Genomic DNA, 72,089 nt, shown 5'->3' on the forward strand with positions numbered 1-72,089 from the left:
GCTCATGTTGTTTCTATCTTAGGCGTTGTCTGATACCTGGCCACAGTGTGAACGCGCTCCTATCTGCCGCTTGTATACGAACTTCTGCTCCGGCTCATTTCTTTGGTTTTGATGAAGTTTTTCAGGTTTTACTATAGAAGCCTTTAAGTAAAAATGCAAAAACAACCCCCTCCCCCGCCCGAACAGCTCAACAGCCCCTTTAAATGCAAAGTGGACACCCGTTCTTATTAAATCACATTCACTCTGCTTGAACACAGAAGATTTTTGCACAAAAAAAAGGAGCAGAAAAACCCAATATTTTTACTACATGGAACATAGCGTAAAAATGCGGGTTAACCTCTTGGGTGCCCTTCTGGAGTGAGCGACAACTCTCCTGCCTTATGTCTCCTGGACCCGATCCCCTGACGTCTCCTGGACCCATCCCCTGATGTCTCCTGGACCCATCCCCTGATGTCTCCTGGACTCGATCCACTGACGTCTCCTGGACCCGATCCCCTGACATCTCCTGGACCCGAGCCCCTGACGTCTCTTGGACCCGAGCCCCTGACGTCTTCTGGACCCGAGCCCCTGACGTCTCCTGGACCCGATCCCCGACGTCTTCTGGACCCGATCCCCGACGTCTTCTGGACCCAATCCCCTGACGCCTCCTGGACCCGATCCCCTTACGTCTCCTGGAGCCGATCCCCTTACGTCTCCTGGACCCGATTCCCTGATGTCTCCTGGATCCGATCCCCTGATGTCTCCTGGACCCGAGTCCCTGAGGTCTCCTGGTCTCGAGCCACTGGCGTCTCCTGGACCCGATCCCCTGACGTCTCCTGGACCCGAGCCCCTGACGTCTCCTGGACCCGAGCCCATGGCGTCTCCTGGACCCGTCCCCTGTCGTTTCCTGGACCCGATCCCCTGACGTCTCCTGGACTCAAGCCCCTGACGTCTTCTGGACCCAATCCCTTGACGTCTCCTGGACCCGAGCCCCTGACGTCTCCTGGACCCGATCCCCTTACGTCTCCTGGAACCGATCCCCTTACGTCTCCTGGAGCCGATACCCTTATGTCTTCTGGACCCGATTCCCTGATGTCTCCTGGACCCGATCCCCTGACGTCTCCTGGACCCGAGTCCCTGATGTCTCCTGGTCTCAAGCCACTGGCGTCTCCTGGACCTGATCCCCTGACGTCTCCTGGACCCGAGCCCCTGCCATCTCCTGGACCCGAGCCCCTGACTGCGTTTTTGGCAGCCGATTCTGTTATTATCTCCCGCTGTCAGGTTCGGACCCAGCACACACTTCCCTCAGGTCACTCTATCAGTCACAAGTAAAATATATCTTTGTACCGTGTTAGCCAGTAGAGATAAAAAAATTTTGTTTAAAAGAACTGAGAGTCCTCAGTGGTTGATACCTTTTAATGGCTAACTGAAAAGATGGTAATAATTGCAAGCTTTCGAGACTACTCAGGTCTCTTCATCAGGCATGGTATAACACAAAATCTGAAGAGTCACATATTTATACACAACAAATATATATAAATATGTGACTCTTCAGATTTTGTGTTATACCATGCCTGATGAAGAGACCTGAGTAGTCTCGAAAGCTTGCAATTATTACCATCTTTTCAGTTAGCCATTAAAAGGTATCAACCACTGAGGACTCTCAGTTCTTTTAAACAAAATTTTTCTATCAGTCACATCACACCCGGCTGCTAATGCAGCAAAAACCAAATCCCCGTCTAGGGTGAAAGGTGAATACTTGATAAGGACCCGCGACATGGAGTGGCCAGTGCCGAGTTTGGCCATGGTGCCTATTTGGATGGATATTGTGACCAAATCACAGCCCTGTTCTTCTGCAGGATCCATCGAGCGTCACTTGGAGATTCTTTTTACATTACAGAATAAAAATGTTTTAAAGTTTTATCAGGTTTTGTGAAATCGGCTGATGATGAAGTTAATTAAGAAGCTTGTTCTTCAGAAAGTGGTGATTGTGCAGTAAAGATGGATACGGTCAGCGCGGCGGAGGAACGAGCAGCAGATGCTTTATGGTGACAACGTCCAGGATGGATTCGAGCTCCGGCTCAGATAAAGCATCGAGGAAATGGAGATAGCGAGCTAATTACTGGAGGTAGTCGCGAAGAAGCACAGCCTGCCGGACTCGCTACTACAGGGCATGTAAATCACCGGGAAGGTACCGGCTGCGCGGCTTTATAGACTTATTGGAGGTGCGGGGACGTACATGTAATTATTCTGGGCACCTAGAAACACAGGAGAGTGATGGAGGGGGAGACTATAAAGCAGAGAAGGATAGGCGAGGGGTAGGCACCTGCCTAGGACGTTACCTCCTGAAAACACGGTGTGGGCGCATTTCAGAGAAAAAAACCTGACATTACTGAATGCCTGTGGCCGTCCATCATCTTCCTCCTTTAGTTAATACAGGACAACCTCTGGGCCAAACAACTATACAGTCATATGAAAAAGTTTGGGCACCCCTATTAATAATAGTAATATTTCTGGATTGAAATGAGGTTTATTGTACTAACAGAAAATGTGCAATCCGCATTTAAACAAAATTTGACTGGTGCAAAAGTATGGGCACCCTTATCAATTTCTTGAACACTCCTAACTACTTTTTACTGACTTACTAAAGCACTAAATTGGTTTTGTAACCTCATTGAGCTTTGAGCTTCATAGGCAGGTGTATCCAATCATGAGAAAAGGTATTTAAGGTGGCCACTTGCAAGTTGTTCTCCTATTTGAATCTCCTATGAAGAGTGGCATCATGGGCTCCTCAAAACAACTCTCAAATGATCTGAAAACAAAGATTATTCTACATAGTTGTTCAGGGGAAGGTACAAAAAGTTGTCTCAGAGATTTAAACTGTCAGTTTCCACTGTGAGGAACATAGTAAGGAAATGGAAGAACACAGGTACAGTTCTTGTTAAGCCCAGAAGTGGCAGGCCAAGAAAAATATCAGAAAGGCATAGAAGAAGAATGGTGAGAACAGTCAAGGACAATCCACAGACCACCTACAAAGACCTGCAGCATCATCTTGCTGCAGATGGTGTCAATGTGCATCGGTCAACAATACAGCGCACGTTGCACAAGGAGAAGCTGTATGGGAGAGTGATGCGAAAGAAGCCGTGTCTGCAAGCACGCCACAAACAGAGTCGCCTGAGGTATGCAAAAGCACATTTGGACAAGCCAGTTACATTTTGGAAGAAGGTCCTGTGGACTGATGAAACAAAGATTGAGTTGTTTGGTCATACATAAAGGCGTTATGCATGGAGGCAAAAAAACACGGCATTCCAAGAAAAGCACTTGCTACCCACAGTAAAATTTGGTGGAGGTTCCATCATGCTTTGGGGCTGTGTGGCCAATGCCGGCACCGGGAATCTTGTTAAAGTTGAGGGTCGCATGGATTCAACTCAGTATCAGCAGATTCTTGACAATAATGTGCAAGAATCAGTGACGAAGTTGAAGTTACGCAGGGGATGGATATTTCAGCAAGACAATGATCCAAAACACCGCTCCAATACAGCTACCAGCAAGGTCTATCGTAATTTCTTACCAGTTTGTTTTTCATGTATTTTGGTCAGCTTGCTCCCCATACATGAAAGAAATCTCCTCCTTCATTTGATTGCTTCAAACTTTTGGTCTTTATTTGCCAAAGTGGTTTCAGAAATTTTGTACATAGTTGTTTTTTTTTTAGTGTGTAATTGTATTCTTTATAAATAGCTATGATATTTTCCTTTCTTTTTAAGGATTCATGATATATGGTTCTCCTACTCCCTTGTTCCTCCCCATTCCCCTTCACCCCCCTTTTTTTTAGCCTGTTTCCCTATTAAACTTTTGCAATCCTTCACATCCTAACTTCCCCTTTTCTTCCTCCTTCCCTATCCATCAACAATTGTTTATTACTTGTAAGAAATCATTTGACTTTTTACAAATTAATATGATGTTTTTACATGACCTTTCCCATATATGTTATATAATCCCTAATAAAAATATTTTAAAACAAAACACCGCTCCAAATCTACTCAGGCATTCATGCAGAGGAACAATTCCAATGTTCTGGAATGGCCATCCCAGTCCCCAGACCTGAATATCATTGAACATCTGTGGGATGATGTGAAGCGGCTGTCCATGCTCGGCGACCATCAAACTTACCTGAACTGGAATTGTTTTGTAAACAGGAATGGTCAAATATACAATTAGGTCCAGAAATATTTGGACAGTGACACAAGTTTTGTTATTTTAGCTGTTTACAAAAACATGTTCAGAAATACAATTATATATATAATATGGGCTGAAAGTGCACACTCCCAGCTGCAATATGAGAGTTTTCACATCCAAATCGGAGAAAGGGTTTAGGAATCATAGCTCTGTAATGCATAGCCTCCTCTTTTTAAAGGGACCAAAAGTAATTGGACAAGGGACTCTAAGGGCTGCAATTAACTCTGAAGGTGTCTCCCTCGTTAACCTGTAATCAATGAAGTAGTTAAAAGGTCTGGGGTTGATTACAGGTGTGTGGTTTTGCATTTGGAAGCTGTTGCTGTGACCAGACAACATGCGGTCTAAGGAACTCTCAATTGAGGTGAAGCAGAACATCCTGAGGCTGAAAAAAAAGAAAAAATCCATCAGAGAGATAGCAGACATGCTTGGAGTAGCAAAATCAACAGTCGGGTACATTCTGAGAAAAAAGGAATTGACTGGTGAGCTTGGGAACTCAAAAAGGCCTGGGCGTCCACGGATGACAACAGTGGTGGATGATCGCCGCATACTTTCTTTGGTCCAGAACACTCTCAGTGAAGTAGGTGTATCTGTCTCTAAGTCACCAGTAAAGAGAAGACTCCATGAAAGTAAATACAAAGGGTTCACATCTAGATGCAAACCATTCATCAATTCCAAAAATAGTCAGGCCAGAGTTACATTTGCTGAAAAACCCCTCATGAAGCCAGCTCAGTTCTGGAAAAGTATTCTATGGACAGATGAGACAAAGATCAACCTGTACCAGAATGATGGGAAGAAAAAAGTTTGGAGAAGAAAGGGAACGGCACATGATCCAAGGCACACCACATCCTCTGTAAAACATGGTGGAGGCAACGTGATGGCATGGGCATGCATGGCTTTCAATGGCACTGGGTCACTTGTGTTTATTGATGACATAACAGCAGACAAGAGTAGCCGGATGAATTCTGAAGTGTACCGGGATATACTTTCAGCCCAGATTCAGTCAAATGCCGCAAAGTTGATCGGACGGCGCTTCATAGTACAGATGGACAATGACCCCAAGCATACAGCCAAAGCTACCCAGGAGTTCATGAGTGCTAAAAAGTGGAACATTCTGCAATGGCCAAGTCAATCACCAGATCTTAACCCAATTGAGCATGCATTTCACTTGCTCAAACCCAGACTTAAGACGGAAAGACCCACAAACAAGCAAGACCTGAAGGCTGCGGCTGTAAAGGCCTGGCAAAGCATTAAGAAGGAGGAAACCCAGCGTTTGGTGATGTCCATGGGTTCCAGACTTAAGGCAGTGATTGCCTCCAAAGGATTCGCAACAAAATATTGAAAATAAAAATATTTTGTTTGGGTTTGGTTTATTTGTCCAATTACTTTTGACCTCCTAAAATGTGGAGTGTTTGTAAAGAAATGTGACAATTCCTACAATTTCTATCAGATATTTTTGTTCAAACCTTCAAATTAAACGTTACAATCTTCACTTGAATTCTGTTGTAGAGATTTCATTTCAAATCCAATGTGGTGGCATGCAGAGCCCAACTCGCCAAAATTGTGTCACTGTCCAAAGATTTCTGGACCTAACTGTACCTACATCCAGGATCCAGGGACTCATTATCAGCTACAGGAAGCGACTAGAGGCTGGGATTTTTGCAAAAGGAGGATCTACAAAATATTAATGTCACTTTTATGTTGAGGTGCCCATACTTTTGCACCGGTCAAATTTTGTTTAAATGCGGATTGCACATTTTCTGTTAGTGCAATAAACCTCATTTCAATCCAGAAATATTACTCAGTCCATCAGTTATTAGATATATGACACTGAAAGAGCAAAAACCCAAATTGTTATAAAGAAAAAAGGCTAATATTAATAGGGGTGCCCAAACTTTTTCATATGACTGTAAATAGTTATTCAACTCTTGCACCTTCACGACAGACAAGGCCAATGACATCAGATTCTGCTGCCTGTTTCCCGGAGTACTTTGTCTGGCCTAACCCGCTGCTTTGGACCTAGTCTCCCAGCTGCCGGGCCTAAGCCTCCTCTTCCCCCCCACTCTTCTTTCCACGGCCACCCGTGTTCTAATCAGTGCCTCAGCTGTCTTCCATCCTCTCGACTTATCTACTCCCATCCTGAGGAACTCACCTGGGCATGTCTGTCTAGTTCCTGGACTCTTCTAAGCCCGTCACGAGGTGAGCCGTAGACTCTGGACACTTGCATAATACCTCTGGGTTCCAAGTTAGAAATCACCGTCCACACTCCAGGAACCCCAATGCAGAACTGAATCTACTCTGGCCTTTCTCTACAGCCAACCCCCATGGCCATCTGTTACTCCTTCCAACTTTGCTCTCAGCTTTCTCAGTACCCAGGAAACATCCAAAATTACCATACTTAGTTAATATTTATTATACAATATGATTACTATACAATACACATTAGGCAGTAAAACACAGTATACAGTAAAACACATTAAACTGTTGGCCACTAGGTGGCACTGACTGCTGCACTGCTCTGTCTATATTGCTATATTGCCAGCTCGCTCTCTCCAGCAGCAGTAGCACTTAAATATTCACTTTATAAAACACAACCATATTACAGTACATTCGGTATAATGTAAATCAGATATCATGCAAACACCATAGGAGTGGGGGTAAGCTGACCATCTCCTACATGCCTCCCTTCTTAAAACTGGCCATCCTCGGCCAGAACCTTACCAGGCAGTATACACATGCACATTGTTTAGAGTTCATCATGGATGGCCATAGACCAGAATCCAGCTCTTCCATCTGTGTACTGGACGGAAACATACATTTTTTAATAGGTTGCCCGGCGACAAAAGTTTTCTTTTTCGCCAGCAACTGCATGGTCCACGCACCAACCCATTTTCCCAGGGGAGAGCAACAGTCCCAGATGATCTCCACAGGGTCCACCAGTTCCTGTGACCTCCCCCCTTCTCTGCGGACACAAGTCTAGAGTGGTAGTGAACACTGAGCTTTGGCACTGAATATAGGGAAAGTTCCATGGGGCTGAGTCTTTGGTACAAAGGAGTAATGTCCTCTGTGCATATGGAAAGTCCATTGGGTAAAGAGTGAGGGCAGCGCCCACAGTGTTGGGCATGAGTGAGTTTTTCATCCACCCACAGTCCAATTTATATAGCAGGCGGGAGCGCAACAAGTGCAAAACAACTAGGGAGGTGGAATACACAACACAAAAGTACCTTCGGCTACTCTGGGTCACTTCAGGGGCCTGATCCCCTGTCCGATCCCCACGGAAGGTGGAACAGTTCCACGCTGAAGTGCAACAGGCACAACTAAGGGTAATTGTCCAGGTTCACCACTTCACTTATTCCGCCAAATTTGAAGCCGATCTTTAGACCCAGGTGCTCCTGGACTCGGCCATCTTCACTTACACGGCCAAGTGAGCCCCTTAGGCCACGGTGATGGTTGAAGGACTTGCCGCTTTGCCTGATGCTGGAATTGCTTCTGAGAAGCTGGTTTCCGTCCCGCCTCTGGGGTGTTGGGTATGCAACATCAGCGCAGCAGAATGTTCTTCGCTGTGGCGCGCATCATCTGCCAGTAGCACTTCTTGAAAGGCTCCTTCGGCCATCATGTGGACAACGGGGGCCATTCCCTTTCTTAAAGTGAACCCGGTCTCTCCAGGTCAGAGCGGGATTCTCACATACTGAGCTGGCATTGACATATACTTTCTACCTGGTCTTGTCTTCCTGGATGAAACCATAGCCTCGCTCGTGATCGAGATAACGAATCACCCCGTTAGTAATGCGGCATCTGACGACGCCACCAACCAACAGTGCCAGCTGAGCTCTCACCCAAGCCTCCCTCTTCTTCTTACCCTTGATCACCTGGGCCACCTACCTCTTTTTGGCATTATCGGGCTGGGACTTTTTTGGCCAGAGAGTGTTAAGGTAACATCTTCAGGGTCGAAGATCCACTTCCAGCAACCACATGTGGTGGTGGCTTGACCTCTGGAGCAGACAGGGTCTCTCGCCAGGAAAGGCTCCATACAACCATCTTTCTCCATCTTCAGAGAATGGAATGGCGCCAGTTTGCAAGGGTTGGGGAGTGTTCATTTTCTGGACTGCAACCTCCAGGATGTGACTTCTTCTGGTTCCTCCTCCTGTTTCCTCAGGGCCGCTGTCCATTTCTCATCAGCTTCTCAGAAAGAGACAGGCACCACTGTACACGGGGCGTTCCTTATTACCCAGCTTCCGAGCACACCGGACAGCGCACTCTCTTTTTCTTTGGTTCCGCCCACGAAATGCGTTGTAAGCGCTCTGCTCACGGCCATGTCTTGTTGCCTATCAGGCGTCTTCCACACAGCCTGTCTTGACAGGTTCTGCGGAGAGAGACACTGCTCACAGCGCCACTTTAAGGAAGGTGTGGACGCCAGGCCGTGAGGGCTCTGCACCCCTTCACCAGAAAGAGCCGGTGCTTGTGGACCACTTCAGGTGGTGTGCGCAACACCCACTGTAGTCTTTGGAGTAGCGTCCATCACCTCACAGCCTGTCGCCATCTTGGATGATTTAGTTAAACACAAGGCACCGGAGACCTCTGGGCAAAACAACTGTAAACATTTATTCAATCTCATCTGGTTCTGTTGCTGCTGTTTGCCGGAGTGCTTCGTCTGGCCTAACCTGCTGCCTGGGACCTAGTCTTCCAGTTGCCGGGCCTCAGCCTCCGATTCCCCACTATTCTTCTTTCCATGGCGACCTGTGTCTAATCACTGCCTCAGCCGGCTTCCAGCCTCTCAACTTCACTAGGCCCATCCCGAGGAACTCTCTCCCGGGCATGTCTTCTAAGCCCGTCACGAGGTGAGCTATAAACTACAGACACTTAGAAAATACCTCTGGGTTCCCTAATAGGCCCAAGTTACAAAGCCCTGTCCACACACCAGGAACCTCACTGCAATACTAAACTCGCTCTTGCGTGTCTGTACAGCCAACCCCCCCGGCCATCTGTCACTCCCCCCAGCTTTGCTCTCAGTACCCAAGAAACACCTGACACATTACGTTGCTTAGATAATACACAATATGCAATATGATTACTATAAAATACACATTAGGCAGTTACAAAATACACATTAGGCAGTAAAACCCAGTATACAGTAAAATATATGAAACTCTCGGCCACTAGATGGCACCAACTGCTGCACAGCTCCGCCTCTGCTACATCGACAGCCCGCGCTCTCCAGCAGCCAAGGAACTTAGATATTCACTTCATAAAACACAACCATATTACAGTACATTTGGCATAAAATACATCAAATATCATGTAAACACCATAGGAGTGGGGGTAAGCGGACCACCTCCTACAGGGACATAAGGGGCTAGTTATGGGACATAAGGGGCTGTTATGAAGACATAAGGGGCTGGCTATGGGACATAAGGGGCTGCTATGGGGACATAAGGGGCTGCTATGGGACATACGGGGCTGCAATAGGGATATAAGGGGCTGCTATGGGGAAATATGGAGTTGCTATGGCATATAAGAGGCCATAAGGGGCTGCTATGGGGACATTACAAGAGGGGGCTAGCTATGGGAACGTAACAAAAGGGTGACTATACTGTATTGGGTGTTGCTGGAGACCTTATATTAAGAACTGTGGTGACCATACTGTATAGTTAGCTGTATAGGACATTATATTGTATATTGGGGCTGTGGTTGATATCATACTGTGTGGAAGATAACATACTGTATATAAGCGGCTCTGGGCCATTATACTGTATTGGTGACTGAGGGGCATAATACTTAATGGGGTGCTGTGGGGGGCCATCATACTATATAATGGTTGCTGTTGTGAACATCATAGTGTATATTGGGGACTGTTTTGGATATTATACTGTATATTGGGGGCTGTGATGGGTATCATACTGTGTGGGGGACATTATCCTGTATATGAGGGGCTCTGGGGCCATTAAACTGTATTGGTGACTATGGGGCCATAATATTGTTTGGGTAGCTGTGGGGACCATCATACTACATAATGGGGGGCTGAGGTGGACATGACACTGCATGGGGGCTGTGATAAACTTCAGTGTATATGGGGGGGGAGGTTATGGATATTAGACTGTATATTGGGGGGGCTGTGGTGATCTCATACTTACTCTCCTCCTCAATGATATGGCGGCTTAGTCGCATGTATAGGACAGCTGTGTGGATCAGTAATAGGGACGCAGCCCTGATCCTCACCCTTCGGCCTCGGTTATATCCGTTTTTATTATGAATATCTTCATTGGAATATTGTGCACATTCCCCATCTGCAGGTTATGAATGGAGCAGGTGGAGACGTCTTGTAGTGGAGGCTTCTCCGCCCGAGTCTTGGCGTCTCCTCCAGAAAACGTTTGTCCCCATGGACTGCATTAAACTTTCTCTGTAAATCTCCGAGTTTCTCCACAACACTTTAGCGGCGACTATGAATGATGGCACACGGAGGAATGATGCACGCGGAGGAATGATGGCACGCGGAGGAATGATGCACGGCCGGCCGCTCTCCCCTCCAGCTTTATACGAAGCTCAGGGAGGGAATTTATTAAGACTGGAACTTGGCAGGAGAAAAGTAAAAAATGCAAAAAAACCCAACAACATAAACTTCTGCATCGATAAAGCAAATCCTGGAAGGTGGAAGCGGCTCGTAAACTCGTCTCCGCACAGATGTGTCTGCAAATCGCAAACTACAAGACAAGACCTTAAAATTCCGCGACGTCTCCTCCGTCCGATATGTGACAAAAATGAGATTTAATTAGCGGAGTCGTAAATCCAGCGAGAGGCTCCGGGAGCAGAAGAGCAGACGCGTTTCGGAACAAGTGCCTTATAGCCAAACGCTGGGACCAGACGTCGGAGAAGCAATTTCACACTTATTCTGAGATTTTCCTTTTTTATATTCACGGCCATATAATCTCAAGAAGCTTACAGGAGCTCATTAAAGAAAAGCGCAAGTGGCCTCGCGGTGATTGCGTCTGGTGACTTGCTCCAGACAAGGGTGTAAAATTGTTCAATGGGCAAATAAAAATATAAAAGGCGACAAATGGGAAGAAAATGATATTTTATGAGGACAACATAAAAGGGAAGGGACCTTGGAGCAATCGTTTCATGGGACTTGAAAACAGACGACTGAGTCCTAAAAAAGCCACATCACTGCTCATTGGGAAGATTGGCTGTCATTACACCGACGGGTTACTGACCGCAGCCACCAACCAGGAGGACGGAGGAGGAATCCTGCACCCTCCGCTAGGAAATGTATCCACTGTACTCACTAATTCACAAAATAACAAGTTATCACCATCCATTGGATTAATGGGATCCAAGGGGATTCCGACAATGGGGCTACTCAGAGATCTGACTTGTATTGAGCGGCGGTGCACATGCTCGACCTCCACTCCTCTCGTTGTCTATGGGACTGAACGGTCGAGCATGTGCACCGCTACATTTAACACCAGAACGCAGAGCCCCATTCTTGGCATCACTGGGCTTCCAAGCTGTAGGACCCCGAAGTTATCACCAATCCTGTGGATAAGGGTTAACCCTTTAATACCATTGACCTAATAACTCACAATATTCACTATCACTTGGGGAATACAGTGGCATCTAAAAGTTTGGACACCCCTGGTCAAAAATACTGTTATTGTGAGCAGTAAAGAAAGTTGAAGATTAAACGTTCTCTAAAGGGCACAAAGGTAAAGATGAAACTTTTCCTTTGTATTTTAGGCAAAAATAAAAAAATATTTTCTTTTTTTACATTTTTAAATTGACAAAAAAGAAAAATGGGTTGATGCAAAAGTCTGTGCACCCTGCATGGTTAGTACCTAGTTGCTCCCCCTTTTGGCAAGTATCACAGCTTGTAAATGCTTTTTGTAGCAGCCAAAAGTCTTTCAGTTCATGTTTGAGGGATTTTCATCCATTCTTCCTTGGAGGTGTCTTCCAGTTCTGTGAGATTCCTGACTCATCTTGCATGCACTGCTCTTCCTTAGAAACATCTTCCAGTTCTGTGAGATTCTCGGCTCATCTTCCAGTTTAGTGAGAATCCTGGCTCATCTTGCATATATTGCTTTTCCTTGGAGACGTCTTCCAGTTCTGTGAGATTCCTGGCTCGTCTTGCATGCACTGCTCTTCCTTTGAAACATCTTCCTGTTCTGTGAGATTCCTGGCTTATCTTCCAGTTCTGTGAGATTCCTGGCACGTCTTGCATGCACTGCTCTTCCTTTGAAACATCTTATAGTTCTGTGAGATTCATGGCTTATCTTCCTGTTCTGTGAGATTCCTGGCTCAGCTTGCATGCATTGCTTTTCCTTGGAGACGTCTTCCAGTTCTATGAGATTCCTGGCTCGTCTTGCATGCACTGCTCTTCCTTGGAGACGTCTTCCAGTTCTATGAGATTCCTGGCTCGTCTTGCATGCACGGCTCTTTTGAGCTCTAGTCACAGATTTTAAATGATGTTCAGATCAGGGGACTGTCAGGCCATTGTAAAACCTTCAGCTTGCATCTTTTGAGTTTGTCTATTGTGGATTTTGATGTATGTTTAGGATTATTATCCATTTGTAGAAGACATCCCCTCTTCTCCTCTTTTCTCCCTCTTGTCTCCTCTCTTCTCCCCTTTTCAATTTCAGCAATTTTTACAAAGTTATATTTCCATTAAGAATTTGTTGAAATTTCATTGAATCCGTTCTTCCCTCTACCTGTGAAATGTTCCTCGTGCCATTGGCTGCAACACAACCCCAAAGCATGATTGATCCACCCCCATGCTTAATGGTTGGTGAGATGTTGTTTTCCTGAAATTATGTGCCCTTTTTTCTCCACACATACATTTGATCATTGTGACCATGGAATTCTATTTTAACCTCATCGGTCTACAGGACTTGTTTCCACAATGCACTAGATTTGTGTAGATGATTTTTTACAGACTTCTGATACTGAATTTTATGGTGAGGACGCAGGAGAGGTGTTGTTCTGATGACTCTTCCATGAAGGCCATATTGTGCAGGTGTCTCTGAACAGTAGAAAAATGTATCACAACTTGAGAGTCCGCTAAATCTTCCTGAAGGTCTTTTGCAGTCACACAGGGGCTAATTTGCCTCTCTAGAAATCCTATAAGCAGCTCTCACAGAAATTTAGCTTGGTCTTCCACACCTTATCTTCACCTCCACTGTTCATGGTTTCTGCCATTTCTAAATTACATTTCAAACTGCGGAAAGAGTAACTTGAAAACATTTTGCTATCTTCTTACAGCCATCTCCTGCATTGTGGGCAGCCACCATTTTCAGAGTGCTAGGCAGCAGCTTAGAAGAACCTATGGCTGCTGTGTTTTGGCACAAGGTTAGAGGAGGTTGGGTTTTTATAAAGCTGTGACATTTGCATCGCCTGATGATATTGAAGAAGCCGTAACCCTAACAGGATAATTAAGGTCTGAAACTTCGGTCAAAGTTATCTGAGCATATATTCGGCACATCCACTTGTCGTTCCTTAGTCTCTTCCCCTGTGGCTGTCACTCACCTTGTTCTTGGCTATCACTCCTGTTTCTCTCTTTGGATTTCTTGCTTGGTTTCTGTTTTTCATTCTCCTGGGTCCGACCATTGGTTTCATTTTTGGCTATTCTCCCATCTTGCTCTGTTGAATCCTGACTGCTCTTGTGATTCCTGCAAGTAAGTCCACACCTCTGCATATGGAACATATAGATGAAGATCATGGATCTCCAAGACGCTGCACCTACTAGAGTTACTGATATATGGATTGGAGCTTTCCAGTCTGTGCAGATGACACTGGGAGCAGAATTACACAAGACCCTATGTTAATGTTTGGGCCAGTCATTGACGAAGGGGATCTCAGTAGGAGGAATCCCCTCTATTACCCTAACATGTTCTGTTGGGGTTGTCAGACACTTGACATACCCCATTGTATTGCTGGCAGTGTTTGCTCACGAGCCCCATCTATACCGGTGCACGCTCTCTGCAGGAGTTGTCATGTTGTCAGGAATAACAAGCACTGAAGCGCGAGTCTTTGTATAAGCTTTAATCAGTTCGGTATCTCTGATGTTTCGCCAACTTGTCCGCAGCTCGGTGCTCAGCCGAGAAGACGTTTCATCAATGATTTCCTAATGACCTAGAAATCTCCTTCTGCTTCCAAACTCCTGAAAATAATTACATTTTATCGTTCGCTCATTAAATACAACGGAGATCTAAGAAAGCAAAGAAAAAAGAAGAAAAGGGACAATCCGGTCTTTTTTTTTCTGCACGGTGTCAGCATTAAAATGGCAGGAGCCCTCCTATGATGTGGGTAGGGGTGTACCAGGGGACACTGGTGGGCTCCAGGGTAAGCGCTTATCATCCTGCCTGATACAGAGCCTTGGGAGCAAATGGGCCCTTTACCCTGGTGAAGGCAAACCAAGCCTTAAAGAGGTTGTCCACTACGTTTACACTGATGGCCAATCCTTAGGATAGGTTGTCAATGTCTCATCGTCTGGGGTCCGACACCCTGCACCCCCGCCGATCAGCTGTTCTAGGTGCTGGCAGTTGCTGGGAATGTCCCGTTCTGGATCTGCTTGTCTTCTGATGGTGGCCACGGCCGGGTACTGCACATCTGCTCCTACTGATATGAATGGGAGGCGGATGTACAGTACCCGGCCATGACCGCCATCAGAAGACTGGGCAGCTCCAGAACTGAGCATTTCCGGCCACCTGCTGCCACCACCAACACCAAGAACAGCTGATCGGCGGGAGTGCCGGGTACTGCACATCTGCCTCCTATTGATGTGAATGGTGCGCAGTATCCGGCCACAGCCGCTAGCAGAAGACAGGGCAGCTCCAGAACTGAGCATTTCCGGCCACCTGCTGCCACCGCTGCCACCGAGAACAGCTGATCGGCGGGGGTGCCGGGTACTGCACATCTGCCTCCTATTGATGTGAATGGTGCGCAGTATCCGGCCACAGCCGCTAACAGAAGACAGGGTAGCTCCAGAACTGAGCATTTCCGGCCACCTGCTGCCACCGCCGACACCGAGAACAGCTGATCGGTGGGAGTGCCGAGTACTGCACATCTGCCTCCTATTGATGTGAATGGTGCGCAGTATCCGGCCACAGCCGCTAGCAGAAGACAGGGCAGCTCCAGAACTGAGCATTTCCGGCCACCTGCTGCCACCGCTGCCACCGAGAACAGCTGATCGGCGGGGGTGCCGGGTACTGCACATCTGCCTCCTATTGATGTGAATGGTGCGCAGTATCCGGCCACAGCCGCTAGCAGAAGACAGGGTAGCTCCAGAACTGAGCATTTCCGGCCACCTGCTGCCACCGCCGACACCGAGAACAGCTGATCGGTGGGAGTGCCGAGTACTGCACATCTGCCTCCTATTGATGTGAATGGTGCGCAGTATCCGGCCACAGCCGCTAGCAGAAGACAGGGCAGCTCCAGAACTGAGCATTTCCGGCCACCTGCTGCCACCGCTGCCACCGAGAACAGCTGATCGGCGGGGGTGCCGGGTACTGCACATCTGCCTCCTATTGATGTGAATGGTGCGCAGTATCCGGCCACAGCCGCTAGCAGAAGACAGGGTAGCTCCAGAACTGAGCATTTCCGGCCACCTGCTGCCACCGCCGACACCGAGAACAGCTGATCGGTGGGAGTGCCGAGTACTGCACATCTGCCTCCTATTGATGTGAATGGTGCGCAGTATCCGGCCACAGCCGCTAGCAGAAGACAGGGCAGCTCCAGAACTGAGCATTTCCGGCCACCTGCTGCCACCACCGGCACCGAGAACAGCTGATCGGCGGGGGTGCCGGGTACTGCACATCTGCCTCCTATTGATGTGAATGGTGCGCAGTATCCTGCCACAGCCACTATCGGAAGACAGAGCAGATCCAGAATTAAGGATTTCCGGCCACTGCTGCCACCAGCACCGAATACAGCTAATCCGCGGGGGTGCCGGGTGTCGGACCCCAGCGGATCAGATATTCATGACCGATCCTAAGGACAGGCAATCATTGTAAACGTTGTGGACAACTCCTTTAACTCTGGATATAGGTAGCCCAGAAGCTGCGTTCCCTATAATGGGCAATGTCTTGTATCTGTTACCCCCTCCTATGTACATTTGTGGGGGTATACATTACTGCACACACTGGAGGTATATGTCAGGAGGATTTCCAGATGTATAACATAAAACCTAGGCCACTATCCAGCCAAAAGTGACCCCCGCAGCTAGACCAGCCTCTACCAGTATGACAGAGGCCATAAGGACACACTTTGGATCCATGTGGACCTATATATACATTTGAATATCAGCTTTTTGCTTTCTCACACCCAGTCCTGGTGATGACTTGATCCTTCAGAGGAGGACGTCTTCTATTAAATGGTCACCGTTTCAACAAGCTTTGCACAGATGAATGGTACAAGTGAATATAAAAAACTGTAACGTATCATCAGAAAAATACTCTTCTTTTTCCACTTATGAGCCTCTTCTCTCTCCACATCCGGAACTCAGCATTCAGTCTGAAAAGTCATAAAGTCTCTCCTGATCACATTAGGATGAGCATCCAGCTTACTAATGGCGTCTGTGGAGAGGGGACGAGGAGCTCAGACACACGGGTACTACAGCTTCCAGCATTACATTACAGGCTGCACAGCTACACTGCTCAGTGCTGCTGTGTATCTGCCTCCATGCTGCGGCTCTTGTAAGGTTTTAGCTTACTTCAAAGATAGATTTACAGCTAAACTGCAATCTACTGCTGTATAATGTCCTCAATGCTGCCGTTTTCTATTGCTTTATATCACCACAGTGCTGGATTGAGAAATACATTGTCCGTACTGCTGTGTAATATCCTCCATGCTGCTGATGATTTCTATTTAGTGTTAATCTTACAAGAACTGAATTCACAGCAACATCACTCATTACTGCTACCGTATATATTGTCTTCTAAGCTGCTTTTGCTTCCTAGTAAACATTGCTCAGTACTGCTTTATAATGTCATCCATTCTGCTTATGCTTTCTAGTAAGCATTTTAGCTCACCTCTGTGCTGGATACACAGTTACTCTGCTCAGTGCTGCTGTATAATGTCCTCCATGCTGCTGTATAATGTCCTCCATGCTGCTGTATAATGTCCTCCATGCTGCTGTATAATGACCTCCATGCTGCTGTATAATGACCTCCATGCTGCTGTATAATGTCCTCCATGCTGCTGTATAATGACCTCCATGCTGCTGTATAATGACCTCCATGCTGCTGTATAATGTCCTCCATGCTGCTGTATAATGTCCTCCATGCTGCTGTATAATGTCCTCCATGCTGCTGTATAATGTCCTCCATGCTGCTTCTGCTGCTTGTGAACATGAGCTATGTAGACAGAGGAGAGCAGGAATCCCTCATATCTGTGTGGGCTGTGTATGGGAGACATCATAGCAGCGAGTCTCCACTCACCAGCTCAGAAACACCTGAAAAATGGAAATAGAACCTGCACAGTGGAAACTGGTGAAAAAGCCAGGTTATAATAATGGTCAGAAATAGTGTTATTCCTCATGTGCTCATAATGGGACACCTTAAGGAACAGTCACCTGAAAAGACAGGTAGGGTTTAGGTCAGATGTGCAGCATTAGGGAGAACGCTCTCCTTATAAAACCCAGTAAAATGAGTGCAGCATGTACACATGGGTAAGATGTATGAGCAAAAACAGTGAAAATTGCACTAAATTCACTCTACAATCAGATTTGTTAAAGCATCACTCCAGTGGGTTATTTTATTTTAGTGCTGGAGTGGAGCTTCAAATCTAAGTCTTCTGCCCCCTGTGTTAAGGCTGCTTTACACGAGTCGATCCATCGTGCGATTTATTTGGCAAAGTCTTTTTTTTTTTTTGTTTGTATCGCTGATAGGTAGTTGTCCATGTGTCACACGTTGAGTGTTGTCAAACGACCACAAAGCGCTCATCGATATATTGATTGGCCATGGCGGACATCCAAAAGGCTTCACACATGTTTTCCTTTGGTCAATCTGTCTTTTGTATGGGCGTAATTAGGCAAACTATACACCCCTCCGTGACGTTGTCTGGATTGTTGCACGCCCTGAATTATTCTGACCTGCTCAATCCAGTTCTGCTAATGTGGTTGATTGGTTACATCCCATATATATAGTTTCTCTTCTACGTCTGTCTTTGTTGCCTCGTGTGTCCTTAGCATCATTCTTGGTTGTTGTTTGTGGTCTGGTTAATGTCGATTTTGATCCAAAAAGGAAAGATTGGCATATAACAACTTACCACAAAAAAGGGATAACAAGGAGTGAGGGCGGAAAATCCAGCGAACAAACAAACGTAAGAAAAATTAGGAGTAATGCACTATAAAACACTGTGCATGACGCCAAGGCTGAATGTTCACACATCATGACTACAGCTCCGTATTTTATAACAGTAATAACCAATCAAAACGCATCTGATACAACCAATCCGATTAGATTAGGCGTGATTATTTAAAACCACAAATACGCCCTGAACGTTTAATGACGTCACAAATAACTACGAGGATGGCCGATTACACGGTGTCACACTTTGCAATGTGTCGTTCATTAAGACTAAACTGACCGATTTTATGGAATTAAACGATGAGTACACGATGGCCGATTTTCAAACGATTAGGCATCGGTTGGACTCGCAAGGAGCTGTCACATGAGGAGATGTCGTTACGAATGACGGAAGTGCGTCACAAAATCCGTGACCCCAACGATGCATCGCACAATATATCGACTCGTGTAAAGCAGCCTTTACACTCACCCTCCAGCAGCTTCATCTTGGTGTGGGATCTGTGACCAGCCGGCAGCTCCAGTGTTTCATGGAGGGCGCTAGAGATCACAACTCAATACAAGTCTATGAAAGCCTCATTCTGGACTTTTCTTCTGGCTGCATTCTGGCCTCATTCTCCATTCTGGTCTCGTTCTGGTCCCCTTGTGGCCTCATTCTGGCCCTTTTCTGGATTCATTCTAGGATCATCCTGACCCCTTCCTAGCCTCGTTCTGGCCTTGAGTTGTTACCCTCTCCTTGCATCATCCTTGCCCCATTTTGGCCTTATTCTAGCCTCATTCTGACTTCATTCTAGGATCGTCCTGGCTTCTTCTGGCCTCGAGTTCTTGCTCTGTCCTGGCCTCATCCTGGCCTCGTTGTGGTCCCATTGTGGCCTTGTTTTCGCACCGTTCTGACCTCATTCTGGCTTCATTATAGGCTCGTTCTGGCCTTGAGTTCTTGCCCTGTCCTGGCCCCATTCTGGACTCGTTCTGGTCCTGTTGTGGCCCCGTTCTAACCTCATTCTAGATCCATTCTAGGATCCTCCTGGCCCCCTTCTGACCTCATTCTGGTCTCAAGTTCTTGCCCTGTTCTGGCCTCGTCCTGGCACCATTCTGGCCTCATTCTGGTCCCATTGTGGCCTTGTGTTGGCCCTGTTCTGACCTCATTCTGGCTCTTTTCAGGCTTCATTCTAGGCTTGTCCTGGCCTCCTTCTCACCTCGAGTTCTTGCCCTGTCCTTACCTCGTCTTTGCCCCGTTCTGGCCTCATTCTGGTCCCATTCATGCCTTGTTCTGGTCCCGTTCTTACTTTGTCCCTTCATGGCCTCAGCCTGACCCTGTCCTAACCTATTTTTGACCTTGTTTTGGCCCCTTCCTGGCCTCAAGTTCTTGCCCTGTCCTGGCCCCATTCTGGCCTAGTTCTGGTCCTATTGTTTTGGCCTCATTCTGTCTTCATTCTATGCTCATCCTGGCTTTGTCCTGGCCTCATTCTGTCTTCATTTTAGGCTCATCCTGGCCTCATTCTGTCTTCATTCTAGGCTCATCCTGGTTTTGTCCTGGCCTTATTCTGGCCCCATTCTTGCTTTATTCTGGTCCCGTTTTGACCTTGTCCCTTTCTGGCCTCGTCCTGGTCGTCCTAACCCAGTTCTTTGTTTTGGTCCCAATCTGGCCCCGTTCTAGGCTTAGTCCTGGCCTCCTTCTGTCCTTGTTCTAGGCTTGTCCTGGCTTCGTCCTTGCCCCCTTCTGGCCTTGTATTCTAGCTTCATTTTGGCCTCGCGTTCTGGCCTTGTCCTGGCCCTCATAAATTTGCATTAGCAGCTTGTGATGTAACTTCTTACTTTTGGCCAGTAAGGAGTTACAGTCACCACATGACGCCACGGGATTGAAGCGGCCCCATAAAAATGTGAAAACACCGGCGAGTGAGTATAATACTAGAGGCAGGGGACTAACATTTAAAGTACTACTCTAGGACTGAAAAAAATCAAACAAACAAATAAAGGCTCCAGAGGGGCATTAACCATTTATGACTTTGCCGTGGGCTGATAATACCAGCAGCTCTGACATGGCTTGGACCCTTCAAGTCCAATAAAACAATTGCCAGAACTCCTGGTGCTGAATGTGATAATCATCAAGGAGGGAGCAGGGAATCCCGAGATAAGTGGACAAAGATTAATCTGATGGCACCAGGAGGATCTACAGAGTCACATCCACTCTATGGGGCAAATGCTGAAGCCTGCGAGACCCAGCCAAATAACAGCGCTGCAAAATCCAACCACCCACGCTAAATATTCACTGCAGCTGAATTATTACACTTCATAAATATTTCTGCAAGTCCTGAATTATGGCCGCTCAGCCGCATTCATCACGGAAAGATTTATGGGCGACTCATGTGCACAGAGAAAAATGGCGGAATATAGCGAATAACAGGACGGGGTAACTCCTCCGCTACCTGAAGAAAATAAGGGGGGCACTGCAGGGGATCAGCGAATATCACAAGGAAAGGATCTCTGCTTGCGGCCAATGAATGGGACAGAGCTGATTATATCCAGAAGCTGGAAACCCTCTATAACAGTATAGATGCTGAGGGTTTGTTACATTGTATCCGAGCACCAATCTCCCTCCTGCACTGACCTGTTACAATGTATCACTCATCCAGGACAATGACTCACAGATAGAGCTGAGCGGACCCGGACTGTAAAAGTCCCGATCCACGCAGTTCCAAAGTTTCCCGGGGTCGGGTCCGGAATTCCGGTTCTTTGATCCGGATCCGGCACTCGAGAAGTTAAAAAAAGAAATAAAACAAGAACGAAGCGAGTGCTTTACTTCCCGAGGCTCCGTCGCGCTGTACGCTGCTCCTGCGTGTTCAATACTTATGTCACCGGCTGTATATTGGAAAGCTGCACTATTACAGTGATTAACCCCTTCTGGTCCTGAAATAATTCATGTTGTACACCATGTGCCCGATCATTTGGAGGATGCAGCTGACACTGCTGGAGGCTTCAAGCTCTAATTTGGCACACAGACACTGTAATTACTATGTGGCCAGTGTACGGTGGTACCATTTACCACTATATGACATTGGGCTTTGTAAGATGCTATTATCTGGGCAATGGATAGCAGCAATATTTAAGCGCTGTTTGACCCGATTATTTTGGAAACAAATGGCAATGATGTTCAATGGTGGCAGTTGACTAAGCAAACTTTACATAAATACATAGTACAAGCACCAATAACAAACCCTGTATATACATCTCCCCCTCCCACCCCAAACTCATCATTTATAATGCTGCTAAAATCTGCCCTGATCAAAACAAGACTGACTGCTCACAAAGGGACCAAATGCAGCTGCCTATTGTAATCTATGGATAAGGGAGGGGGGAAAGAGGAAGGTGCAGAGTTAGGGAGATACAGACACACACAGACCCATACTGCTGTTTTCTTGTAGGTGCTTATCCCATGCAAGAGCTGAGATCACAGCTGCACTGCTTAGTACTGAGCTGTAATGTACTCCATACTGCTTCTTGGCAAACGTTTCTTATTTAAAATATGAATTCACAGCTACACATTCAGCAGTATTGCTGTATAATGCTGAATTCACAGCTACACTGCTCAGTATTGCTGTATAATGCTGAATTCACAGCTACACTGCTCAGCACTGCTGTATAATGCTGAATTCACAGCTACACTGTTCAGCATTGCTGTATAATGCTGAATTCACAGCTACACTGCTCAGTATTGCTGTATAATGCTGAATTCACAGCTACACTGCTCAGCACTGCTGTATAATGCTGAATTCACAGCTACACTGCTCAGTATTGCTGTATAATGCTGAATTCACAGCTAAACTGCTCAGCACTGCTGTATAATGCTGAACTCACAGCTACACTGCTCAGCACTGCTGTATAATGCTGAATTCACAGCTACACTGCTCAGTATTGCTGTATAATGCTGAATTCACAGCTAAACTGCTCAGCACTGCTGTATAATGCTGAACTCACAGCTACACTGCTCAGCACTGCTGTATAATGCTGAATTCACAGCTACACTGCTCAGTATTGCTGTATAATGCTGAATTCACAGCTACACTGCTCAGTATTGCTGTATAATGCTGAATTCACAGCTACACTGCTCAGTATTGCTGTATAATGCTGAATTCACAGCTACACTGCTCAGTATTGCTGTATAATGCTGAATTCACAGCTACACTGCTCAGCACTGCTGTATAATGCTGAATTCACAGCTACACTGCTCAGTATTGCTGTATAATGCTGAATTCACAGCTACACTGCTCAGCACTGCTGTATAATGCTGAATTCACAGCTACACTGCTCAGTATTGCTGTATAATGCTGAATTCACAGCTACACTGCTCAGTATTGCTGTATAATGCTGAATTCACAGCTACACTGCTCAGTATTGCTGTATAATGCTGAATTCACAGCTACACTGCTCAGCACTGCTGTATAATGCTGAATTCACAGCTACACTGCTCAGCATTGCTGTATAATGCTGAATTCACAGCTACACTGCTCAGTATTGCTGTATAATGCTGAATTCACAGCTACACTGCTCAGCACTGCTGTATAATGCTGAATTCACAGCTACACTGCTCAGCATTGCTGTATAATGCTGAATTCACAGCTACACTGCTCAGCACTGCTGTATAATGCTGAATTCACAGCTACACTGCTCAGCATTGCTGTATAATGCTGAATTCACAGCTACACTGCTCAGCACTGCTGTATAATGCTGAATTCACAGCTACACTGCTCAGCACTGCTGTATAATGCTGAATTCACAGCTACACTGCTCAGCACTGCTGTATAATGCTGAATTCACAGCTACACTGCTCAGTATTGCTGTATAATGCTGAATTCACAGCTACACTGCTCAGCACTGCTGTATAATGCTGAATTCACAGCTACACTGCTCAGCATTGCTGTATAATGCTGAATTCACAGCTACACTGCTCAGCACTGCTGTATAATGCTGAATTCACAGCTACACTGCTCAGCACTGCTGTATAATGCTGAATTCACAGCTACACTGCTCAGTATAATGCTGAATTCACAGCTACACTGCTCAGCATTGCTGTATAATGCTGAATTCACAGCTACACTGCTCAGTATTGCTGTATAATGCTGAATTCACAGCTACACTGCTCAGCACTGCTGTATAATGCTGAATTCACAGCTACACTGCTCAGTATTGCTGTATAATGCTGAATTCACAGCTACACTGCTCAGCACTGCTGTATAATGCTGAATTCACAGCTACACTGCTGTATAATGCTGAATTCACAGCTACACTGCTCAGCATTGCTGTATAATGCTGAATTCACAGCTACACTGCTCAGCATTGCTGTATAATGCTGAATTCACAGCTACACTGCTCAGTATTGCTGTATAATGCTGAATTCACAGCTACACTGCTCAGTATTGCTGTATAATGCTGAATTCACAGCTACACTGCTCAGCACTGCTGTATAATGCTGAATTCACACCTACACTGCTCAGCACTGCTGTATAATGCTGAATTCCCAGCTACACTGCTCAGCACTGCTGTATAATGCTGAATTCACAGCTACACTGCTCAGCACTGCTGTATAATGCTGAATTCACAGCTACACTGCTCAGTATTGCTGTATAATGCTGAATTCACAGCTACACTGCTCAGCATTGCTGTATAATGCTGAATTCACAACTACACTGCTCAGCACTGCTGTATAATGCTGAATTCACACCTACACTGCTCAGCACTGCTGTATAATGCTGAATTCACAGCTACACTGCTCAGTATTGCTGTATAATGCTGAATTCACAGCTACACTGCTCAGCATTGCTGTATAATGCTGAATTCACAGCTACACTACTCAGCACTGCTGTATAATGCTGAATTCACAGCTACACTGTTCAGCATTGCTGTATAATGCTGAATTCACAGCTACACTGCTCAGTATTGCTGTATAATGCTGAATTCACAGCTACACTGTTCAGCATTGCTGTATAATGCTGAATTCACAGCTACACTGCTCAGCACTGCTGTATAATGCTGAATTCACAGATACACTGCTCAGCACTGCTGTATAATGCTGAATTCACAGCTACACTGCTCAGCACTGCTGTATAATGCTGAATTCACAGCTACACTGCTCAGTATTGCTGTATAATGCTGAATTCACAGCTACACTGCTCAGCACTGCTGTATAATGCTGAATTCACAGCTACACTGCTCAGTATAATGCTGAATTCACAGCTACACTGCTCAGTATTGCTGTATAATGCTGAATTCACAGCTACACTGCTCAGCATTGCTGTATAATGCTGAATTCACAGCTACACTGCTCAGTATTGCTGTATAATGCTGAATTCACAGCTACACTGCTCAGCACTGCTGTATAATGCTGAATTCACAGCTACACTGCTCAGTATTGCTGTATAATGCTGAATTCACAGCTACACTGCTCAGCACTGCTGTATAATGCTGAATTCACAGCTACACTGCTCAGCACTGCTGTATAATGCTGAATTCACAGCTACACTGCTCAGCACTGCTGTATAATGCTGAATTCACAGCTACACTTCTCAGCATTGCTGTATAATGCTGAATTCACAGCTACACTGCTCAGCATTGCTGTATAATGCTGAATTCACAGCTACACTGCTCAGTATTGCTGTATAATGCTGAATTCACAGCTACACTGCTCAGCACTGCTGTATAATGCTGAATTCACAGCTACACTGCTCAGCATTGCTGTATAATGCTGAATTCACAGCTACACTGCTCAGCATTGCTGTATAATGCTGAATTCACAGCTACACTGCTCAGCATTGCTGTATAATGCTGAATTCACAGCTACACTGCTCAGTATTGCTGTATAATGCTGAATTCACAGCTACACTGCTCAGTATTGCTGTATAATGCTGAATTCACAGCTACACTGCTCAGCATTGCTGTATAATGCTGAATTCACAGCTACACTGCTCAGCACTGCTGTATAATGCTGAATTCACAGCTACACTGCTCAGCACTGCTGTATAATGCTGAATTCACAGCTACACTGCTCAGTAATGCTGTATAATGCTGAATTCACAGCTACACTGCTCAGCACTGCTGTATAATGCTGAATTCACAGCTACACTTCTCAGCATTGCTGTATAATGCTGAATTCACAGCTACACTGCTCAGTACTGCTGTATAATGCTGAATTCACAGCTACACTTCTCAGCATTGCTGTATAATGCCCTGTATGCTGTTGCTTCTAGTAAGTGTTTTATTTCATCTAAGAGCTGAGATCACAGCTGCACTACTTAGTACTGCTCTATAATGTACTCTATACTACTTTTTGGAAGAGTTTCTTACTCAAGACATGAATTCACCGTTACACTGCTCAGTGCTGCTATATAATGCCCTGCACGCTGCTGCTTCTAGTAAGAGTTTTATTTAATCTAAGAGCTGAATTCACATCTACACTGCTCAATGCTGCTGTAAATTTCTACCATGCTGTTTCCACTATTTGGTATGTAGCTTACTTTAGTGCTAGATTCCCACTACAATACTTCTCACTACTGCAATACAAAGTGCTCCACACTGCTTTCTAGTAAGTGTTTATCTCACCAAAGAGCTAAATTCACAGCTACACTGCTCAGTACTGCTGTAAATTTCTACCATACTATTTCTGCTAGTTAGTATGTATCCTACCTTAGTGCTAGATTCACAGTACGATACTTCTCACTACTGCAGTCTAATGTACTCCACACTGCTTTCTAGTAAGTGTTTATCCCATCAAAGAGCTGAATTCACATCTGCACTGCTAAGCATCACGATCATTATCTCCGATTTGCTTCTTAGCAAGTTTTTATCTTACCCAAGAAGATTGTAAGACGTTACATTTAAAAAAAGTAATTCTGACGTTACAATTTGATAGATTTATTGTGGACCGGAGACACAGAATTAACTTATTGTTTTAGTTTTTTGTTTTTAAATCAAGAAAATCGCAATTTTAATTTTCAACATTTGTTTTCAATAATTTTAAAACTTTTAAGTTTAATTTTTCGTCTGCCTGGTGATTCAGGTCTTCTTGTTTATGTTGATTTTAGGCATCACGATCTTTAATAACCTTCACCTACACTTTATGGAGCTCTGGGGGATGAAATCGTCCATCTTTCTCTGCAGACATTTGCGTTCTTTTCTCCGTACTTCCATGTCCTCCTCACAGCCCTGACTGCCCCAGTTCCCGACATTCGCTGCCCATTCTCAGGCCCGGTCTCGGCACCGCTGACTGATGAGGACATGGAGTGCGGAGATGACGGCGGTGCAATACCTAATGCATCCATCACAGCCCGCGCTGATAATGAGCCGGCGCCGCTCTGTGCGTCCTCTCACAATTGTGGCTAATGTCCCATTATGGGTCCTCTGTCCCGGCCTCTAATGGCCTTCGATAATTCATCTTTAGCCCGGGCAATGAATAGAGACAGTAAATAAAGCGAATGAAGGAACGAGGAGCGGCCGCAATTTACGTCTGATGCGTTGTCTGCGCAAGTTTGGGCCATTAGTCCGGACATTGATGGAGAATTCAAGGCTCAGAAAATAAAGGTTAGTCACTGTATGACAAGTTACATTCTTCAAAATTTCACTTTTTCTCAGTTCTTACAAATATTTCAAGATTTCCGCTTGCAGTCAATGATTGGAAACCTGTAAGGTAATCCGGCCTTGTCACGTGTCGGAGACAAAGGTGCACAGCTGACCACAATGAAGACTGGATGACTGACAGCAGAGATCTTGATAACTTGTATATATTTTTTATCATATTACGGATAAACTTTTTTTCTGGAAAACAGAAACCTTAAAGGGAATCTGTCAGGTGATTTTCTAGTACAATACTTTTAATACTTACAATCTTAAAATAGGGCTTAAGGAGACCTTTCAGGATCAGTAAGTGTTATTGCTCTATGTTATCCTGTTATCTTGTTGTACGCTGCATAGAATTCAGTGTAATGTAGTAACTAGTCAAGTGTATGCAAATACAAACTGTATATTCCCTTCTCCCCCTCCACCTCTCAGTGCTGGATCAGTGGTAGTAAATGTGAACTGAATTTCCACTGCTGCCCCCACCCATACTCCCACTCCTCAGCAGTGATGGTGGAGGCACTGGGAGGTGGGTGAGGGGTGCAGTGAATATGCAAATTGTATTTACATACACTTGACTAGTGTGCACAAGACACTGAATTCTAAGGAGCTTACAGTAAGATAACAGGATAATGTACAGCAATAAAATCTACTGATCCTGAAAGGTTCCCTTAAGCCCCATTTAAAGATTGCATAAGTATTGTACAAGAAAATCACCCGACAGATTCCCTTTAAGATTTTTGTTTTACATAAAAAATGTTTATTCATAATATGATAACATAGTTTTTATATATATATATATATATATATATATATTTATCAAGATCTCTGCTATCAGTCATCCCGTCTTCATTGTTCCTGATCAGCCATGCACCTTTGTGTCCCACACACAACAAAGCTCTATTAGCTCATTAGCTCTATTATCTTACAGGTTTCCAATCAATGACTGTAAGCAGAGATCTTGAATCCTAAGGAGTTTACAGTAAGATAACAGGATAAGGTAGAGCAATAAAACTTACTGATCCTGAAAGGTTTCCTTAAACCCCATTTAAAGATTGCTTTAGTATTGTACAAGAAAATCACCTGACAGATTCCCTTTAAGGTTTTTGTTTTCCAGAAAAAATGTTTATTCATCATATGATAAATATATATACAAGTTATCAAGATCTCTGCTCTCAGTCATCCCATCTTCCTTGTTCCTGATCAGCTGTGCATTTTTGTGTCTGACACACAACAAGGCCCTATTATCTTACAGGTTTCCAATCAATGACTGCAAGCAGAGATCTTGAATTCTAAGGAGCTTACAGTAAGATAACAGGATGAGGTAGAACAATAAAACTTACTGACCCTGAAAGGTTTCCTTAAGCCCCATTTAAAGATTGCATTAGTATTGTACAAGAAAATCACCTCACAGATTCCCTTTAAAGGGTTTGGACCAGTTTTAAATGAACATCTCTCCATAGGATTGGTGACAACTTACAGATTGCTGGAGGGGACCTGCACTGATCTGCAGTTTTTCACCTGAATGGATCGAGGTCGAGTATGTGAATTGCTTTTCCATCCATTGTCTATGGAGTACAGCACTGTCTATCTCTGGCAGTCCCATAGAGGATGAATAGGAATAGTACCCCTCAGATGAGGAATGCAGAGCCCTATTTTTGGGATTAGTCAGTCGGACCCCCTTTGTCTTATGGAGAAGTGATAACATGGAACAAACTCTATAAAGGGGCAGTCTTATCTTTCTGCTTGTCGGGTGGAGTACTCCAGAGGACTGACACTTCGGATTGGGGGCTGCTGCTCTGACCTGGGCACTCCACAATGCCGGAGAAGCGCAGGAGGACTTGGGTTTGCCAGTTGTATAGCAAACAGCTTGTAAGCGCTGCGGTGCTTGTCTAGGAAACTGGCCACTGCTCATAGACCTCAGCGGTGGACGGTAAATGAGGCAACGCACAGTATAATATAGAATTAAAAATCCCACTGTTTTGGAGAACAAAGGACTTCAGGATTTTTTAATAAGAGTAAACTGCAAAAGCCGATTCTTTTAAAGCCACCCCTTTAAGTGACCACTCGTCCCAGGCAGAAGTGATCATCAGGAACAGTCCTTCTCCCTCCGGTCTCTACAGTCGCCCCCTGTTTTGTGTAGAAAACAATAGCTGCTGCAGAACATGGCACCGATGGGGACGATACGTGACCATGGCCCTGTGGTGACCGGCGGCCGCAGTGACCAGTCTGAAGATTAGAACAGCAGCTGACGGGGATCAATGGAGGCCGTGGAAGAGAACCGGTGGGACGTGTCCATAGGTCTTCCTTGTGGCCTTGCATCATCAGTGTAATAAAGTGCCAGTGCAGTAGAGGAGATGGCAGCAAATCGCGTTTACTCGGTGCAGAAATTCGAGGAGTGAAATCTAAAATGAAATTGGATAAACTACAGAAACTCGGCAGCAAATCCTCAGCATGTGACCGTAGTCGTAGTCAGACTCTGCAGCTTGTCACAGCTTTTGCAGCTGAGTGGATTATGTTGCAGATTTAGGACAGATTACCCCTGTGCACTCGGCACCGCAGGTCACTCTACATGCGGAGGTCTCCCTGCTCCGCTGGTGGTCTGTTACGCTGGTGATTTTCTGCAAACCTGCACCGCGTAATCATTTATCTTTAAAATACATTACAACGTTCCTGATTTCTTTATTGTGGATTTCCTTAAGGTGCGCTATCCGGTGCTCTCCGCTTGGCGTGGATCTGGCACCACACGATGGCCGCTGTCTGCCGTCCTACGTGCCGGCCAGCGGTCTGTACTGCAGCTCCCTCTCAAATTGCTCAGCGGTCAGTGTTCCCTGGATGGCCTCGCAGCCGGGGTTGAAGACGGAGTAGGCGCTCTTCTCGCCTCGCTTTCTTAGGCCCGGTCTGCGAGTTCCTTCATAAAGCCAATAGAACATGGAAAGCATGAAGTAGGCGAGTCCGAACTCCAGCTCCACAAACAGTCCCAGCAGGACCAGCCACAGGAGGACCTTCACCAGAAGGACGGCCTTCCACATAGAGGGGGTGTCGGGGGGCTCCGCACCGCTCTGTGATGCTTCATCCGCCATTAATGGGATCTGCTGCAAAACCTGCAAGAAGCAACACAAGACAATCCGGTTTTTATCATGTTTGCTTCCCATGTTAGCAGAGCGTCTCCCCCCCAGCAGGGGGTGTCGGGGGCCGTGTAGACGGGCACAGGTCCTGTGGACGCGCCATAAATATACAAGGTGGGATCTCTCACTTGCTGCCATCTCACCTCAGTCCCGGAAGCGGATATTTGCTGTTCTGCAGGCTCCGGCCTCTTCCACCGGCTGCAGACTCTGTGCAAAGCTTCGTTCGTCCTCTGTAGAAAGGTTCTTGTCCTCTGCTCGGTGCCAGTCGCCTTCTTCCCACTTTCTCCATCTTGCGGAGGATTTTGGGCTTTTCTTGCTCTGAATTCTGCCAGTCGTTGCTCCATGGGTCCCTGCAGGTTTTATGAAACATGAATGTAAGTACAGATGATCCTGGACAAGACCGATCACATAAGGGGTTTATTTTAAAGGAAAGCTGACTCCAGATTTTTGTTGCTTAATCTGAGAGCATCTTGATGTAGAGGCAGAGATCCTGATTCCAGTGATGTGTCAGTTTACTAGGTGCAACTGTTATGATAGGATCACTGTTCTCTGCTGCGGATCTAACAGTACTCAGAGTGCTGAGCTGTGAATTACCACCGATTGGCAGCTTTCGGTGTATAACCCCACCCACACCACTGATTGGCCATCTTTCTTTGTATAACCACACCCACACCACTGATTGGCCATCTTTCTGTGTATAACACCATCCACACCACTAATTGGCAGCTTCCTGTCTATAATGCCAGCCACATTACTGATTGGCCAGCTTGCTGAGTCTTAACCCACCCACACCATTAATTGGCAGCTTTCTGTGTATAATCCCGCCCACGTTATTGATTGGCGTTTTGTGTATAACCCTGCCCACACCACTGATTGGCTAGCTTTCTGTGTATAACCCCACCCACATCACTGATTGGCAGCTTTCTGTGCATAACTCCACCCACACTAGATTGGCCAGCTTGCTGTGTATAACCCTGCCCACATCAATGATTAGAGGCTTTCTGTATATAATCCCACCCACAACACTGATTGACAGCATTCTGTGTAAACTGTACTTTGACAAAAAGCTGCCAATCAGTGGTAGGGGCGGGGTTACACAGCGCAGCAGGACTAAGAGGCACAAGACTACTAGTCCTATAGTGATAATCTCCTGCTAATAAAACTAATTTTATTGAAACAGCAGCTCACAGCCTAGTGACACACCGCTGGAATCAGGCTCTCAGCCCCTTCATTATAGATACATAGGTTGAAAAAAGACCGAGGTCTATCTAGAGCAATCTTCCTTCACCAATTCTACATTTTGTCACTAAATCATCTATGTTGTGTACTGAGGAAATCATCCAGCCCTTTTTTGAAAGCTGTTATAGTATCTGCCATTACTACCTCTTGTGGTCGGCATTCCACAGTCTGACTGCTCTAACTGTAAAGAACCCTTTCCACCCACAGCGAGGGCCCCTGGTCCTTAGTATAGTTTTCAGAACAAGCTGAACTTTTCCTACTTCTCATTATATGGGAGGCCTCCATCCCTCCTTATGATGCCAATCCCTACACAGGAGGTTTCTAAAGGGGGCACATTATTAGTGAGGGGACGTATTGGGGGCACACATGCTTCATTCTCACCAGCATGTAAAAGCTATTACAGTTTATGTCACAGTCCACACCTGCACTCACCGCAATCTACTGCTTCTTAGGTTTTCTGAAGAATTATAACCAGAATTTTAATGTTTTGAATAAAAGTGTTTTTGTTCATTTTCACAGGCAGCAACAATGAATGATTAAAAAGTAAACGACTATGACGCATACTTATTACATTCAGACTGTGACTTCACACAGATCGCTTTCCTGCTCCTCCTGACAGCACAGCTATGTCTCCGAGGTTATACATGACAAATCAGAGTGTGGAGAGGGAGGAAAGCATCCAAGTCTGCAGGGAGGGAAGATCACCTGCTGTAGAAAAGAGGAGAGCACAGGCAAGGCAGACTGCAAGAGGCAGGGGAGATCATACAAGCCGGGCATTAGTATAGAGAAGAGCATCCAGAGGAGATGGGGGAAGAGAGGGGAAACTGACTCCTCAGCATCCACAGGAGAAGGGGGAAGAGAGGGAAAACTGACTCCTCAGCATCCACAGGAGAAGGGGGAAGAGAGGGAAAACTGACTCCTCAGCATCCACAGGAGACAGGGGGAAGAGAGAGAAAACTGACTCCTCAGCATCCACAGGAGAAGGGGAGGAGAGGGGAAACTGACTCCTCAGCATCCACAGGAGAAGGAGAAGAGAGGGAACACTGACTCCACAGCATCCACAGGAGAAGGAGAAGAGAGGGGAAACTGACTCCTCAGCATCCACAGGAGAAGGGGAGGAGAGGGGAAACTGACTCCTCAGCATCCACAGGAGCAGAAGAGAGGGAAAACTGACTCCTCAGCATCCAGAGGAGACGGGGGAAGAGAAGGAAAACTGACTCCTCAGTATCCACAAAAGACAGGGGTGAGGAGAGGGAACACTGACTCCTCAGCATCCACAGGAGATGGGGAAGAGAGGGAACACTGACTCCTCAGCATCCACAGGAGAAGGGGAAGAGAGGGGAAACTGACTCCTCAGCATCCACAGGAGACAGGGGAAGAGAGGGAACACTGACTCCTCAGCATCCACAGGAGAAGGGGAAGAGAGGGAACACTGACTCCACAGCATCCACAGGAGAAGGGGAAGAGAGGGAACACTGACTTCTCGGCATCCACAGGAGAAGGGGAAGAGAGGGAAAACGGACTACTCAGCATCCACAGGAGAAGGGGGAAGAGAAGGAAAACTGACTCCTCAGTATCCACAAAAGACAGGGGTGAGGAGAGGGAACACTGACTCCTCAGCATCCACAGGAGCAGAAGAGAGGGAAAACTGACTCCTCAGCATCCACAGGAGCAGAAGAGAGGGAAAACTGACTCCTCAGCATCCACAGGAGAAGGGGAAGAGAGGGAAAACGGACTCCTCAGCATACACGGGAGAAGGGGAAGAGAGGAAAAACTGACTCCTCAGCATCCACAGGAGAAGGGGAAGAGAGGGAAAACTGACTCCTCAGCATCCACAGGAGAAGGAGAAGAGAGGGAACACTGACTCCACAGCATCCACAGGAGAAGGGGAAGAGAGGGAAATCTGACTCCTCAGCATCCACAGGAGAAGGGGAAGAGAGGGAACACTGACTCCTCAGCATCCACAGGAGAAGGGGAAGAGAGGGAACACTGACTCCACAGCAACCACAGGAGAAGGGGAAGAGAGGGAACACTGACTCCACAGCATCCACAGGAGAAGGGGAAGAGAGGGAAAACTGACTCCACAGCATAAACAGGAGAAGGGGAAGAGAGGGAACACTGACTCCTCAGCATCCACAGGAGAAGGGGAAGAGAGGGAGCACTGACTCCTCAGCATCCACAGGAGAAGGGGAAGAGAGGGAACACTGACTCCTCAGCATCCACAGGAGCAGAAGAGAGGGAAAACTGACTCCTCAGCATCCACAGGATAAGGGGAAGAGAGGGAAAACTGACTCCTCAGCATCCACAGGAGAAGGAGAAGAGAGGGAACACTGACTCCACAGCATCCACAGGAGAAGGGGAAGAGAGGGAACACTGACTCCTCAGCATCCACAGGAGAAGGGGAAGAGAGGGAAAACGGACTCCTCAGCATCCACAGGAGATGGGGAAGAGAGGGAAAACTGACTCCTCAGCATCCACAGGAGACAGGGGGGAAAAAAGGGAAAACTGACTCCTCAGCATCCAGAGGAGACGGGGGAAGAGAAGGAAAACTGACTCCTCAGTATCCACAAAAGACAGGGGTGAGGAGAGGGAACACTGACTCCTCAGCATCCACAGGAGATGGGGAAGAGAGGGAACACTGACTCCTCAGCATCCACAGGAGAAGGGGAAGAGAGGGGAAACTGACTCCTCAGCATCCACAGGAGACAGGGGAAGAGAGGGAACACTGACTCCTCAGCATCCACAGGAGAAGGGGAAGAGAGGGAACACTGACTCCTCAGTATCTACAGGAGACGGGGGAAGACAGGGCAAACGGACTCCTCAGCATCCACAGGAGAAGGGGGAAGAGAGAGAAAACTGACTCCTCAGCATCCACAGGAGAAGGGGGAAGAGAGAGAAAACTGACTCCTCAGCATCCACAGGAGAAGGGGGAAGAGAGGGAAAACTGACTTCTCAGCATCCACAGGAGAAGGGCTGAAAGAGAGGGGAAACTGACTCCTCAGCATCCACAGGAGAAGGGGAAGAGAGGGGAAACTGACTCCTCAGCATCCACAGGAGAAGGGGAAGAGAGGGAAAACTGACTCCTCAGCATCCACAGGAGAAGGGGAAGAGAGGGAAAACTGACTCCTCAGCATCCACAGGAGAAGGGGAAGAGAGGGAAAGCTGACTCCTCAGCATCCACAGGATAAGGGGAAGAGAAGGAAAACTGACTCCTCAGCATCCACAGGAGAAGGGGAAGAGAGGGAAAGCTGACTCCTCAGCATCCACAGGATAAGGGGAAGAGAAGGAAAACTGACTCCTCAGCATCCACAGGAGAAGGGGAAGAGAGGGAAAACTGACTCCTCAGCATCCACAGGAGAAGGGGAAGAGAGGGTAAAATGACTCCTCAGCATCCACAAGAGACGGGAGGGATGAGAGGGAAAAAACTGACTCCTCGGAATCCACAGGAGATGAAGGGGAGGGAAATTTGACTCCTCAGCATCCATGGAGGATGGGGGGGGAGAGATAACAATCCACATCAGTGGCTGTACAGGGAAGAGATGTGAAACATAAAAGAAAGTAAGTTGAGGAATGAAGCTGTGCTGATACATGAGAGCTAGTGCGGGCAGACATATTCTGTATGCACAGAGCTCACACCCAGCATGTTTCCCCCCTGAGTTCTCGGGGTTCATCAGGGGACATTCAAAGGACAAAAGTCCATGAACAAAGAGGTCATCTGTTAATATGTTCTTATATCTTGGGATGCACAGTTCAATGGCCTGGATGAAGTAGTCCCAAAACTGGGACTGTCTTCTGCCCGTGCTATAATGACGGGATGCTCCAGCGGTCACATGCAGGCTGATGCATGGGCCATACCTTACATTTTTGGCACGTTATCAATGGTGACGGGTTCCATCTAGTTTAGGGTGAGGTGAGGGGCAGTTGATGAGCAGCGGGGGGGGGGGGGGGAAGGTGGGCACCCTAAAAATGATGGTGCATCTTCGCTGGTAGGTAGGTGGCAGGGAGGGCATTGTTAGCCTCAGGCTGCTTATCTTTTTCTTCCCTGAACCCTGTGACCTTTTTAATAGTGGTTTCATATTCTCTTTAAAGCACAGCTACGATACCCCACTATTACACACTCGATGTGTGCTTTTGCACCCCTATCACTTGACTTCAGGCTGTTAGTACTAATTGAGTAGTTCTGCATAATACTGATTTTAAAATTTGAATTAATAAAGTATTTTTAGAGGGTTTGTTTTTGGTCTATAAATTAGAGTACCCCCTTTTTCTTCATTTAATTTGGTTTGTTATTAATTAGATAGCCTCTTTACTCAGTCCCTGGTAGCTCAGGCCCAGATCTCTGTCTCTCTCCTGTAGACTGGATGCAGTCCAGCTTCTGTGCTCACTCTGTGGATGATTCTCCATTAGGTTGTGCTCTGTTGATCCCACCGCTGCCACCAGTTGTGACGGGGTCCTTGTCCGACATCACACAATCAACAGAGCGAGAGAGGAGTGAACAATCCAAAGATCATTTACTCCAAGCAAATCAAAAGGTCCATAACATAATCCACAAAACAGAGGGTAAAGTAGTCCAGTAAGCGATAAATGTCCAAGTCTCTCTTGGGGTACGGACCGTAGCCCAGCTTCACCCACATAGGATAAATCTTTCTGCTTGTCTCTTGTCCTTCTCAACCTGACTGAATAATCCCCCAGGTAATCAGAGAGGTTGGGTGGATTCCAGGCCCCCTCCCCCACACCTAGGGACTGAAGCACTGCAGGGGGTGATTAACCTGCAGACAGGACAATGTGCACACAAGGCAACACTCCCAACACCTGAACATACACAAAAACCATCACACCCGTAATGTGTATCACTCTTGTGTCGACAAGGACTGATTCTTACCTTACTGATCCCAATAACTGTTATTTTCCAGTCCCTACCACTGCTTTTGCTTTTGGTACTTATTGCACCCTCTTTTCACATGCAATTGCTGAAGAGGACACCATTGCAGCCATCACAGACTGGTGTAAAAAAAAATCAATGCAAGCATAAAGTGAGTCGAGTGGGTATGTCAACACTCAGTATGGTGTTAGTTTGTGTTTTGTGCTAAATTATTTCCTCAATTCCGACGAGTTGTGAACTGGATTTTTATTGAGATCTGACACCTAGATGCAAAACTAAACCACAAGGACTGTGAGAATTCCCCTAGTGACTCGTACGGGTCAGCGTCCTGCATTTGTACAGTGGACAAAAAAAAAAGCAAGGCTTTCAAATGGTTTATTCACTTGTGTCCCGGAGGAGCCAGGCGACGTCTACGGATACCTGGTGGGACGCGAGTGCGATCAGCGAGTATCGTGCGTCTGTCCCATGCTGCGTCCCACCAGGTATCGGTGACCGGGCGGCACAAACTCTTTACGGGTCTCGGTGACTTACACTGGGGAACAATTGAAAAAAAGCATTTTTGGTGCCTGAGGCATTAGGCTTGATTTTATGTATATTCAGTCGTTAATCAGAAAGTCATTCAGTTTTGCACCAGCTCCACTTTTTTTTTTTCGATAAAATACTTTTCATGTACCAGATCTACTGTGTGAGATAATGTAGTTGCAAAATCACAGACTATCGCAACAGGGAATAGGATTTGCTGCCATTCTTCTCAGATGAAAGCGATTTTCAAAAAAAAAAAAAAATCCTGCTCAAAGCTCGCTGATGAAAATAGGGATATGACAATATCGAGCGAGTGAATGGCGGCTGTTTATAGACTGTTCTAAGCGGAGCCTAAAATGTGCGACTTTACACAATGGTAACAAATATAGATCAAATCCCAACAGGTCAATCAACAAAGAGAACTGAAGAGCAAAACACGACGACTCTGACCCTAAAGAAAATCTGATCCCACGATCACGAGTGGCCGACCTGTGCGGATGTAAAGGTGGTGAATATTCTCCTGCCACAGCGGCGCGGATACACAAAGGGTCCCTGTGTTATCTGTCATGAGAAGGTAGATCCAATAATCAGCCCTGGATGAAAAAGTACATGTAGGAGAAACGAACGGAATTGCACAGCCAATGGTGACAAAAGTAAGATCATTTTACCACCACTGCATATCAAATTAGGTTTAATAAAGTTTGTAATGGCTCTAACCAAAGAGGCAAAATGCTTTAACTACAGTAAATCTTCAGAAAATTTCCAGCGCTGACCATGGAGAAGCCAAAAATTGTCATTTTTTTATGGTCCTTCAATCAAAGGACTCAGGAAAGATCCACAAAGATTTATTGAACGATGCGGAGGCAGATGCGTGGTCTCCTGTCACTATGGTTGTACAGAATTTTCTTGGGGATCAGGAATCAGATAATTACACTGAACTACTGTAGTAGAGAGAATGCTAACTTCTTTCTGTCATCTTGGCTGTACAATGACTATCGAGGTGCATTATCTCCACAGCCACTTGGATCGTTTCCCAGAAAACCTTGGTGACTTTAGAACAGGGTAAATGATTCCCCCAAAATTTAAGAACTACAGGTGCAATAAATTAGAATATCATCAAAAAGTTAATTTCAGTAATTCAATATAAAAAGGGAAATGCATATATTATGTAGAGTCATTACACACAGAGGGATCTATTTCATGTGTTATATATTAAAGTCATTACACAGAGGGATCATTTTCACGTTATAAATTATAGAGTCATTACACACAGAGGGATCTATTTCATGTGTTATATATTAAAGTCATTACACAGAGGGATCATTTTCACGTTATAAATTATAGAGTCATTACACACAGAGGGATCTATTTCACGTGTTTATTATATATTATAGAGAGTCATTACACACAGAGGGATCTGTTTCATGTGTTATATATTAAAGTCATTACACAGAGGGATCATTTTCACGTTATAAATTATAGAGTCATTACACACAGAGGGATCTATTTCACGTGTTTATTATATATTATAGAGAGTCATTACACACAGAGGGATCTGTTTCATGTGTTTATTATACAGAGTCATTACACACAGAGGAATCTATTTCATGTGTTATATATTATATAGAGTCATTACACACAGAGGGATCTATTTCAAGTGTTTATTTCATTTAATGTTAATAATTATGGCCTACAGCCAATGAAAACCCCAAAATCATTATCTCAGAAATTAGAATAATTACCGTGAAACGCCTGCAAAAGATTCCTAAGCGTTTAAAATGGTCCCTTAGTCTGGTTCAGTAGGCTACACAATCATGGGGAAGACTGCTGACTTGACAGATGTGCAGAAGGCAGTCATTGACACACTCCGCATGGAGGATAAGCCACAAAAGGCCATTGCTAAAGAAGCTGGCTGTTCACAGAGTGCTGTATCCCAGCATATTATTGGAAAGTGAAGTGGAAGGAAAAAGTGTGATAGAAAAAGGTGCACAAAGATAACTACAGCCTTGATAGGATTAAGAAAAGGCCATTCAAAAATTTGGAGGAGATGGGGTCAAGAGCCACCACACACAGATGTATACAGGACATGGCTACAAGTGTCGCATTCCTTGTGTCACCACTCATGACCAATAGACAACGCCAGAAGCGTCTTACCTGGGCCAAGGAGAAGACCTGGACTGTTCTCAGTGTCCAAGGTGTTGTTTTCAGATGAAAGTAAATTTAGCATTTCATTTGGAAATCGCGGTCCCAGAGTCTGGAGGAAGAGCGGAGGCCACAATCCAAGCTGCTGAGGTCTGGTGTGACGTCTCCACAATCAGTGATGGTTTGGGGAGCCATGTCATCTGCTGGTGTAGCTCCACTGTGTTTTATCAAGACCAAAGTCAGCGCAGCCGTCTACCAGGACATTTTACAGCTCTTCATGCTTCCCTCTGCTGACAAGCTGTTTGGAGATGGAAATGTCATTTTCCAGCAGGACTTGGCCCCTGTTCACACTGCCAGAAGTACCAATACCTGGTTTACTAACCACAGTATCACTGGGCTTGATTGTTCAGCAACCTCACCTGACCTAAACTCCATAGAGAATCTATGAGAGACACCAGAGCCAACAATGCAGATGAGCTGAAGGCGGCTATCACAGCAACCTGGGCTTCCATAACCCCTCAGCAGTGCCACAGGCTGATAGCCTCCATGCCACATTGCCGCATTGATGCAAGAATTCATGCAAAAGGAGCCGCGACCAAGTATTGAGGCATTTACTGTACAGACTTTTCAGTAGGCGCCAACATTTCTGAGTGTAACATTTTTTCAGTTGGTCTTATATAATATTCTAATTTTGCAAATCAAAAAAAGGTCCGTTGAGCCTCTGTTAGGAGTCTCGACTATCCCTCCGGGAAGGACCTAGCCAAAGAGTGGCTCTTTTTAGGAGACCACCATATTAAGTGGCCCTTTTAGTCAAAATCCAGCTCTTGACAAGTTTAAAGATATGAAAAGGGAAATACCAAGGCCAGGTATCCATCCATTGACTAAAAGGGCCACTTACTATGGTGGTTATGGTGGTCTCCTAAAAAGAGCCACTACTTGGCTGGGTCCTTCCCGGAGGGATATTTGGCTATTTTCTGTGTCAAGACTCCTAACAGAGGCTCCACAGACTTTTTTGATTTGCATACTTCCCAGGGGGCAATGCACCTAGGATTTCACTGTGTTGAGCGCCCTCGCTGGCTGCCGGCAGTGTTTTCTCTGGCTGGTCTCCCCGAGATCAGTGATTGTTTTGTCTTGCCAATATTCTAATTTTGTGAGATAATGAGTTTTGGATTTTCATTGGCTGTAAGCCATAATCATCAACATTACCAGAAATAAACACCTGAAATAGATCCCTCTGTGTGTAATGACTATACACCGTGTGCAGAATTATTAGGCAAGTTGTATTTTAGAGGATTTTTTTTATTATTGATCAACAATGATGTTCCCAATCAACCCAAAAGACTCAAATATCAAAGCTTAATATTTTTGGCAGTTGGAGGGGTCTTTAGATTTGGTATCTTAGGAGGATCTGTTTGTGCAGGTGACTATTACTGTGCAGAATTATTAGGCAACTTAATAAAAAACAAATATATTCCCATCTCACTTGTTTATTGTCACCAGGTAACCAATATAACTGCACAAAATATAGAAATAAACATTTCTGACATGCAAAACAAAACCCCAAAAAATGAGTGCCCAATATAGCCCCTTTCTTTATGATGACACTCAGCAGCCTCCATCCATAGATTCTGTCATTGCTTGATCTGTTTACCATCAACATTGCGTGCAGCAGCCACCGCAGCCTCCAGACTCCGCAGCCTCTAGACTCCGCAGCCTCCAGACACTGCTCCCAGAGGTGCAGTTTTCCCTCCCTGTAGATCTCACATTTTATGAGGGACCACAGGTTCTCTATGGGGTTCAGATCAGGGGAACAAGGGGGCCATGTCATTATTTTTTCATCTTTTAGACCTTTACTGGCCAGCCACGCTGTGGAGTAGTTGGATACATGTGATGGAGCATTGTCCTGCATGAAAATCATGTTTTTCTTGAACGATAGCGACTCCTTCTTGTACCACTGCTTGAAGAAGTTGTCTTCCAGAAATTGGCAGTAGGTCTGGGAGTTGAGCTTCACTCCATCCCCAACCCAAAAAGGTCCCACAAGTTGCTCTTTGCTGATCCCCGCCCATACCAGTGCCCACCTCCACCTTGCTGGCGTCTGAGTCGGAGTGGAGCTCTCTGCCCTTTACTGATCCAGCCTCTGGCACATCCATCTGCCCATCAAGAGTCACTCTCATTTCATCAGTCCATAAAATCTGTGAAGAATCAGTCTTCAGATATTTCTTGGCCCAGTCTTGAGGTTTTATCTTCTGTTTCTTGGTCAGAGGTGGTGGTTTTCAGCCTTCCTTACCTTGGCCTGTCCCTGAGTATGGCACACCTTGTGCTTTTTGATACTCCAGTAACGTTGCAGCTCAGAAATATGGCCAAACTGGTGGCAAATGGCATCTTGGCAGCTTCACGCTTGATTTTCCTCAATTCATGGGCAGTTATTTTGCTCCTTTTTTCCCCAACACACTTCTTGCAACCCTGTTGGCTATTTGCCATGAAACGCTTGATTGTTCGGTGATCACGCTTCAAACGTTTGGCAATTTCCAGACTGCTGCATCCCTCTGCAAGACATCTCACAATATGGACTTTTCATAGCCCGTCAAATCTCTCTTCTGACCTATTTTGCCAAAGGAAAGGAAGTTGCCTAATAATTGCGCACCCCTTATATAGGGTGTTGATGTCGTTACACCGCACCCCTCCTCATTACAGAGAGGCACATCACCGGATTTACTGCATTGGCAGTTGGCTCTCAGCCTATACAGCGCGGAGTAGGACGACATGTATCACAAGCATCATGTGATCACAATACTCATCTGCCTAATAATTCTCCAATGTAGAATAAACATGTGAACTAGATCCCTCTGTGTAATGACTGCGCGTATAAGACGACCCCCAACTTTTCTAGTTAATTATAGATTTGGGATATATTGTATGTACGCCAGTGTAAAGGTACTTTCACACTTTTTTTAACATGCTTTTGACGGATGTAAAAAAACGTGCAAACTGCATATGAATGGAGTACACAAGTGTTACTTTACAGGATCCTTTCACTTGCAGTTTATGGGTGGGCATTGGAGTCATGTAATCGGGAGTCAGTGGAAGTCAACCTGGCAGCCTGCAAATGGTGTGTGTGTGTGTGTGTGTGTGTGTGTGATCACACCAGGCTGGTTTCTGGGCATGCTCAGAAGAGCAAACAGGATCCTTTCAATCGGCATACCACTATTCACATGCGATTGCATGCAGTACAGTCAGGATCCAGTGACATGCAGTATTTGGACGCAGCTCAAAAACCGCTACAAGTAAAATACTGCAAGTCACTGAATCCTGACTGTACTGCACACAACCGCATGTTGACGCGAGTCCATTGCAAACGCATTGAAATGAAAACGCATTTGTACTGGATCCATTTTTGCGTTAACAAAACGTTCAGGGCGCACGTTAAAAAAAAAAATGTAGTGTGAAAGTACCCCAAGCTGACCAGTTACATCCCCATTGTTTAGTGATGACCCTTGCTTTAATGTCCCGTGTAGTAATGAACCCATTGTTTAATAATGCCCCCTGCTCTAATGTGCCCTGCTATAATGTCCCGTGCAGTAATGTCGCCATTGTTTAATAATGCCCTCCTGCTGCTTCCCTTCTGTCCCCTATGTGCCATTGTTTACACACAATAAGAAATCCTCACCTGTCCTCTGTGCCCGCGCTGCCTCCAGCTGTGTCTTCCAGTCCTCCGTGATAGCGTGAATGGAACAGCCACTGCAGGATGTGATCATGGCTTTACTACAGTGGAATACTTTACGGCGCCACAAAGCATTGAACTGCAGTAAAGCGCATCCAATCCACAGGGTCAGCGCTTTACTGCAGGTGAATGCTTTGTGGCGTTGTAAAGCCTTCAACTGTAGTAAAGCCATGACCACATCCTGCAGCGGCCGCTCCTTGCACGGACTATCACGGAGGAGTCTGTGTGCGGACTGCAAGAAGCAGCTGGAGGCAGCGCGGGCACGGAGGACAGGTGAGAATATATTTTATTGTGTGGAAAGTGATGACACCTGGCGTATAAGATGACCCCCAACTTTTGAGAAGATTTTCAGGGGTTAAAAAGTCGTCTTATATGCCGGAAAATACTGTATATAGATTTCAGATTTTGTATTGAATTATTGAAATAAATTAACTTTTTGATGATATTCTAACTTATTGAGATGCATCTGTATAGAAGAAAGGTTTCGAGGACACTGGGATCCCCATGATGGCGGATTACTGCAGGTCTATAAGTGATTACCCTGGAGCAACTCACTGCAAGAAATCTTTACAGGGAAGGTGGCGTCAATTTTTTTTTTCTTCAATAACTGAAAAAAATATAAAGTTTTAATGTTATGTTTAAATATTATTTTTGTTTTTAATTGAGCAAAATATAAACAAAAAATAAATAAATTAAAAAAGTTTGATATTTCTCACTCTTAAACACTAGGGGGAGCAGCTGCTGAAATCCTGCTGTAGAGCTACTGTAGAACTAGCTCACATTACAGCTGCAGTAAAAGTGGGCGGAGTCTGCTCTCCTGTGCGTGATGTCACAGCTCCCCCTTCTAATCTGGGTGTTTCCAAAAGGATAAGAGAAGATGAAGTTTAGATCACAGTGCGGAGCCACTTTGCTGGTGACCGCAAAGTGATCCTAATATGTCTTAAGTGTCACTAAGGCCAGCTGTATCGTGCTCTCCTGCATCCTGCGCCACACTGTTTCCCGCTCCCCCATATACTGTGCTTCCGGCTGGGATTGGATGTCCGAGATGACATGTGGCGAGGAGGGGTGATCTGCCGCCTGAGCGGCACTGTACGACAGATGTCATGCCACGATCCCCGCTTCCAGCCGCACGCACTCACCGCAGACCTGCGCCCCCGGCAGCCTCTCCTGTCAGCGATCACAGTACGAGCACTGGAGGTACTGGAAAAAAAAACAGCTTTTAATTTGCTAAAAAGTCATGAAAATCGCTGCAAAAAAACTCAACATGTAAACATAGCCTTAGAATCAGTGACAAAAACTGACCTAAAACAGGTTAAATATCTCCGGCACTAATGTTCTGGTTCCCCAGTGTTATAGGTATGGTCCTGACAGCGCTGCCCCTAGATTATGAGGTCATCATTGAACTACACTGCTGTAAATCTGAGGTGTGACCATAACGGCAGCGAGGACTTTATGTGACCACGGGCGGGTGCTCACATGCTGGCGGGGCCTCACATAGGGACAGCCCCCAGGAACCGCGCTCATATGATCTCACACGCTTGTAGTCTGACCAATCAGAAACCTCTGACACCTGTGACGGATCCCGATAAGCTTTCCATTCGCTCCTGTGCACCAATAGTGAAGTTTTTCATCATCGTAGACAAGAGGTCATTTATTTTATTGACAGAACAGAGCAGACATAGAAACACCGAGCATGGATGTAGAGTCTCACCGTTTATTAACAGACACACTAAAGACTAACGAGACACACTGGAGAAGATTGCTGGATACGGGCACAGTCACTCATGGGGCTCCGGTGGATTTCTGAATCTGCTCCTTTAATATGAGGATGCTCTGCCTCTGCTCCGGAGGCAGCATGGCGATCTGGTCTGAGGTCAGCTGCAGGACCTGCATTATTAGCGCGGCCTTCTCATGGTCCTGTGGGGTGATCTGGTTCTGTCCCGGACTAAAGCCGCCCTGTCCAGAAGATGATGGAACATTAGGAACCGGCCTTGCGGGCTGTGGACCCACTGATCCGGATACTTGCATTCCGGGCATAGGACCTCTCACTGAGGGAGCAGGGACTGAACCCCGTACATCCATGGGCCGAGGCTCCATTGCTCTGGCGTCTCTAGGGGCTCTCGTATCCAAAGCTGGCGCACGTGGATCCATCATGGGCGCACCTCTCGATTCTCCAATCATAACTCGAGGTGGTTCACCCATAGGTCCCCCTCTAATTTCAAGGGTTGCAGGCCCCCTTTCGAGGTGCAGTGGAACGCCTCCTTGCAATGGCGGGGGCAGATAGCCGCGGTTAGGTGGCTCATCAATTGTTACAGTCAGTAGGGTTCCTCCTCGTGGGTCATTGGGGCCATCTCCAAGAAGACCACGTGGTGGGATGCTAGGTGCAGGAGGGCCACGTTGTAAAGGGGCACGGGGATCAGGCATAGGAACACCCTGAAGAATTGGCCCTTGTGCAGGGTTTATGGGACCTGGTACACCGCCCGGCAAGGGTAGTGACTGCATCAATGGTGGAGCACCATTCACGTGCATGCCCCCCAAAGGTGCAGGCTGAACACCAGGAGCATTTGCTTGAGTAAGAGGAACATTGGGACCTTGAACCATCTGTGGGTTCCCGGATAACATTGACGGCACAACATTTGGACGGTGAACGATTTTCACAGCTATTTCTGGGTCCACAATCCTCATGACCACTTGAGCCTGGAGAAGGGCATAGGCCAACTGCGGGTTTTGCAGCAGCATATTTCGCGCTTCTTGAGGACTGTTCTGCACGCACAACTTCATCTGTTTCATAAGCTCAAACATCTGCTCAGGGGGTAAACTAGCAACAGCTCGACTTATAGACTCAGGAGCCTCCTCGGGAGGCACAGCATCACCATACGGAGACTCAATTATAGGCGCCCCTGTGCCAAGGCTCTTCAGCTCCTCCTTGTTCTTCTCGCTGGCTGCGTTATCGACCCGCAGCGCTCTGCCGCTGAACTCTCTTCCATTAAGGTTACGCATAGCGCTAAGGGCAGTTTCCTGGTCCTGATACTCACAGAAGCCATAGCCTTTCGGTTTTCCCGTTTCCCTGTCATACACCAACCGAAAACTGACCACAGGTCCGACTTCAGAAAATATATCTTTCAACTGTTCCTCTGTTGCCTCATACGGAATATTCCCAACGAAAACGGAACGTAAAGACCGATCCACCGCGGGATCCCGAATATTTATTCCAGCCATTTATCCGTGCTTGAAACCTGAGCCCAAGTGTTCAAAATGTTCTCGTCGCCTCTTCCTCCTCGGATGAGATCTTTTATCTGCGTAGAAAATATCTCATCAGTATCAGCAATATCACAGGGATCCTTGCAGGGGTTCCCAAAATTGGTTCAAAATTGCCTATGTGGAGGAAAAATGCCATTAAACCAAAGAACCATTACTCACCCAATAAACCCGTCGCTCCAGCGCTGACGCTTCAGTGCGCCCGTCCACAATGATGATGTGCCCATCTACTCATGTGACCACTGCAGCCAATCACTGGTTTCAGCAGTCGTGCTGCATACTGCTGATTGGCTGGTGCTGTCACATGGCTAGACTGCCGCATCATCGCTGCAGCACACTAAACAGACCGGTGGAGGGCACAGATTATCAGGCGAGTAATGGTTCTTCCAGCATTTACCCCAATTGTCAACTTTTTCCCAATCTTGGAAACCCCATTTAAACAAACTTATTGAAAGGAAAATTGATTAAGCTCGATCCAACTCACAAATGCCACAAAAAAAAAACCAAAAAAAACATAACTTAGAGACGTTCTTTAGGACTTAATGCTCAACTGTTCTTAGTATCAGTAAACACACACACACATATAAAATATAATATATTATATATATATATATACATACATACATACACACACACACACACACACACACACACACACATACACACAGTACAGACCAAAAGTTTGGACACACCTTCTCATCTCTAGAACAACTGTTAAGAGGCGACTTTGTGCAGCAGCCTTCATGGTAAAATAGCTGCTTGGAAACTACTGCTAAGGACAGGCAACAAGCAGAAGAGAACACAAGGAATGGACATTAGACCAGTGGAAATCTGTGCTTTGGTCTGATGAGTCCAAATTTGAGATCTTTGGATCCAACCAGCGTGTCTTTCTAGAAAAGGTGAACGGATGGACTCTACATGGCTGGTTCCCACCGTGAAGCATGGTGGAGGAGGGGTGATGGTGTGGGGGGCTTTGCTGGTGACACTGTTGGGGATTTATTCTAAATTGAAGGCGTACAGAACCAGCATGGCTACCACAGCATCTTGCAGCGGCGTGCTATTCCATCCGGTTTGCGTTTACTTGGACCGTCATTTATGTTTCAACAGGACAATGACCCCAAACACACCTCCAGGCTGTGTAAGGGCTATATGACTAAGAAGGAGAGTGATGGGGTGCTACGCCAGATGACCTGGTCTCCCCAGTCACCAGACCTGAACCCAATCGAGGTGGTTTGGGGTGAGCTGGACCACAGAGTGAAGGCAAAAGGGCCAACAAGTGCCAAGCATCTCTGGGAACTCCTTCAAGACTGTTGGAAAACCATTTCCGGTGACTACCTCTTGAAGATCATCAAGAGAATGCCAAGAGTGTGCAAAGCAGTAATCAAAGCAAAAGGTGGCGACTGTGAAGAACCTAGAATATAAGACATATTTTCAGTTGTTTCACACTTTTTTGTTAAGTATTTCATTCCACATGTGGTAATTCATAGTTTTGATGCCTTCAGTGTGAATCTACAATTTTCAGTCATGAAAATAAAGAAAACTCTTTGAATGTTTGAATGAGAAGGTGTGTCCAAACTTTGTCTGTACTGTAATATATATATATTCAGATAAGGGGGCTCCAACACCCCACCAATCAATTGTTTGCAGCTCCAGATGCACATAGAGCAGGGAAAGTTCAGCTCTATGCGCTGTGTAGTGACCATTATAGGTACTTCAGCTCAAGTCACATTCACTGTAATAGGAGCCAAGCTGCAGTACCGAGGACGGCCACTACATGGTGTGCAGAGCTGTGGTATCCCAGGTGTGTGGAATTTAGGGTACTTTCACACTTGCGTTCAGCGGAGTCCGTCACTATGGAGAATAGCGCAGTCTGTTAACACTCTGCGCTATTCTCTATAGACTTGTATGGACGACGCACTGTAACGCAAGTGTCAGCGTTGCATCCGCCGGACAACGCAGCATGTAACGTTTTTTTGAGCAGCGGAATCCTTTGGATTTCACTGCGCATGCTCTCTCTGGCTCCCTGCACCCGTAACCAGGGTACACATCGGGTAACCAAGGAACCCTGGTTACGTGTGCCGGGAGCCCGACACTTCCCCGCTCGGCTCCGCCCCCTCCCGCACTCCGTATGTATACACACACACACTCACCTGTCCCAAAGCGATGCAGTCCCCGCGGCACTGACGTCCTCAGCCATGGCCCTACTCTGCTCCACAAACTTCGCACTCCACCCCCCCCCCCGGCATACATTGTCGGCTACTGCGAGTGATCGACTGATCCCCCGGCGGCCGGCTACTGCGAGTGATCGGCTCATCTCCCGGCGGCCGGCTACTGCGAGTGATCGGCTCATCCCCCGGCGGCCGGCTACTGCGAGTGATCGGCTCATCCCCCGGCGGCCGGCTACTGCGAGTGATCGGCTCATCCCCCGGCGGCCGGCTACTGCGAGTGATCGGCTCATCCCCCGGCGGCCGGCTACTGCGAGTGATCGGCTCATCCCCCGGCGGCCGGCTACTGCGAGTGATCGGCTCATCCCCCGGCGGCCGGCTACTGCGAGTGATCGGCTCATCCCCCGGCGGCCGGCTACTGCGAGTGATCGGCTCATCCCCCGGCGGCCGAGTACTGTTAGCGATCGGCTGATCGTTCACAATAGTCTGCCGACGGTAAAACTGTAAAAAACCCAAAACGGATTGCGTTGTTTTGCAGCATCCGTTGCGCCACTATATGCAACACATCCGTTGCATCCGTCACACAACGCAATGCAACGGATACCGTTCAACGCAAGTGTGAAAGTAGCCTTAATCAGAAAGATGCACAGGACCAACATCCATGATGGTAGCCCATTGCTGACGGACCTGAGCCCTGCAAACCTCCTCTTTTCTTGTGTAGTAATCAGCGGAGGCACATAAAGAAAGTTTACCGGGCTGTGATCTGGTGGCCTTGGACTACCAACGTGGACACTGGACCAGCGAATCTTTATGATGAACTCAACAATACAAGGTATCAATCCGATATGGATGACCTATCCTAAGGAGTGGTCATCACTATATAAGCACTGGAAATCCCCTTTAAAGTGAATGGATCATAGAAAAAGTGCAGTAAAATGTGTCCGGGGCTATTTTATAGCAATCAATGTAGAGATCAGGCCACGAGGCACGCGCTATCGAATCTGGAGTTTGCCCTCTCCTGTCTGATGAGCTTTACACTTATCGGGGGTCTCTGCACTGACTGATCTTCCCAGAATTTGCCTTTTAAATGCTAAAGACCAGCCAGAAGCTTCAGCCAGAGCTTCAGTGACAGCTCACGAGTATCAGATTTTGGGTAGGGTTCCACTTGCGCATAGCTTGCCTGCGAGCATCAGCCGAGGGTCATGCGACTGTGATGTCATCGGGTCACAGGTGCGGAGAAGCGAGAGGGAGCACTCCCCCCCCCCCCCCCCCCATCTCCTCCGCTGTCTGTCTCTGTGTATATTGCACTGCACTCCGATGACATGCGAGTGCACTGCAATGTTTTACACACTCCCATAGACTTGTATGGGGGTGCGTGAGCTGAGATTCGCTGCCAAATGCAGCATGCTGAGATTCATTTCGCTGTGGCATGAGAAATCAATCGCAGATGGACACTGCCCCATAGTTTTACGCTCGTGCGAGTGCAGTCCGAAGTCTTATCGTGCAAAACGCGCGTGGAACCGAGGCCTTGCACTCAGACTCTGCACCTCATTCACACACCGGAAAACGACTGCCGGGATCACAATGCACGTGGCAGAAAAAAAATCCACAGCAGAAAGTGGCACCGGGCTAATCCTTGTCTGCTGCTGAGCAAATGCACAATCACAAAAAGTGAGGCACTGAGGACAGAAATCTGCTGTGCGGGGTCCGCCGAGCCCCCAATACAACCAGGAGCAACAGTCTGCGCTCCTGCAACTGCACAGCCCGCTCCAGAGGAGTGATAGCGGTGTGTGAGCGCTCGCCAGGGGCCGGGGACCCGCACCACCAGCCACATCACCAAGCTCTAACGCAAAGGGATTAGATACACAGCTGAGCATGCGGCATCACACAGGCGGGGGGATCAGATACAGCAGCCGGCATCACACAAGCTGGGGCGGGGGGATTAGATACAGCAGACAGCATCATACAGACGGGGGGGGGGGGGGGGGGGGGGATTAGAGACAGCAGGCAGCATCTTACAGGCCGGGGGGGATTAGAGACAGCAGGCAGCATCATACAGGCCGGGGGGGGGGGGATTAGATATAGCAGACGGCATCACACAGGCTGGGGATTAGAGACAGCAGGCAGCATCACACATGCCGGGGATTAGAGACAGCAAGCAGCATCACACAGGCCGGGGATTAGAGACAGCAAGCAGCATCACACAGGCCGGGGATTAGAGACAGCAAGCAGCATCACACAGGCCGGGGGGATTAGAGACAGCAGGCGGCATCACACAGGCCGGGGGGGGGATTAGAGACAGCAGGCGGCATCACACAGGCCGGGGGGGATTAGAGACAGCAGGCGGCATCACACAGGCCGGGGGGGGGATTAGAGACAGCAAGCATCATACAGGCCGGGGGGGATTAGAGACAGCAGGCAGCATCATACAGGCCGGGGGGATTAGAGACAGCAGGCAGCATCATACAGGCCGGGGGGGGATTAGAGACAGCAGGCAGCATCATACAGGCCGGGGGGGGATTAGATATAGCAGACGGAATCACACAGGCTGGGGATTAGAGACAGCAGGCGGCATCATACAGGCCGGGGATTAGAGACAGCAGGCAGCATCACACAGGCCGGGGATTAGAGACAGCAGGCAGCATCACACAGGCCGGGGATTAGAGACAGCAGGCAGCATCACACAGGCCGGGGATTAGAGACAGCAGGCAGCATCACACAGGCCGGGGATTAGAGACAGCAGGCAGCATCACACAGGCCGGGGATTAGAGACAGCAGGCAGCATCACACAGGCCGGGGATTAGAGACAGCATCACACAGGCCGGGGACTAGAGACAGCAGGCGGCATCAGACAGGCCGGGGATTAGAGACAGCAGGCGGCATCACACAGGCCGGGGATTAGAGACAGCAGGCGGCATCACACAGGCCGGGGATTAGAGACAGCAGGCGGCATCACACAGGCCGGGGACTAGAGACAGCAGGCGGCATCACACAGGCCGGGGATTAGAGACAGCAGGCGGCATCACACAGGCCGGGGGGGATTAGAGACAGCAGGCAGCATCATACAGGCCGGGGGGGGGGGATTAGATACAGCAGGCGGCATCATACAGGCCAGGGGGGGGATTAGATACAGCAGGCGGCATCATACAGGCCAGGGGGGGGATTAGATACAGCAGGCAGCATCACACAGGCCGTGGGGGAGGGGGATTAGATACAGCAGGCAGCATCATACAGGCCGGGGATTAGAGACAGCAGGCAGCATCACACAGGCCGGGGGGGGGGGGATTAGATACAGCAGGCAGCGTCACACAGGCCGGGGGGGGATTAGATACAGCAGGCAGCGTCACACAGGCCGGGGGGGGGGGTATTAGATACAGCAGGCAGCGTCACACAGGCCGGGGGGGGGGATTAGATACAGCAGGCAGCGTCACACAGGCCGGGGGGGGAGGATTAGATACAGCAGGCAGCGTCACACAGGCCGGGGGGGGATTAGATACAGCAGGCAGCATCACACAGGCCGGGGGGGGATTAGATACAGCAGGCAGCATCACACAGGCCGGGGGGGGATTAGATACAGCAGGCAGCATCACACAGGCCGGGGGGATTAGATACAGCAGGCAGCATCACACAGGCCGGGGGGGGGATTAGATACAGCAGGCAGCGTCACACAGGCCGGGGGGGGGTTAGATACAGCAGGCAGCGTCACACAGGCCGGGGGGGGGATTAGATACAGCAGGCAGCGTCACACAGGCCGGGGGGGGGAGCATTAGATACAGCAGGCAGCGTCACACAGGCCGGGGGGGGGGGCATTAGATACAGCAGGCAGCGTCACACAGGCCGGGGGGGGGCATTAGATACAGCAGGCAGAATCACAGGCCAGGGGGGGATTAGATACAGCAGGCAGAATCACAGGCCGGGGTGGGGGGATTAGATACAGCAGGCAGAATCACAGGCCGGGGGGGATTAGATACAGCAGGCAGAATCACAGGCCGGGGGGGGATTAGATACAGCAGGCAGAATCACAGGCCGGGGGGATTAGATACAGCAGGCAGCATCACACAGGCCGGGGGGGGGGGGGATTAGATACAGCAGGCAGCATCACACAGGCCGGGGGGGATTAGATACAGCAGGCAGCATCACACAGGCCATGGGGGAGGGGGATTAGATACAGCACAGGCCAGGGGGGATTAGATACAACAGACGGCATCACACAAGCCGGGGGGATTAGATACAGCAGGCAGCATCACACAGGCCGGGGGGGATTAGATACAGCAGGCAGCATCACACAGGCCGGGGGGGGATTTGGATACAGCAGACATCACACAGGGTTTAGATACCCCGCCTCCAGTGATTGGCCGGGATTAGATACCCCGCCTCCGGTGATTGGCCGGGATTAGATACCCCGCCTCCAGTGATTGGCCGGGATTAGATACCCCGCCTCCGGTGATTGGCCGGGATTAGATGCCCCGGTAGCTGGGCCTCTGTACAGTCTTCTCTCCCGTCACACATTTCTCGTCTCGCTCCGCTCAGTGATTATGGCGCTGGCCACGTGGCAGGAATCTGTCGGGAGTAAATTACACCGAGCACAGGTTCTCAGTAACCAGCAGCTGCTGCAGCACAGCTTATAGGGGGCCCCGGTGTCGCGGTTACCGGGCGGGCACGTGATCAGCGCTGCACCCGCTCCTCACCTGAGTCCCGAAGAAACCGGATGCTTCCGCTGCCAGAAACTGCCGCTTCCGCTTAGCGACCACTGACGTCACCAGCGACCGCCTGCGCCTTCGGATTGGCTGGAAACAGCTAAGTACTGACACGTGACACGTACAGCGTGTATATATAGTGTAGAAGGCGGGAAAAAGCTGAGGTAACATTTATTTGTTTAGAAGAACAGTCGCAGCCGAGGCCACGGCCATAGCAGAGTCGCTGCAGCACTGGTCAGACCGAGGAAATGGTGTGAGAAACGAGCATTGAACGTGTTTGTATGTAATGCCCGCACCTTGCAGTGTACCTGTGTCCGTGCAGGCTCGGACTGGCCCACAGGAGGACCGGAGAATCCCCTGGTGGGGCCCTCTGCAGTATTGTGTCACTTACCCCCCAACCCAAATACACTTGTCTCTATGTACAGAAGAAGCATCTCATCATTCATTTTCCACCCCCCACCCCGTATATAATTGTATAGAATTAGAGGCAAACTTGTGAATGTAATATTAGCATGTAGGTGATCAGTGGCCCCCCGAGTCAGTGTTACTGGGGGGCCTTAATGTTACACCACTGGTGCCGTGGTGTGTGTAGTGATAATACGGACCGGGCCGGTCACTCCTCTGAGGGGAACCGGACACAGGTGACGGGGCACAACACTCTGAGGGGTTATCTGCCCATAGAGCCGGTGATGGCGGGGTCTCGTCCTCTGTTGGGTCTCACGTCTGACCCCTCTGTACACCCCGAGGCTGGGGTCCCGTCTGTAGGCCCCGCCGCCGCCATATTCTGTAGGAGGAGCTGTAGCTTTCAATGCCACTGTTCACATTACCAGTTTGCTGAAAATCTGCGGATAAATCTCCCGCGCGGTGATCTTCTGCAGTAACACAAATCTGCCGTTATTTTTTGTTTATACAGCGTTCATTCTCCAGTAATATCAGCTCGGTGCTGTGATTTTCAGGGTCCGGGTGATTACAGCTGGACCGGGCGAGTAGTGATATATAATGTGTGTGCGCTGGAGTTTTCTGACCCTGTAACACGTCCGTTCCTCAGGGGATGGGGTTGGGTGATGCTTATATTTTTTTTCATTTTTCCGTATCGCGCTCATGTATTGCCATCATTCTGAGGTATATATGTTTTTTTTATTGCTTTTTTTTGTGAGTGTTGCAATGACCTTTAAAAATATAAATTCTGGCGTTTTCGATTTTCTTTTCTAGACTACGTTCACTGTATGAGCTCAGTCACTGTATATTTCGATAGCTGGAGCAGCGATAACCGATTTACTTATTTCTGAATTGGGAAAATGGGGCGATTTACTTTTTTTTTCCAACCACTGAGGACTTCAGTTCTTTTAAACAATTTTTTATCGCTACTGGCTAACACGGTACATAGATATATTTTACCTGTACTTTTTTTTTGTAACTTTAGTCTCTTTAGTGGACTTTGAACTTGCAGTCTATGCTCTTCTTTTTTATATTGCAATATATAACAAAAATCAGGGTCTCTTATGAAGTCCAGTGCATGTGTAGCACCCACGGGGCAAGGGGTTAAGTTTGCTACTAGTCACCGGGCCGGTAATGTCGGGTCAGGGGGATGTCACGGGGTGGCCCTTTTGCCCGGTTTCGTGGCCCCGAGGTGTACAATAAAGGTGGGGTGATGATGGTTTGATTTCGTGACACCACCTTTGGTACGCGGCCAGGTATTAGCCGCCGCTGCTGTCGCTGTCTTCCAGGGTTGATGGTGGTAGCAGCTAAGGTGTTTCTGCTCTCCACAGGTGGAGTGGGCCCTGGGGAGACTGATGAATGATGAGGGGAGTAGTAATGGTGGATGCCGAAGTGCGGGACGGTGGCGCCAGGAAGGACAGGCAGACAGTCTCTGCAGGTTCCAGGTGTGTTACAGTTCTTTAGGTAACCCGGTTGCCGCTTCAGTAGCACTGGCCACCGCTGTGATGAGCCGCAGCTGATCCCGAGCAATTCGAGGTCACCGCCGATGTTCCCACTGTGTGTCCTTTCTGGTTGGGTCCCGCCAATCCCGGTGTATGTGGAATATGGAACGGTCTGTGGGTGTTCCCTGCACTTTCCGCAGACCCTGGAATCATGTGTAGCTGTAGAGAGCCCGGGCTGAGCTGGATGCTCAAAGCCACAGGTCCTATGGCGCTCCCAGAAGTGTGAGGTAAAAAGATTGGACCGAGGTCCCAGGTGTGTCTCTCACCCCAAGCTGTGCCCGGGGCTAACTATGTGTAAAGATGCTCCTTCCCAGTTCCCCAAGTGGTGCCCGCCCTCCAAGTAGTTGTCCTAGTGACCGGGAAAGTCCCATGTCTTGTGATTGCCACCACCAGCCTACCCTACCCCCCTGTTGGCAAAGCACCTAACTGTGTGTGTTGTGTGAATGTGAGAAACACCAGCGATTAACCTCTTCTTAGCCGGGATGAGTACTACATCTTAAGGGAGATGCAGTACCCTGTGGTAACTAAAGCCTCAGGGGCGCCACACATGGCTGGTCTTCACAGGAGCACCACGACTGCAGCTTTCAGAAGGCCCCCCGCCAGCATATTGGCACCCCACAATCGCATTATGGGGGAACCTATGAGCGACCGATTGGTTTCTGATTTAGCAGTAATCCGATAACCCCCCCCCCCCCCCCCGGACCACTGCTGTTTGGGGCCAGTGTCGGCTGTAAAGCACAGCTGGCATCTGCTCCCGAGTTCACTTCATACGCCCGAACCTGACGTAACACGTACTTTTGCATCTTACTTTAGGAAGAGGTTAAAATCCGTCTGCAGCCATAGCCAGCCCTATTCTCATATCCGCTATTAGTAGACATTGGTCTGGTGCAGTCTGGGAGGGCCATAGGCAATTTATTGGTAATCGCTGGCTCTAGTCACCCAATGAGATAGCCAGGGATCGGTATTATGGGGCTATATGGTTGACCCATTTCATAAACCCCATGTATTCATAGGATAGCTCAGTGGTTAGCACTGCAGTCTTGCAGCGCTTGGGTCCTGGGTTTAAATCCCACAAAGGACATCATCTGCAAGGAGTTTGTATGTTCTACCTGTGTTTTTGTGGGTTTCCAACCTCTATCCTCCACACTACAAAGACTGATAGGGAATGTAGATTGTGAACTCCAATGGGGACAGTGATGATGATATCTGGAAAGTGCTGTGGAATTAATAGCGTTATATACAGTACAGACCAAAAGTTAGGACACACATCATTCAAAGAGTTTTCTTAATTTTCATGACTGAAAGTTGTAGATTCGCATTGAAGGCATCAAAACTATGAATTAAAGGGAACATGTTGTGACGACATGGATTAAAGTTTCTTAACATTCAGCCAGACGTATTGTTCTTTTGCGTATTAACTCATGTTTGCTTAGCTATTGTTTCTCCACACCCTTCCAGTAATCATTGTAATGTAGTTGTGTATTGCTAATGTAATTACCTTGGTAGCCATTGTCTAGTCAGTGACTTGCAGGCTCCATGTAGATATCCTCAGTCTTCCTACCCACATCATTTAAATGAACATTATCCATGCAGCTTGAAATTCATCCAATGGGAGAAGCAATCTTGTCCAACCAATCGGATGAGGCCGCAGTGTACCCAAAGGGAAGGCTGTGGCTATAAAAGGGAATTTCTTTAAGTCACCAGGTTGTTGTTGTTGTTGATGGATGTGCGTGCATGATCCAGTTTAAGCTCTTAGGAGCTGGCTAGAGGATCAGGATACCTTGTGGCTTCAATCTAGGGACTCCGGTTCCGATTCGAGACCATATCCACAGTCTAGGGATTTCGACTCCGGCTGCCAGGATTATATCATCAAACCAAGGACTACTTAAGGAAGAAACCCAGGTTGGCACAAATCGGTCACCTGGCTACAGACTTTGCAGACCTCACACAGCTTCCTAAATCCGGCGCTATTCCTTTCTAGGTGGGTGCCCGCCGAAAGCGGGGTGCTGCTGGATTGGAGTAAGTAGCCCTGGAAGCTCTGAGGCACGGACATTCAAATCCCTGGTGAGCAGCGGAAGGGGGAGACTCTGTTGCCTGTTACACTTGTGTGTTTTGCTGGTTATGTGTTATATGCCGTTAATATTTTGGGGATCCAATAAAGTCTTAATATTGTGGTTCCCTCACCCTGTGTTGTCTGAGTAGTGTTCTGCCCACGGTTAAGGAGGTCGGGCGTTCAGTTGGGATAAGCCCTGGGCCATGCTGTCTTTATAAAGGCGGCCGGTTCAGTGGACGAGAGCACCCACTGAGCCCCGTGTCTCCACACCTGTCACCACTTTATTGGACTATAAGCTGCGGCCACCACCACCGGGCTCTTATACAGCATGTTAGAATGCTGCATATATAAGAGCCCAGGCCGCTGTGACAATATAAAAAACACTTTATAATACTTGCCTAACGGTCGCTCTGTGGTGGAATAGGGCCTAATGGGCGTCTCTGTTGTTCGGTGCTGGAGCCGCCTCTTTCGGCCATCGTCGGCTGCAGCTTATAGTCCAAAAAAGTGGTGACAGGTTCCATTTAACATATGTGGAATGAAATACTTAATAAAAAAGTGTGAAACAACTGAAAATATGTCTTATATTCTAGGTTCTTCAGAGTAGCCACCTTTTGCTGTGATTACTGTTTTGCACACTCTTGGCATTCTCTTGATGAGCTTCAAGAGGTAGTCACCGGAAATGGTTCTCACTTCACAGGTGCGCCCTGTCAGGTTTATTAAGTGGGATTTCTTGCCTTATAAATGAGGTTTGGACCATCAGTTGTGTTGTGCAGAAGTCTGGTGGATACACAGCTGATAGTACTACTGAATAGACTGTTAGCTGCTTTTTTTCTTGCCATAATACAAATTCTAAGTAAAGAAAAACGAGTGGCCATCATTACTTTAAGAAATGAAGGTCAGTCAGTCCGAAAAATTGGGAAAACTTTGAAAGTGTCACCAAGTGCAGTGGCAAAAACCATCAAACGCTACAAAGAAACCTGCTCACATGAGGACCGCCCCAGGAAAGGAAGACCAAGAGTCACCTCTGCTGTGGAGGATAAGTTTATCCGAGTCACCAGCCTCAGAAATCACAGGTTAACAGCAGCTCAGATTAGAGACCAGGTCAATGCCACACAGAGTTCTAGCAGTAGACACATCTCTAGAACAACTGTTAAGAGGAGACTTTGTGCAGCAGCCTTCATGGTAAAATAGCTGCTAGGAAACCACTGCTAAGGACAGGCAACAAGCAGAAGAGACTTGTTTGGGCTAAAGAACACAAGGAATGGACATTAGACCAGTGGAAATCTGTGCTTTGGTCTGAGGAGTCCAAATTTGAGATCTTTGGATCCAACCACCGTGTCTTTGTGCGACGCAGAAAAGCTGAACGGATGGACTCTACATGGCTGGTTCCCACCGTGAAGCATGGAGGAGGAGGTGTGATGGTGTGGGGGGGCTTTGCTGGTGACACTTGGGGATTTATTCAAAATTGAAGGCATACTGAACCAGCATGGCTACCACAGCATCTTGCAGCGGCGTGCGTTTAGTTGGACCATCATTTAGTTTTCAACAGGACAATGACCCCGAACACACCTCCAGGCTGTGTAAGGGCTATTTGACTAAGAAGGAGAGTGATGGGGTGCTACGCCAGATGACCTGGCCTCCACAGTCACCAGACCTGAACCCAATCGAGATGGTTTGGGGTGAGCTGGACCGCAGAGTGAAGGCAAAAGGGCCAACAAGTGCTAAGTATCTCTGGGAACTCCTTCAAGACTGTTGGAAAACCATTTCCGGTGACTACCTCTTGAAGTTCATCAAGAGAATGCCAAGAGTGTGCAAAGCAGTAATCAAAGCAAAAGGTGGCTACTGTGAAGAACCTAGAATATAAGACATATTTTCAGTTGTTTCACACTTTTTTAAGTATTTCATTCCACATGTGATAATTCATAGTTTTGATGCCTTCAATGTGAATCTACAATTTTTAGTCCTGAAAATAAAGAAAACTTTAAATGAAGTGTGTCCAAACCTTTGGTCTGTACTGTAAGTGAGTAAACTAAATTGGTGTTCTGGTCCTTATTGCAGAGATCCAGCTGGTATAGAGTCTATGGGGACTTCACTTGCCCCCAGAAGGTGTTTGTCCTGTAAGTCCATGTCTGACCTGTGGAAGAGCCTTGAAACATTATTATGGGTTAGAGATGATCCAATCGGCCAAAATTAGAATTCACCAAGTCGCATTGATTTTATAGGGAAATTAAATTTACAGCAAAGAAATTGAATTCAAACTGAATTTTCCTTCCTGTGCTCTGAGACCAGGAACATAATAATGGGGGATGTAAAGGAAAAAAAGATATAACTATCTCTTGGCCACTTCTCCACTTAGTCTACTCCTTTTCCATCCTGCATCGGAGCGAGGAGACCCTGTTCTGCCAAATTATATAGGGATTCCAGAGGTGAAAATGTGGACCCATGAATACTGGCCTGTCTGTGCTCCGGTGCAGGGGCCGCTGCCGGAAAATAGCAGCAGCCTCCAGATACTGCCAAGATTGTGACCAGATGAATAAAGATGTACACACCTGTATACAGACACTGTATTCAAACAAAGGTTTCATAGAAAATTGTATTGAGCCTTTTACTTTTTTAAAAAATTGTTGATGTGAAAAATTAAAAAAAAAACATACAGATTTATTTTTAGAGCACCATTGATTCCATGGTGCTGTACATGGAGGGGGAGGAGCGGTTACATGCAAAAACTGAGTTTAACCTCTTCCTAAAACAGGTGACATACTGACGTGATAAAAGGACATACGGCACATCATATAGTTATTTTTACTCTTATATAGCGCTTTACAAACCTCATTGTCAGGCCTCATTGAGGCTCACAATCTAAACAGTAAGCCAGCGTATGGTTCTACCTGCTGGGCGTTATTGTATGGTGCTACCCGCTGGGCGTTATTGTACGGCGCTACCCGCTGGGCGTTATTGTACGGCGCTACCCGCTGGGCGTTATTGTACGGCGCTACCCGCTGGGCGTTATTGTACGGCGCTACCCGCTGCGCGTTATTGTACGGCGCTACCCGCTGAGCGTTATTGTACGGTGCTACCTGCTGAGCGTTAGTGTATGATGTTACCCACTCAGCCACTGTATGATGTTACCCACTGAGCCACTGTATGATGTTACCCACTGAGCCAGCATGTTGTATTAGGGTACGTTCCCATGATCAGTGTTACTCGCGTTCTGAATGCAGCGTTTTACAGTAAGAACATAGTGAATGGGATAAATAAAAATCTCATGTCTACGCTTTTTCTTTTCTTTATCACCTGTGGAGCGTTTTTACAGCATGTCAATTTCTCTTGCGGGAACGCTGAGTGTTCTGTGCGGATTTCTCCCGAGACTTGCATTAGATGCACAAAATCTACAAGTAATAGACACGCATATGTTTTTTAGTGCATTAACGCAGCAGCAATGCACCAAAAACGCATGTAATCCGCACCTAATGTCAATGCCAGAAAGTTTAAAAAACAAAGCTACTTTATTTAAAGGCTGACACAGCAAACCGAGACAAAGGCAGCGTCAAAAATGCAATGAAAAAACGCAAGTAAACCAAAGTGTAGGGATGATGCAGAAATGTTGCTGTGTCAAACTCAACTGATCATGAAAATGTTGCCTTATTGATGTGTCCCTTTTTACTGGTTGAAGGATGAACAATTTTTCACTTTTTTTTTTTTTTTCTTTTACTCCTTTTGCAAGTTTAGTGCACAATCATTGTGTTTATGTTGATCCTCAAAAGATAAAACCATGGAAAGTTAAAGGGGGTTTTCCCATGAACAAAGTTAATTTTAAAGTTACAAATAATAATAATTTCATTAATTGGATGTTATATAAAATGCTCCTGTGCTGAGATCCTATTTACCGTATGTGTCCCTGCTGTGCGCTGTGTAATGGCCGTGTCTGACCGTACAGAATGGTATGACCATACCACATCTCCTGGGCCGGGGAGGACGGAATAGAGAATCAGTAATCTGTGGCGACTTAGCACTAGCCTTGAGGACCACCTACTTTCTAATGTCATTTGCGGCTCATTTGATTAATTGGCCTGGCGCACATGTGATGTCTCGTCACAGCGGTTGATCAAAAGAGCCAAAGAAGCTGTCGGGTCGGAGCCGGTTCTTGGGTTCACGGTTCAGCTGTCAGAGCTCTGATGATGGACCAGGTCCTGCAAATCTATTCACATCAACTCTAATTAGAATCAGTTTTAGGCTATGTGCGCACTTTGCGTTTTTTCATGCGTTTCCGCAGCGTTTTCAACTGGAGCGTTTTAATGGCAAAATGCATGCGTTTTGATTTTCAAGCAAAGTCTATGGGTAATTGTGATTTCTTGTGTGCACAATGCAGTTAAAAACGTTTCAGTTGCAGAAATTTTGGCAAAAACTCAGTGTTTAAAGAAGCAGCATGTCAATTGTTTTTGCCATTTTAGCAGCGTTTTGCTAACATTGGAGTCAATGAGAAATGTCAAAATCCCAGCGTTTTACATGCTTTTTGGATGCAGAAAACATGCTTTTTTTGATAAAATACATGCATGCGTTTTTGACTTTATAATATGGGAATATGTGCCTTTACACACACACACACACACACACACACACACACACAGTCCAACAATTAAATTAATGAAAATCCATAATTTAATGTTGTTTTTTGCATAAATATTACAAAATAGTTATAATTTTAATAAAATTAGTTATTTTGTGTATGATTTTTAATCATATTTATCATTTTTTTCCGTTTTTTTTCATAGGGTTTGAATGTTTAAACTTTATTTAGTAGTGTATTCATATTCAAAACACATCTGACTTTAAGCAATGAAAAAGCATGTAAATCTCAGTACAAATGCGGTCAAAACGCAAGTGTATTTATAGTGTTTTTGTGGTCAAAAACAAATTTGACAGACAATTTCTGCCAGAGGATGCGTTTAGAACTGCAGCTACCTCGACGCAAAGTGCGCACACAGCCTAACTCCATAAAAAATGCACCAAGACAATGTCTGGACTCATCCATAATCCGCGCACAAGAACGTGAAATACATTTGCAGCTGATGTGATTGCAATGCAAAACCGATCAAATACAGGAGAAGCTAAGACACGTTACCCAGGTGTCTGCGAAATGCGTGCGTATCTAATAGGAATCTTACACCATGGTTGTGCTATGGTCCCCTGTAGTCGGCCTAATAGTTATAGCATTTCTCTTTTAAATAAAAGTTCAATGTTCCTTAATTATGAGAAAGCAGCAGGAACATTGCTGACCTGGAGCTGATATTATTCCAATGTTGCTGTGAGGCTCCATTCTTGATTCTGTTATTTGCCATTTATATATTAAAACAATTCATGTGCCAGACTTCAGAAGAGGAGAATAATGGACGTGCAGTAATGAAATGACTGGTCTCCTCCGGGGTGCTAGGGTGCTGCGTAAGTCACAAGGAGGTGCCGGTAATATTATCCTGCAACAAGAATTTCTTTTAGTTCTCAGTAGTGGGGGGGAAAAACAAACAAAACTAAACATTTTCATCAGCAGAAGGCTGTCGATTTAAGTGATTTTGTATTTTTATACATTTTTTAGATTTCTTTTTTTTTTTTCAATCCAAAGATTATTTTTTTGTTTTCAAAGGGCACTTGATCGTTTCCACCATATATTACAATATTAAGATATTTCAGTTTTATGAATCTGATAATTCATTTTTTCAATAGAGGGCAAAGATGGCAGCCATGGAGGGGCATTCAACAGTTCTTCATCAATGTCAACCTATTGGCAATCCCATTCAGAGGGGAGGTTGGATTTTGGAAGCCGCAATCGGTTCATTTAAATGCCGGTGTCAAAAATGACATTTTAGTGGTTACGCAGTAGTGATCAGAGTTTGCTCTGGTTGCTGTTGTTACAGGAAGGTGCCAGCTGTGTTAAACAGCTGACATATGCCAGGCAGGGTGCTGACTTTCCTCTGCAGCTCGCTCCACACTCCCAGACCCAGCATAGTGAGGAAGGAGCTGTAGGACATTAACCCCTTCACCCCTAGGCCATTTTCCGTTTTCATTTCAGTTTTTTGTTTGTTTTTTTTTCCCCTCCCCTTCTTCTGCAAGCCTTAACTTTTTGTATTTTTCTTTCTTTTTTTAAGTTTGCTATATGTGGGCTTGTTTTTAGTGGGATGAGTTGTACTTTTGAATGAAACCCTTAGTTTTTCCATATAGTTTACTGGAAAATGGGGAAAAAAAATTCCAAGTGCAGTGAAATTGCAAAAATAAAGCACAATTGTTTTTGGGATATTGTATTCCCCATGTTCACTATATGGTAAAACTAACGTGTCCGTGTGATGCCTCAGTTCGGTACGAGTTTGTAGATACCAAACATGTACAGGTTTACTTTTATCTAAGGGGTTAAAAAAAAAATTAGAAGTTTGTCCAGAAAAAGAATTGCGCTTTTTGCGCCATTTTCCGAGGCCCGTAGCGTTATTTTTTTGGGGTATCTGGGGTTCAGTAGCGGCTTATTTTTGGCATCTTGAGCTGGCATTTTTAATGATATCATTTTTGTGCAGATGCTATGTTTTGTTCTCCTGTTATTGCATTTAAAATATTTTGGCGGCGACCAAACAACTTAATTTTGGCATTTGGATTTTTTTTTCTCACCATGCCGTGTATCAATCAGATTAATCGATTTTTTTTTTTTTTTATTTTGGTATATTGAGCATTTCTGAATGTGGCAATCCCAAATATACGTATATTTTTTATTTAACTGTTTTATTTCAATGGGGTAAATGGTCGGTGATTTGATCATTTAAGTTTTCTCATATTTTTAAACTTTTTTTTGTTTTTATTTAGTTTACTATTTTCCCTAGGGGACTATAAGGATCTGCAGTCTGATCGCTTGTGCATTTCTGCTGATAAGAGCTTCACAGTTTTAATCAGCAGAAATGCAGCTCTCTTGTAAGGGTCGGTGCTCTGTCGGCTCTTACAGGAAGTACGTCATGGCAGCATCAAAGGTCATGAAATGACCTCAAGCTACCATGGCAACCATCTGCTCCCCGTAATCATGACACGGGGCTGCCGATGGCGGTGAGGAACGGTGTGTTTCCTGCAGCAGCCATTTAAATTGCGCTAAGTGGCAAGCAGGCGAAGGTGGATCGAGGATCCACACGCGCCTATTAGCCTCACATGTCTGCTGTTCAAATCACCAGACATGTGCGGAGATCACCGCTGGCTCACCACAGCAGCTGGCGGTGATCACTGCTACATGACTAATGACGAACCAGTGCGTCATTGGCCGTGAAGGGGCTAATCAAGAATTGAAAATTCGTGAATCTCCAGTTCTTCCATAGACTCCACTGTCTAAAATTCTAAACCGCTAACAGTACTACTGAAAAATACTTTGTATAATTAAAGAACCTGTCCTCTGCCTTCTACATTACTCTGTGCTCCTCCTTCTAGACCTGTCCTCTGCCTTCTACATTACTCTGTGCTCCTCCTCCTAGACTTGTCCTCTGCCTTCTACATTACTCTGTGCTCCTCCTCCTAGACCTGTCCTCTGCCTTCTACATTACTCTGTGCTCCTCCTAGACCTGTCCTCTGCCTTCTACATTACTCTGTGCTCCTCCTTCTAGACCTGTCCTCTGCCTTCTACATTACTCTGTGCTCCTCCTCCTAGATCTGCCCTCTGCCTTCTACATTACTCTGTGCTCGTCCTCCTAGACCTGTCCTCTGCCTTCTATATTACTCTGTGCTCCTCCTCCTAGACCTGTCCTCTGCATTACTCTGTGCTCCTCCTCCTAGACCTGTCCTCTGCCTTCTACATTACTCTGTGCTCCTTCTCCTCCTAGACCTGTCCTCTGCCTTCTACATTACTCTGTGCTCCTCCTCCTAGACATGTCCTCTGCCTTCTACATTACTCTGTGCTCCATCTCCTCCTAGACCTGTCCTCTGCATTACTCTGTGCTCCTCCTCCTAGACCTGTCCTCTCCCTTCTACATTACTCTGTCCTTCTCCTTCTAGACCTGTCCTCTGCATTACTCTGTGCTCCTCCTTCTAGACCTGTCCTCTGACCTCTACATTACTCTGTGCTCCTCCTCCTAGACCTGTCCTCTGCATTACTCTGTGCTTCTCCTCCTAGACCTGTCTTCTGCCTTCTGCATTACTCTGTGCTTCTCCTCCTAGACCTGTCCTCTGCCTTCTGCATTACTCTGTGCTTCTCCTCCTAGACCTGTCCTCTGCCTTCTGCATTACTCTGTGCTTCTCCTCCTAGACCTGTCCTCTGCCTTCTGCATTACTCTGTGCTTCTCCTCCTAGACCTGTCTTCTGCCTTCTGAATTACTCTGTGCTTCTCCTCCTAGACCTGTCCTCTGCCTTCTGCATTACTCTGTGCTCCTCCTTCTAGACCTGTCCTCTGCCTTCTACATTACTCTGTGCTCCTCCTTCTAGACCTGTCCTCTGCCTTCTACATTACTCTGTGCTCCTCCTCCTAGACCTGTCCTCTGCCTTCTACATTACTCTGTGCTCCTCCTCCTAGACCTGTCCTCTGCCTTCTACATTACTCTGTGCTCCTCCTTCTAGACCTGTCCTCTGCCTTCTACATTACTCTGTGCTCCTCCTCCTAGACCTGTCCTCTGCCTTCTACATTACTCTGTGCTCCTCCTTCTAGACCTGTCCTCTGCCTTCTACATTACTCTGTGCTCCTCCTCCTAGACCTGTCCTCTGCCTTCTACATGACTCTGTGCTCCTCCTACTAGACCTGTCCTCTCCCTTCTACATGACTCTGTCCTCCTCCTTCTAGACCTGTCATCTGCATTACTCTGTGCTCCTCCTCCTAGACCTGTCCTCTGACCTCTACATTACTCTGTGCTCCTCCTCCTAGACCTGTCCTCTGCATTACTCTGTGCTCCTCCTCCTAGACCTGTCCTCTGCATTACTCTGTGCTCCTCCTTCTAGACCTGTCCTCTGCCTTCTACATTACTCTGTGCTCCTCCTTCTAGACCTGTCCTCTGCCTTCTACATTACTCTGTGCTCCTCCTTCTAGACCTGTCCTCTGCCTTCTACATTACTCTGTGCTCCTCCTTCTAGTCCTGTCCCCTGCCTTCTACATTACTCTGTGCTCCTCCTCCTAGACCTGTCCTCTGCCTTCTACATTACTCTGTGCTCCTCCTCCTAGACCTGTCCTCTGCCTTCTACATTACTCTGTGCTCCTCCTTCTAGACCTGTCCTCTGCCTTCTACATTACTCTGTGCTCCTCCTCCTAGATCTGCCCTCTGCCTTCTACATTACTCTGTGCTCGTCCTCCTAGACCTGTCCTCTGCCTTCTATATTACTCTGTGCTCCTCCTCCTAGACCTGTCCTCTGCATTACTCTGTGCTCCTCCTCCTAGACCTGTCCTCTGCCTTCTACATTACTCTGTGCTCCTTCTCCTCCTAGACCTGTCCTCTGCCTTCTACATTACTCTGTGCTCCTCCTCCTAGACATGTCCTCTGCCTTCTACATTACTCTGTGCTCCATCTCCTCCTAGACCTGTCCTCTGCATTACTCTGTGCTCCTCCTCCTAGACCTGTCCTCTCCCTTCTACATTACTCTGTCCTTCTCCTTCTAGACCTGTCCTCTGCATTACTCTGTGCTCCTCCTTCTAGACCTGTCCTCTGACCTCTACATTACTCTGTGCTCCTCCTCCTAGACCTGTCCTCTGCATTACTCTGTGCTTCTCCTCCTAGACCTGTCTTCTGCCTTCTGCATTACTCTGTGCTTCTCCTCCTAGACCTGTCCTCTGCCTTCTGCATTACTCTGTGCTTCTCCTCCTAGACCTGTCCTCTGCCTTCTGCATTACTCTGTGCTTCTCCTCCTAGACCTGTCCTCTGCCTTCTGCATTACTCTGTGCTTCTCCTCCTAGACCTGTCTTCTGCCTTCTGAATTACTCTGTGCTTCTCCTCCTAGACCTGTCCTCTGCCTTCTGCATTACTCTGTGCTCCTCCTTCTAGACCTGTCCTCTGCCTTCTACATTACTCTGTGCTCCTCCTTCTAGACCTGTCCTCTGCCTTCTACATTACTCTGTGCTCCTCCTCCTAGACCTGTCCTCTGCCTTCTACATTACTCTGTGCTCCTCCTCCTAGACCTGTCCTCTGCCTTCTACATTACTCTGTGCTCCTCCTTCTAGACCTGTCCTCTGCCTTCTACATTACTCTGTGCTCCTCCTCCTAGACCTGTCCTCTGCCTTCTACATTACTCTGTGCTCCTCCTTCTAGACCTGTCCTCTGCCTTCTACATTACTCTGTGCTCCTCCTCCTAGACCTGTCCTCTGCCTTCTACATGACTCTGTGCTCCTCCTACTAGACCTGTCCTCTCCCTTCTACATGACTCTGTCCTCCTCCTTCTAGACCTGTCATCTGCATTACTCTGTGCTCCTCCTCCTAGACCTGTCCTCTGACCTCTACATTACTCTGTGCTCCTCCTCCTAGACCTGTCCTCTGCATTACTCTGTGCTCCTCCTCCTAGACCTGTCCTCTGCATTACTCTGTGCTCCTCCTTCTAGACCTGTCCTCTGCCTTCTACATTACTCTGTGCTCCTCCTTCTAGACCTGTCCTCTGCCTTCTACATTACTCTGTGCTCCTCCTTCTAGACCTGTCCTCTGCCTTCTACATTACTCTGTGCTCCTCCTTCTAGTCCTGTCCCCTGCCTTCTACATTACTCTGTGCTCCTCCTTCTAGTCCTGTCCCCTGCCTTCTACATTACTCTGTGCTCCTCCTCCTAGACCTGTCCTCTGCCTTCTACATTACTCTGTGCTCCTCCTCCTAGACCTGTCCTCTGCCTTCTACATTACTCTGTGCTCCTCCTTCTAGACCTGTCCTCTGCCTTCTACATTACTCTGTGCTCCTCCTCCTAGACCTGTCCTCTGCCTTCTACATTACTCTGTGCTCCTCCTCCTAGACCTGTCCTCTGCATTACTCTGTGCTCCTCCTCCTAGACCTGTCCTCTGCCTTCTACATTACTCTGTGCTCCTTCTCCTCCTAGACCTGTCCTCTGCCTTCTACATTACTCTGTGCTCCTCCTCCTAGACCTGTCCTCTCCCTTCTACATTACTCTGTGCTCCTCCTTCTAGACCTGTCCTCTGCCTTCTACATTACTCTGTGCTCCTCCTCCTAGACCTGTCCTCTGCCTTCTACATTACTCTGTGCTCCTCCTCCTAGACCTGTCCTCTGCCTTCTACATTACTCTGTGCTCCTTCTCCTCCTAGACCTGTCCTCTGCCTTCTACATTACTCTGTGCTCCTCCTCCTAGACCTGTCCTCTGCCTTCTACATTACTCTGTGCTCCTTCTCCTAGACATGTCCTCTGCCTTCTACATTACTCTGTGCTCCTTCTCCTCCTCCTAGACCTGTCCTCTGCATTACTCTGTGCTCCTTCTCCTCCTAGACCTGTCCTCTGCCTTCTACATTACTCTGTGCTCCTCCTCCTAGACATGTCCTCTGCCTTCTACATTACTCTGTGCTCCTTCTCCTCCTAGACCTGTCCTCTGCATTACTCTGTGCTCCTCCTTCTAGACCGGTCTTCTGCCTTCTACATTACTCTGTGCTCCTCCTTCTAGACCTGTCCTCTGCCTTCTACATTACTCTGTGCTCCTTCTTCTAGACCTGTCCTCTGCCTTCTACATTACTCTGTGCTCCTCCTAGTCCTGTCCCCTGCCTTCTACATTACTCTGTGCTCCTCCTTCTAGTCCTGTCCCCTGCCTTCTACATTACTCTGTGCTCCTCCTTCTAGTCCTGTCCCCTGCCTTCTACATTACTCTGTCCTCCTCCTCCTAGACCTGTCCTCTGCCTTCTACATTACTCTGTGCTCCTCCTCCTAGACCTGTCCTCTGCCTTCTACATTACTCTGTGCTCCTCCTCCTAGACCTGTCCTCTGCCTTCTACATTACTCTGTGCTCCTCCTTCTAGACCTGTCCTCTGCCTTCTACATTACTCTGTGCTCCTCCTCCTAGATCTGCCCTCTGCCTTCTACATTACTCTGTGCTCGTCCTCCTAGACCTGTCCTCTGCCTTCTACATTACTCTGTGCTCCTCCTCCTAGACCTGTCCTCTGCATTACTCTGTGCTCCTCCTCCTAGACCTGTCCTCTGCCTTCTACATTACTCTGTGCTCCTTCTCCTCCTAGACCTGTTCTCTGCCTTCTACATTACTCTGTGCTCCTCCTCCTAGACCTGTCCTCTGCCTTCTACATTACCCTGTGCTCCTCCTCCTAGACCTGTCCTCTGCATTACTCTGTGCTCCTCCTCCTAGACCTGTCCTCTGCCTTCTACATTACTCTGTGCTCCTTCTCCTCCTAGACCTGTTCTCTGCCTTCTACATTACTCTGTGCTCCTCCTCCTGGACCTGTCCTCTGCCTTCTACATTACCCTGTGCTCCTCCTCCTAGACATGTCCTCTGCCTTCTACATTACTCTGTGCTCTGCCTCCTGGACCTGTCCTCTGCCTTCTACATTACTCTGTGCTCCTCCTTCTAGACCTGTCCTCTGCCTTCTACATTACTCTGTGCTCCTCCTCCTAGACATGTCCTCTGCCTTCTACATTACTCTGTGCTCCTTCTCCTCCTAGACCTGTCCTCTGCATTACTCTGTGCTCCTCCTCCTAGACCTGTCCTCTCCCTTCTACATTACTCTGTGCTCCTTCTCCTCCTAGACTTGTCCTCTGCCTTCTACATTACTCTGTGCTCCTCCTCCTAGACCTGTCCTCTCCCTTCTACATTACTCTGTGCTCCTCCTCCTAGACCTGTCCTCTGCCTTCTACATTACTCTGTGCTCCTTCTCCTCCTAGACCTGTCCTCTGCCTTCTACATTACTCTGTGCTCCTTCTCCTCCTAGACCTGTCCTCTGCATTACTCTGTGCTCCTCCTCCTAGACCTGTCCTCTCCCTTCTACATTACTCTGTGCTCCTCCTTCTAGACCTGTCCTCTGCCTTCTACATTACTCTGTGCTCCTCCTCCTAGACCTGTCCTCTGCCTTCTACATTACTCTGTGCTCCTCCTTCTAGACCTGTCCTCTGCCTTCTACATTACTCTGTGCTCCTTCTCCTCCTAGACCTGTCCTCTGCTTTCTACATTACTCTGCGCTCCTCCTTCTAGACCTGTCCTCTGCCTTCTACATTACTCTGTGCTCCTTCTCCTCCTAGACCTGTCCTCTGCCTTCTACATTACTCTGTGCTCCTCCTCCTAGACATGTCCTCTGCCTTTTACATTACTCTGTGCTCCTTCTCCTCCTAGACCTGTCCTCTGCCTTCTACATTACTCTGTGCTCCTTCTCCTCCTAGACCTGTCCTCTGCATTACTCTGTGCTCCTCCTCCTAGACCTGTCCTCTCCCTTCTACATTACTCTGTGCTCCTCCTTCTAGACCTGTCCTCTGCCTTCTACATTACTCTGTGCTCCTTCTCCTCCTAGACCTGTCCTCTGCTTTCTACATTACTCTGTGCTCCTCCTCCTAGACATGTCCTCTGCCTTCTACATTACTCTGTGCTCCTCCTCCTAGACCTGTCCTCTGCATTACTCTGTGCTCCTCCTTCTAGACCGGTCTTCTGCTTTCTACATGTGATTCTGAGTCACTTCTCTTGGACAAGTGAGACAGGAGGTCAAGAAGTCCGAGGTAAAACCAGGGGATTAAGCAAAAAGACAGAGGAAGAATACAAAATGGATAGTCAGAGGCCAAGCCCAGGGTCAGATAACAGGTCGGAATGCATCAAAGACAAAAGTGGCAATCCAAGAGAGTAGTCAAAAGGCAATTCTTAGTTCAGGTCAGCAATCAAGAGGTACTCACTCCAGAGTTAGCTAAGACTGAAAAAAGTACGATGGTCGGCCAGCTAAATAGCCAGATATTTATCCAGCCAGCGACCTGGCCAGATTGGGCATCTGGACTATAACTCGCAATCCTGGCAGTCCAGCACGCCCCGGCCACTGATTGGGCGGCTGAGCTGTCACTCAGAGGCCTAATGACCCAGTGAGAGGCTGATTTGTGACACTTTTACTTCATTATGGGGTATTCGCTCATTTTGAGTTGTGTTTTTTTTTTTTTTTTTCTTTTGGGTTTAGTTCTGGAATTTGACAGCACTGGAGGATAATGGCTTAACCTTCTTCTCGTATGTTTAGCCATTAATGTCATTTTTTTTTCTCATATTTTTTTTTGCTCCCTCGTGTCTATTTGCAACCAATCTTTTGCTGGTTCTGTGTAACAATAATATAACTTTTCCAATTTTGCAATGGGGAATCTTTTTGATTACAATGTAGATCTTGGTATAGTTGACGCCATTCCAGCTCAAAGGCAGAAAAGTCCTAAACCTCCTCCTAATTATCCAGTAGGACACAAGAAACACAAATAATAAAATACATTCTGAACTGATTAAATGCAAATTAGTATAAATTAGTATCACTAATAGACAGAGGTTCCTAGATTAGATGGAACCTTGATACATCTAATTAGCACAGCTTTACTCATCTCCAATGGGAATACATGAAATGCATAGGCTATATCCACCCTGTGCATTCAGGAGTTGGACAGCTCTGCTTGTTATCACCTGCACCGCCTGCACTCAGCCACAGGATGGCAGTATGTTACTGAGTATATCGCGATCCCGCAGACCCTTCCTTGTACTTCTTCCAAGTATTTATTTGGATTTCTTTCCACACCGCATTTTGAACCTCAGTGAACTATGATAATATGTCAAGAGCTGAGCTTAGTTTCACATAAACCTCAGTGAGTTTTCTGTTTAGTGTTATCACGGCACTTACACAAGAGGAACCGAGCCAAGATATACAAATAAGCCGTCCATTTAACATCGTGTCATCAAGAACCTAATAAAACATAAAAATCTTCATAGCAAAGGAAAGTTAAATAAGGCTACAGTATGTTAATACAGTCTGGGATAGATGGGGGGAGGGCTGGATCCCACCACTTGGGGAGTGGTGCACAAGTCTCTCCTTGTATTGAGGCAAATTTAGGATAAATGGTCCTTCCTTCTGTGAAATGTGTCTTCATGGCCAGTCAGTGTCATTCATGTGCCTTTGAGTGATACAGGATAGAAAGGTTGTAGAAGATTAAGGCTAAGTTCACACATCTGTTTTTTCCAATTAGGTTTGTGCCTGATGCAACGGATCCGTCTCAGATTGTGTAAAAACTGATGCGACGGATCCGGTAAAAAAAAAACAAACAGCCCCTGCACTACCGCATGCATCATCACCGCACACGCCCCTGCACTACCGCA

General features: G+C 47.0%; 1 protein-coding gene across 5 annotated transcripts; it reads right to left on the bottom strand.

The window, feature by feature from the left end:
- Positions 1–27,443: 27,443 nt before the first annotated feature.
- On the bottom strand, positions 27,444–52,907 carry SAYSD1 (SAYSVFN motif domain containing 1). Of its 5 annotated transcripts, none has more exons than XM_075338987.1 (3): positions 52,853–52,907; positions 30,379–30,585; positions 27,444–30,211 (listed from the first exon to the last, which is right to left on the bottom strand). In XM_075338987.1, the coding sequence occupies exons 2-3, from the start codon at positions 30,577–30,579 to the stop codon at positions 29,876–29,878; spliced, it is 537 nt and encodes a 178-aa protein (XP_075195102.1). In that variant the 5' UTR covers positions 30,580–30,585; positions 52,853–52,907; the 3' UTR covers positions 27,444–29,875. The 5 variants fall into 5 exon arrangements, with proteins under 5 accessions (XP_075195102.1, XP_075195104.1, XP_075195103.1 ...); XM_075338989.1 differs by lacking the exon at positions 52,853–52,907 and adding an exon at positions 52,598–52,715; XM_075338988.1 differs by lacking the exon at positions 52,853–52,907 and adding an exon at positions 43,881–43,938.
- Between the last annotated feature and the right edge of the window lie 19,182 nt (positions 52,908–72,089).

Source organism: Anomaloglossus baeobatrachus, chromosome 3, assembly GCF_048569485.1.
Source record: "Anomaloglossus baeobatrachus isolate aAnoBae1 chromosome 3, aAnoBae1.hap1, whole genome shotgun sequence".
NCBI classification, from domain to species: Eukaryota; Metazoa; Chordata; class Amphibia; order Anura; family Aromobatidae; genus Anomaloglossus; species Anomaloglossus baeobatrachus.

Excerpts from the sequence above, each read along its gene's own strand:
- SAYSD1 (XM_075338986.1), bottom strand. The coding sequence starts at position 45,960 with ATGGCTGGAATAAATATTCGGGATCCCGCGGTGGATCGGTCTTTACGT.